A 60,948-nucleotide genomic window follows, 5' to 3' on the forward strand; every position below is an offset into this window, starting at 1 on the left:
CGTTTTAAACTTGGTTTGAACAGGAAGGCTTTGGGAAAAAAAACCAAAAAATTTATAAATTCAAAAAAGAAAAAAGCGTGCGAATTTTTAAATAAAATAATGCAAATATCGCATTAAGAGCTTCTTTGGGTAGTTCTTGAAATTTTCTACTTTTTTAAAATTTTACAAATACATAAAATATGAGAAAAATGCCCTGACTTTTAAAGAAAAAAAGGGAAACAAATTAAAAGAAAATAAAAACCCTGGTTAAAAGTTTTTAATTTTTTTTGAATTCCTACAGACTTTTTCTGTTTTTTTTATTACCGAACATTTTCTGTTTTGGGTTCCCTTATTTCATTTAAATTCCTCTAAAAAGGCCCTTTTTAAAAATCACCGCGTGGAAAAATTTCAAAAATATAAATCAAAAATTAATGAATTATCCCAAAAAATTTAAAAAATTATTACTTTAAAACCGGGAGAAGCATTCCATAAAAAGTAAATTTTTCCCTTCAACAGAAACCCAACATGAAAAGGGGGCCCTTTAACCAATCATTGTTTTTCTGGAGTCCCCTACAAAGTATTACCCTTTTCCCGCAAGTAATTCCCAAACCCTTTTCCATATGATTCAGAAGTGGGGGACGAAATTTACCCCTTACAAGTCTATTTTTAAAATTTAAAAGGGGGGGGGGGGGGGGGAAAAAAAATAAACACCCCCCCTTGGGATCAAACTTACGACCCCAAGCGATCCTTGATCTGCGCCTCCTATTGAGCTAAAAACTTTTTGAAATTCTTTACATAAAGGGTTTTTAAAACTTTTTTATTTTAAAATTTTTTTTATAAAAAATTTATATGAAAACATTTTGGGTTTAGCCCTTCCCCTCCCAAAACCAACCAAAATTTTTCCTTTCCCCATTTTTAAAAAAGGGTAAATGGTAAAAATCTTTGTTTTAGTAATTTAAAGTTTAAATTCAATTTTATTGTAAAAAAATTTTGTTTATTTTGGAAATTTTTTGGGAAAAGGGGGGAATGAAAAAAAATTTGTTTAAAAAATTATTTAAAAAAGCGATATAAACCTGTGGTAAAATTCTTTACCCAAAAGGGAAATTCACAAAGGTAACCAAAAATTTAAAAGTAAACAGAAGTTACCCTTAGGGGAAAATGAATAAAATTCGGAAAAAGGATGGGATTAGGTTTTTTATAATAAAAAAGGCTTAAACAGGGGTAAAACATTCAAACGTAAAAATTTGGGCGACAAAAGAAAAAAAAAACGGGTGTGGATTTTGGGAAAGTTTTTGATTTTATTTTTAAATAAAAGCACTTTTTTTGGCCCCTTTTAGTACCTTAGAAGTCTTTTTCAAAATTCTTTTTTGACCTTAAACTTTGTCTGTGCCCTTTAAAATTACATTAAAAAACCCTTGTTTACGACAGTACCAAAAATTTTTTTGCATTTAAAATCAACATATTAGATTAGCAAACATGTAAAGTTAACACATTTTGCCCGTATGCCATTTTTTCCAAAGAAATAATATTATTTTTTATATATAATAAAAATATTTAAATAATAATATCCCTAAATATTTTTAATTTTACCCATCAAAAAAATTTAAAAAATACTAAAGAGCGTTAAAAAAACAATTTTTAAAACCCAAATTTTAAGATTTTTTAAATAAAAATAAACAGGAACAGGGGGGGAAAGGGTTTTTTATCGAAATCCCACTCATTTAAACCTTTGCCCCCCCCCCTTTTTTTAAAAAACTGAAAATGAAAACCCCCAAAAGGGCGAAAACCCCTTTAAAATTTAAATGTTTGATCCCAAGGAACATTTTTATAATAATACCCGGGAATTAAAAAAAAATCCCAAACATAATTTCATTTTTTCCCCTCAATTTTGGCAGACAAAACGCGAAAACACGGTTTGAGTAAGTCGACCTGCTTTTTTTAAGAAAAAACGCACGGCCAAAAATTATAACAATTTTTTTTTTGTATCATTTTTTAAAAAGCTAAACCACGGGAATTGGGGGTTTAAGTATTTTCACGTTTAAAAGGGGCAGAAATCGTCAATTAAAACCCTGGGGTGGGGGGTTTTTACTAGGGGGACCCGGGTCACCCGAAACAAACATTTTGGGCCTTGTTACGTATGTTTCCAACTTTTTAAAACCCAATGAAAAAAATGGTATATCCAAACCACTTCATAAGAATGAAAAGCCCCTTTAAAAAACAAACCAAAATATATTAAAAATAGGGCAAACCGAAAATCGAATACTTTTTCAGTATTTTTTTTCCCACCCCACAAAATTGTATGTATTTTTTGGGGTTTATTAAACAACAGATATACGTTGAAATTTTTACTAAAAAGAAAATTCAGAATTTTTCCCACACCCAAAAAAAATTTTTAATACGGGTTTTTTGGGTGGGTTTACAAATTTTCCCCAATTTTAAATTTTTCCCAAACCTTTTTCCCCAATTTCCAACGGTTTTGGGTGGCTTTCCCAAAATGAGGGGAAAAAAACCCTTTTTTTCCAAATTTCAAAAGGGAGTTATTATAACACCCCTGGATATTGTCCCAAGCTCTTAAAAAATTAGTTACCTTATTCGTCGGTCACCCCTTCTTTTCCCTTTTCCCTTTCTGCTGCTCGTTTTTAAATAAAACATACTTCTCCACGGTAAAAGGGCAAGAAAAGGGTTTTGGCAGTAAATGCAAAAATAATTGGGAAGGGAAAAATAATTGATTCGGGGCAGTGTATTGCCCAAAAAGCGGCGGAACACTGCCCCCTTTTTAATTTTGTGGTGGCCCTTTTGAGTATCATTTGAATGCCTTTAAAACCCGGGGGGGGGAACTAAAAAGGAAAGAAATTGAAACTAAAAAATGCGGGTAGTTATTTTCCCCTTAAAATGACAAAAACGAATTTGGGTTTAGGATTCAATTTTCAAGGGGAATTTAATTGGGTATCTACACTTTAAATAACACCAAAACTTTGTTGGGAAAAAAAGAGTTTTTGGGCTTTTTAAACCGGAAAAAATTTTACCTTTGGGTGGTTTTCCCTAGACCATTTCAAGACATTGTCACACTGTTTTCCCTTTTATGTTTTTTTATCAATTTGTATGTTTATTTTTTTTTTTTTAATACATATCATTTTTTACATCAATACTCATTTCAGGGTTTTTTTTTAAAGGGGCTGTCAATTTTGGATCATTGTTTTGTATTTTTTCTCCATCAAAAAAAAGCCACTTTATTATTTTCTTTCTGTCGAAAAGATTTTTTGGGTTGTCACTAAAGAATTTGAGGAACATAGTTTTTCCCTGTAGGTTCTGATGGGGTGATTTTGTTTTTTTTTTCCCCACTTTGGTTTTTTCTAAAAGGATTTTGGGTTTTTCCCGGTATTCCACCCAAAAATAATTTTTACATGTACTAAGGTTTAAAAGGGGGTCCCAAACCACGAACTTCTATTTAGGGCCATAAGGGGGATACCTTTAAAATTTTTGTCTTTTCGCATCACAACGACAGATAAAAATTGACCCCAATTTTTTTTTTGCCTGTGCTTGTTTTTTTACTGCCAGGTTTGGGTGGCAAGGTTTCAAGGGGGGACTTAATTTTGCCTTGGGGTTTGAGCCGGCTTTTTTTAAATGGGTGTGGGAGAGAGTCAAACCCCAAGGTGGAAAGGGGTTTTGGGTTTTTATATCTGGGCAAGACCTGAAAAATCGAAGTTTTGTTTTGATTAACTGGTATCTGAACATAAATAAAAAATAACTAGAAATTTAAAAGGACACCTTGGAAAAATCCAAGAGAGCTTCCCGACTTTTAAATTAAGAGCAAACCCCAAAAAATTAGAGGGCAAATTCTAAAATGGAGAGGATTATGGATAGGGTAAGAAAAAGGGGCACATAACGGGCCCGCTATATGCCCCGTGTGGATTGGGTACCCTTTTATAAACAAAAATCATAGCCCTCTGCTTTAATTTTGTAATGTTTGCCATGTCTGAAGTGCATTTATTTTGAAAAACCCCTTTTCCCCACTTACATGGGACACTGGAAACAAGCCCCCTTGGGATTTTTTAAAACTAATTTTTTTAAACAAAAAGTTTTTAAATCCCGCACAAACATAATGACTTTACAACTCAAGTACGTTTTTCCCAAAACATTTTTGTTATCTATCATTGATTCTGCTCAAATCCCCCTTTTTTTACTACTACAGCTGAAACAAATAATATAACCCCTCATTCGCGGGAGCTTTCTATTATGCAATACGCACTGGTTTGTGAAAATCGGCAAAATAACACCCAAATTTAAAATGGCTAATTTTTTAAATGGTTTGGAACCCAAAAAGTCCCATATCAAGCAACGGAGATTGGTTTTTAAAGCAATCATTGCTTACTTTTTAATTTTTTTTGGAAGGGAAGTAAACCCGAAGTAATAGCAAACTGGTTTTTTTATAAATTTGGGTTAAATTTTAAAACGCATTGAAAAAAATTTACCAAAAATTGTCCCTTTGGGAGTTTGTAACAATTTAGTACCGTCATTTCCTACTATTTGATTGCTTTTTTTTGTAATAATCCGACCAGTGAAAAATTACATTCAACGCCGTCAAACTAACGGTTTTTAAAAAGGGCAAAATTTCTATGATAAAATTTTTAAAAACAATGTCAAAAATTTCAGTGTAATACTTTTTGATTTTCGTTTTAGAAAATATCAACAATCACGCAAAGTTTTTACATTTTTTTTGATTTAAAAAATTTTAAAATAAAATGTCTACCCAATGCAAAAAATAAAGCCTGAAAGGACTTTGGCACTAAACATATGCTTCTAGCCTACAATTTTTAAGGGAAAATTCCGTTTTAATTATTTAAACAATACCCAAAACCCTTTCGAGTCAATGATAAACCAATGTATTTGTTTTAAATTATTATGCAAAACTGGGTTTTTTTTCTGTTCCTTTCAAATGTTTTTTTTTATTTTTCTGGGCCGGGTATATTTTCTTTAAAAAATAAAAAGTTTAAATTTTTCCCTAAAAATAAATGTCCCTCACTTTTCGGAAGTTTTAAAAAAAGAATTCCAGTCGAATAAAGAAACAAAATCAAACTTATTTTCCCGAAAAATTTAAAAATTAAAATTAAAAAAACCCTTTAAAAAAATTAAAAGTAAACGATAACCTTTTTCCCAACCCAAACCCTTTTCTTGAATTTTTCTATAACTTTTAAAATGAAAAAATTAAATTTATGCATTACATGTGGAATAAGGGATACAAGTATAAGTGACCCGGTCCCGTTTAATTTTTGTGGCTCAGTAGTTAATTTTAAGGGACATGTACAGGGGGGTGTAGTTCTGTTTCAAGTATGGGAGATAGTTGTGTGCTGCCAAAAATTAAAAAAATAAGAAAAGGGGAGCATCTTTTCAAGGCCTTTGGGTTGGTTTTTTGTTTGGGAAAAATTTAAATTAACCCCGGCATTTTTGGGGAAAACATTTGAGCCGCGCCATGGGGAAAACCAAAGAAGGGAAATATAAAACTGCTAGCCCGAAACAAACTAAAAGATCCCGCGATTTCAGGGATTTTTATATACACGACCTTTATACATTTTTTTTACATGTTTTTGCCAAAAAGAGCCCCCTTCCAAGAAAAAACCAACTAGGCAATTGCGCCACACGGCCTGACCAGACTGCGCATGCGGGAGGGTAGTCGGGAAAAACCATCCCCGGTCGCAAAACCACTATGTTGGGAAAAAAAATGTATCCAGGTCCCCTTTAAAAAAAAATCCACCCTGAAAATTTGGCAGGGTCTTTTTTTTTCGTTTTCCCCGTCTACCGTATTTAAATTTTTCCAACTGCATGGAAAGGGGACTTGGCCCCATCACTTTTTGTGGGGACAAATGAATGTGAAAACCCTCACGATTGCCCCGGGCCCTAAAGCTACCCGTTCTTTACCTATGCACCACAGGGATATCAATCAAAATTTAAAAAAGAATAAAAATTTCAAAAAATAAAAAAAAAAAACAAGAGGACCATGATTGGCCTGAATCCTCCCCCCTCTTTTCCCCCATGACCCCGTTTTGAGTATGATGTCTTTTTTTTTATTTTTTGAAATAGTGACCTTTGGGTTTTTTAGCTCAGGGGACCCAGTTTCTGAACTTGGGCCTTTGAATTATCGAGATAAAAATTCTGACCAATTTTTATTAAAATCCAAATTTAAAAAAATGGGCTCTAGAGAGGGCCCCCCAAAGGGTTTTTTTAATTTTTTTTACCCAAATTTACCAATTTTTAAAGGGACGTGCCCTGTTTTGAATTTTACCTAATATCATCAAGGTGAACTTTTCACTAATTTTTTATAAGATCCATGAAAAATATGGCCTCTAGAGAGGGCACAAGGTTTTTTTTAATTTTAGAACTTTCTTTTGAAGGCACGGACCCCCTTTTTAAAATTACCCCAGAATCATTTAAGAAGAACATTCCCGACCAATTTTTTTTGGGGACCCATTTTACAAGTATTTGGGCCCCTAGAGAAGGGCCCCGTTTTTTTTTTTTAGACCTACTGACCTAGTTTTTTACCGCCCCATGACCCTGTTTTCGAACTTGACCTAGAAAATCAACAAGTTGAACATTCTGACTAATTTTCCATGAAGATTTTCATTTAAATTATGGCCTCTAGAGAGGTCACAAGGTTTTTCTTTTTTTAGACCCACTGAAACCAAGTTTTTGGGGGGGGCACGTGACCCATTTGAACCGACCTAATATAACATGATGAACAATCAAACCAACTTTCATACAGACCCCATGAAAAATAGGCCCTTTTTAAGAGGTCACAAGTTTTTTCTATTATTTGACCTACTGACCTATTTTTTGAGGGCACGTGACCCATTTTTTCGAATTTGACCTAGATATCACAAGGTGAACGTTCTGACCAATTTTCATGAAGATTTTGTATAATGGCCTCTAAAGAGGCCCAAAAGTTTTTTCATTTTAGACCTACGACCTAGTTTTTGAGGGCACGTACCCAGTTTCGACGACCAGATATAAAAGGTGAACATTCTGACCAATTTTCATTAAAAATTTTGTGAAATATAGGCCTCTAGAAGGCCAAGGTTTTTATTTTTAACCACTCCCATTTTTGAGGGCACTGACCCATTTTCGAAATTGACCTAGATATCATCAAAAACATTCTGACCAATTTCATAAAGACCCCGAAAAATGTGACCTCTAGAGTGGCAAAAGAAAGTTTAGGGACGGAGGACTAACCACGAAACGGACGCAGGGACAGGGACGACGGACGCTGCGTGATCACAAAACCACCTTTCACTATTGACAGGTGAGCAAAAAAAAGGGAAAACAAACTAATCCTCATCGCTAGGGCGTGTGCTCGGGAGTGAGGGTGGGGGGGGGGTGGGGGAGCAGAAGATTACCGGGTGTTTTGCAAGTATGTTAAAGCCATTTTTGTCAACTACTGAAACAAAAAAACAGATAAGCCAATAAAATTTACCCAACGAATAATAGTGAATTCACATATTTGCTTCTTTCACTATTTTACATGTAAAAATGCCTATGGTCCCCCCTTTTTCAAACATTTGAAAAAGTATTTGAGTTAAAAACAGATGTACAAATATTACTATAAATTTTTATTAAAAATAATATAAACATTTTTGGTTACTTTACTTTGGGAACACCCGTAGTTAATTTTTTTTTTAAAGTACTTTTTCCACCCCCATAAACAAAATATCACGAAAATGTGTTTAATAATATCTACAAATCGGCCCAAAATAGGTTTTTGATGCACGAGGGGGACAATGTTGTATAAAGAAAAACATTTTTTTGAATCATAAACAGGTACGTAATTCTATTTAGAACAAAAATCACTGTTCTTTTAAACAATATTGAAAATTTTGACTTTAAGAAATAACGCAAATAATTTTTTTATGGCATTTTGTTTTTAAATATTTATTTCTTAGTATTTTATTTTTCACTCTTGCGTGGGCAAATTCGTAAGAAAGTGTCCGAATCCTTATCGTTTTTTCGCCTTTTCCCATTTTATTCAGGGTCAATTTAACAGTATTTGTACTAGCTGAAATAGCTAGTGCCCTTTTTTGATCACTACTAAAAGAAAAGCAACCGCTAAAGTAAAAATATTAATTACCTATTAAATTTTACGGCCCAAAATTTACTGATTGCTCTCGTTAGTACCATCTCAAACAAAAATATTTTCTATTGCAAAAAAAAAGCTTGTGCCATTTTTGTTGAACAATAAAATATCATAAACAAAATGAAACATTCTTTCATGAAGAAAAATTTGGGACCCAAAACAATTAAACCTGAAGACATTTGCTTGTTTTATTATTGACTAGCTGAAAATTTGCTATACATTTTAAACCCACAGGTATTTAAAATTCCACTACATTTAGTTTATGCTTGTCTAAATTTGAACCCGGGTGTCAAATTTTCCCGAGCAGGCATAGGGGAAGCGCAGGGTCTGATGGCAAAGCGCAATAGATGAAAGAAGCGTGAAATCGAGGGAAAATTTCACATGGCGAATCACGACGGGAAAGCGGAAACGTTGAAGTTTCGGACGCGCCATTTCCCCCGTTACGCGCTTCGCATACGTTAGAGAAAAACGATCATGAAGCTCGAAGCGTGAATCACGATGGCGAACCATGAAATAATTAAAAAGGTAAGAACATTTGCAATTACTGTTTTTGTTTAAAAAAAAAAGATAAGGGAAATACCTAAACAAAGTTGACGTAATGAAGAGCCGCCATACCGGAAAGCTTCCCCTTTCAAGGTAAAAGTTTTAAATTTGTACATTTGTACAGATCATGAAACTTTGCACGCTTTTTTTGCTTATTCTAGTATCAGTTTTGGGGTTAGGCAAATTCCTTTAACAACATCGTATATATACTTACAGACAACTCTTTGAAAAGAAATCCAAACATAATGAATTTTTTAAAGTGTGTCACCACTAACCATCTGTTTTAATTAATACTTTCACATAATAAATAACAAGGTCACTAAACAACGATTGCATGTGCAGTATTTTGCAATACCAGTAAAATAAAACATTTTTTATAAACAAAAATAAGTTTCATGCAAGTTTTTGCTTCAAATACACGCTAAAAAGCACCATTTGCCGTTTTCACATTGAAAAAAATCAAGGGGAAAAAAATACACCGACCCCCACCCCCATTACTCTGCGACGTACTAGAAAAAAGCCCCACTCGCGCCTGGCCCTGGACAAATTTTTAAAAAAAAAAATTGGTTTTAAAGAATCATTTAATCTTTTTGTCAACAGTAATTTATAACTTTCATTTTGAGTTATTTTTATAACTTTAAAATTTGGGAAAAAAAGTGAAATAATGTAAATAAAACTAGCCTGTTTGCCTGTTGCTCCAATAAGTGTTATACATCTAACAAGACCTAGACTTCATTTTAAAGTAACACTAAGGAATGTAGTGATAGTAGGTGTTGGATTAAACCCTTAAATAGCAACATGGTAGTGTGGCCGCCTACGGATCACGAGGTCCGGGGTTCAAGCCACAGTAGGGACCTTCGTATTTCTCTCCCAAGGTTACTTTAATGTGACAAGTAATGTTTGACAGACTCATGCGGTGTCATTCTGGAGAGCTAGTGATCGAGCTTTGAAAAGTAAAGGGGGAGAAGTATAGTGATTGTAGGTTCATTTCCAACAGCCTTTCGCAACGTGGTGAGAGTTTCCGCCTATGGATCACAAAGTCCGGGGTTCAAACCCTAGTAGGAACCTTGGTTTTTTCTCTCCCAGTGTTTATTTTAGGAATCTACTGCGTCAAAACTCACAAAAAATTTATTAATGTGTTACCCAGGAAAATCGTGACTGACAGTTCAAACAATATATGCCCAAAGTGTCTTTGACACCGAGGGCATTAAAAGCCTTATATCGAACTGTGCCTTCAAGCCTGAAAGTGAAATTCATCGTGTGATGCAAGTGACCTTGAATTTTTGAGTTTGTCAAGTTTGGAATGGCAGCTTGTTATCAAGGCAATGCGTGTTTTTCTTTAACAGAAGTCATTAAAGTTGATAATACGCTTACTTTCAATAATGGTTATGCTAATGTTACCTAATTTATTACATTATCTGTATAACGTCCTATTTTGTTATTGACCATGCGAAGACAACCGGCATAGGACCAAACAATCGAGTTGTAAATGTTTCTTGCCCCAACAAAGACAAAACCCCGTACCCAAACGGAAATAACCGTCTGTTAGTGCTCCTTTTAGACTCTTCAGGGTTTTAGATACAAAAATTTTAACTGTATTCGATAAGACGTCAGTGAACAGACAGCCTCTGTTGCCTCCTGTAGCTCTATATATTGACTATGTTTCAGTAAAGCTGGGGGGGCGTCGATAAAGGGGATCACTTTTATTCGGACCCTGAAAAGATGGTAAAAATATTTTCGGAGGAAAAAATTTAACACAGTGAATATTTGTAAAAGGAAAAACGATATTCAAAAATAGATTTTAAGTGAAAAAAAAAAAAGGGAAAAGAAAAACATAAAAAATGTAGTAATCAATTATTAGGGGTTTTAAAATCAATGCTATCTGTCTTCCTCTTTTTTGTCAGCAAAAATATTTTTTTTATTTAAAATTTGTAAAAATGTTGATAGATTATTGAAAGGGGAGGTTATCGAAAGCAAGTTTTCCTTTCTGATCTTACAGACTTACTTCCCTATTCATTTTCTATAAAAGAAACACGAAAATTACCTACTGAAACCGTAATCGCCGGGAAAAATTTTGCAAAAACCCTTGCAGAAAACTTCGAAGAGAATTTAAAAAAATAAAATCGAAAACTAAAATTTTGCCTGCAAAAAAATTCCTTAAAAAAACGATTTAAAAATAAAAAAAGGAACAAAAAGCTAGATATGTTGAAATGAAGAAGGAAGTGCCTTTTAAATTATTTTTAACCTTTTGTCTTTTTTTTTTTGATGGGTACAGTGATGAAATATCAGAATTCGCACTTTTTGCAAGTTCCTATTTCTATTTGTTTGTTTTTTGTTGTTGTTGTTTTTTTTTTTTTTTTTTTTTTTTTTTTTTTTTTTTTTTTTTGCTTATGTGTCTATAAACATTTTTTACAGAATTTCACGTCAATAAGGGGTGCAATAGGGTTTAAAAAGGGTAATTTAAAGAGATTTGGCTGAATTTTTTAGGACAAGTTTTATTCTTTAAATGGGTTTGATCGAAATTCAAAAAGCCCGGGACCATAATTTTTCATTTCCCAAAAATTTTTTACACTTTTCAGTGGGTTTTTATCTTGCCCAAATTCTTTAAATTATATTTATATTCCTGTAACCTTACGGTTTTAACGAGGGCTTTTAAGTTTTTCTTTTGTCCCCAAAAAAGAATTCTATGATTTCCAAAAAGTATTAAGAAAGATTTTGCTTTTGAATAGGGCAATAAGAGATTTATCTGTTATATCTTCTTTTCTTGGGAAAAAATTTTGGTTTTTTCGGCAACGGAAACAGTAAAATCTTTTTATAATCTGCATTCGAAATCTATAAAATAGGTGCTAAGGCCCTGAAACTTTCATAAATAAAAACATCATTTCAAACTGATAATAAATAAATGGTTTTATGACCACAACTTTTAAATAATTATTTTTAACATTTCCTCATTTCCCAAAAAACTGCTTTTGTGAAAAATTATACACACGCTCCTGCATATAAAACTTTTTACGGGGCGACCTTTTGTTAGTGAAATAATTATTTTTTTTTATGAAAGGGACCACCTACCGCAATTCAAGTATTGCGGTTAGAGGATTTTTTATTTCATTTAAAACTCTATTCATGTTTTTTTTTCTTTTTAAACAGTTATAACAAATGTTAAAGGTAAAGTAAGCTCCCTTCAACTCGCGATATTTACGATTAACAAAAATCTGGTGCGAATCTTACCAGGCTTTTATCAAACCAAGGGGACGAATTTTGGAGTGGCTTTGGGAATAAGTCTTTGAAGGACTTTCCGCATACAAAATGCTACCCTATTCCCCGGGGGTCTTCTGCTATAATATCTCATTCGGGTAGGGTAACCAAGGAAACCGTATGGGACTTATTATGTTTTGCACAAATATTGTCGATACGGGCACCTGAAGCAATTGTAAGAATACATAAGAAACAGTATGGTACAAATGCTTTAAATTTATTGCTGAAGATCAGCCTTTGTAAATCAAATGTCCGTGTCAGTAACATCTACAGACGTTGTCAACGCAATGCCACTCATTGTTGCAGTTGAGAAAATTCGCACAATCACTTTTTGTGGTACATGTGTTTGCTGTGGAGTAAAATAATATTTTATATAATACAAAGGGCGTAGCCTTGAAGATTTTACAGTTTCAATGAACTGAGCACTGAACAAAACAGCAGAATCTAAATGGTAAATTTCGTCTCACAAAATACATTCAGATACGTTCTATTCTATCTATTGTTGACAAAAACACAAGTGTACGGGACTATAATTATTACATTTCTAACCGGAAGGCGATGGTACGATGGTGAAAACGCGATGGTACGATGGTGAAACCACGATGGTACGATGATGATAACGCGATGGTACGATGGTGAAACCACGATGGTAAGATGATGATAACGCGATGGCACGATGGTGAAAACGCGATGGTACGATGGTGAAAACGCGATGGTTCGATGGTGAAACCACGATGGTACGATGATGATAACGCGATGGCACGATGGTGAAAACGCGATGGCACAATGATGAAAACGCAATGGCACGATGGTGAAAACGCGATGGTACAATGATGAAAACGCGATATTACATCGACATTTCATCATCGTACCATCGCACCATCGCGATTTCATCATCGTGCAATCGCGTTTTCACCATCGTACCATCGTTGTTTCATCATCGTGCCATCGCGTTTTCGTCATCGTACCATCGCGCATCGCGGTTTAGTTTTAAATAAAAAGTCACGATTGTCCAAACGGAACACCGTAGATTAGAAATATGCCGATATATTGTTAAATGAAATTGTTATTAAATCGAGATAACTCCAAGAAGAGATATCGTTAGATGTAGTTTCATTTAATATATAATGTCAAAATTAAAACTATTTCAGCTTCATCTTTCCACCTCTTAGCCTAGTACAGATCTGGTGGCATTTTCTTTGATCTGCTTGCTAGAATTCGTTTTTTTAAATATGAAAAACTAAAGAAAAAAAACCTCCAAAACCTTAGATAATTTTAAAAGTAATAAAGAGCTACTTTTCATATATTTTGAAATAAATAATATTTCAGCAACTTTCAAATCAAAATATGATTGTACGTGGAACACTTGGAACAGTTTTCTCCCTTATGTTTTGTATTTTCCTAGAGAGTTTTTGCTGACATATATAGCGGCTGATCATGTTTTCCTGATCACCCAACCATTACGGAAAAACGATCTTTTGGGGTTTTAATTTAGTTTTGTCGTTGTCTCATACCTTTGCCATCGCCATAACGGAAGGGTTATTAATAAAACCAGGCCTGGCCCGGCCCGGCCCGGCCCGGCCGAAACCACGGAAATAGCCGATTCCGATTGTACGGAAACCACCGGAAACTTACGAACGGAAGGCTAATATAATTACGAATGAATTGTGATACCGTCATCTTAATCAAGGCAAATTTATGTGTATTTTATTTCATTATTACAAAAGTAGAAGCAAAGTATTTAATATTGATGATACGTATGTTTGATGAAGTATTGCACTTGACATAAGCAAAGACCTAAAATAACAAGATATTTGAATCACACTCAATCAAAGAAGTAATGCGTTCGGCAGTCACGGCAATGTGTCTTTTTGTGTACCGGACAGACACGATATAGCAGTTTGCAGGATACTTTCAACAGAACTTGACAGGCTAGTTAATGGAACGTCGTTATTTCACACCTAACGATGTGACACTAGGTTGTGTAGTAAGGCGAAGGGGTCTATAACGTGCACTGGAAGTATTTATAAAATTTGGTTGCCCGACCAAGATAGCGTTTTAGCATATTAAGTATTAATTTAATAAAAAATATCTTGCCTTAGGGAACATACGAATATAAACACTCTTATATTAAGGTTGTCAAAGATTTGCATTGATAAGTACACATTTTGCAAAAATTAACTAGAAATGTAAGTTTATGAAATTATTATTATACTCCTTTTGCCAATCTCGGTTGCGCAACCAAGACAGATTGAAAATAGATGAACTTTGAAGCTATGCGCTGTTTTCATACTTGCCATTTGTTTCAGGTTGTTGAAGTATTCAAATTTGAATATAAAACTATAAATTATATTTAAAGCTAAAAAAATAGTCCACTTTTTACATTTTTTCATATTAAAGGGAGGCAATTACAAAATTTCATAAAAACTATCAAAGTAAACATTTCCAGAAGAGGTATAACTCTATGTAATAGTCATTGTCTTTGTTCCTGAAATACAAGAAAACTGAAAAAATATCATAAAATGTTGCTCAAATGATAAATCATATGATTTAGCTTTAAACAAAAACGGGTGATATGTATCCTGATACCTGGAGTTACAGTAAGTTGTAGAAATGAATAAACTGGAGTATAAAATATGAAAGAGCGGTCGCAAAGTTTCGAACCCCGACCCCCACCCCTCAACCCCGAAACATGCCCGCTCAGTCTGTTTAAAACAAAACAATAAAAAAAACCCGGTAAATATCTAATATGTATAAATGTGAGGGTAGTGATAGCAATGAACTTTCGTGTTTTAACAATTTACTCAGTAAATTGTTAAAACACGAAAGTTCATTGCTATCACGGCTAACGTTATTTTTGTTTTCAGATTATTTAATTTTTTATTTCTCTTTCTTTTATGTTTGAAATAATACTAGCATATCATTTAACACAGAATTAAAAAAAAAACCGGTCTGGTCGGACTACGAACTATTTCAGCCTATGCTTATACAACTATTCACACAATGTTAACTTTTTTTGTTTTTAAAATGGATTACAAATGTGTACAATTCAGATGTTAAATTATTATACCCCACGCAATGTCCAATGCAATTTTCCCACTAGTTTAACTTGAATAATAGATCATATTTACAAGCGTTTTTATATCTCGTGCGCAAAATCGTTATTTTCAATTTCTGCGCATGTGATATTATACAATAAATGCTTTTTGGTGAGGTCGATATGAGCTGCGCCATGAGAAAACCAACATCCGCACAGTCTGGTCAGGATCCATGCTGTTTGCTAACGGTTTCTCTAATCGCAATAGACAATGTTGGTTTTCTCATTGCATGGCTCATATGTGGATTTATCGGCCTGATAAAAGCAATATCAACCTCGGGTGAATTTATCGTCTTGATATCGCTTTAACAGGTCGATAAATCCACATATCGACCACACATAAAAGGTGACAGTTGTTTTATTATCAAATCCAGCCTACTCATAAGTATAAACATTAGATACAAATGTCTGCAGCCTTAGGTCATCTTTGAAATTCGTGGTTAATTGTATACGACGTCGCATTGTTTTAACGTAATAAAGTGTGGACGTCACAGCTGGAGGTCAATATGTGTGTTTGGCTCCGCCTTCGAGAAAATACTCTCCGACTTTTTATCGTTGAACATGTGACTACATCTAGAACAATGGAAAGGACTATAAATATAGATTTAATGATAAAAACAATAATTTCATATCACATGCGCAACAACGCTAATTTGATTTTATGCGCATATGATATTACATTTTCATGTCCGATACTTTCGCACTGATTAAAAGACGATTCGCTTATTTATACATAGGATTAAATTACTTTATCTTGTGTTCATACAAGATACAAATTTGTATCTCGATTCTACTCTATATAGTTTTGAACTAATTTGAATATAACTTAAGTAAGTCAGTTTATTCAGAGATTACTTGCAAACTTGAAAAAAAAAATTGTAAAAAAATTAAAAAAATGTTAAAACATCATAGCAACCTGCCGAATATGAAATCGATTATCGAAAGATGCCACAAACTGCAATGTACCACAATATATTCAATTTGTGACTTTCATCGTACATCAATTCAGTCGACTAATTTCAAGAGATACTCAGAATACTGCGTGAACAAACCTATCTCAGTATTTGTTGCTAATACAGGAATATTTTGAAAATATGGGGTACCGTGTGTAAAACTTTTCAATATTCAACGCTGCATTCTTCGTGCGTAATCGGTATCCCGACCTATCCTAATTTTTTTACATGACCCTAAATGTTTTATGGTCTTTGAGATTTTTTAAAAACTTTTTAATAAAAAGTTTTAAAACACTGCTCATTCTATTCTTTAAAAATTGTCAGTGATATTAGAAATTATTCGTATTCATTTTTTTATAATTTCCGTAAAGTCTCATTGAACAAAAAAAGTATAAAAAACCTGCCTATTTACTATCTATTTTTAGGCATGTTACCGGACATAAAGAATTATTTAGGCTTTGGGAATGCACAGGTAAAACGAAAACTCTTTGAGGCCCGAGAGGAATTCCTTTCTTCGAAATATAACAACTTTTTGGACTAAACGTGATTATAAAATAGTATATAATGATAACGTTACAAAATTTCGGGAACTAATTAGAAGGCTCGTCAAAACAAGCTATGTATAACGACTTCCTGGGTACAAGTTTACAAATTATAGTAAGACGTTTTTGCAACCAGAAAGAACACGCAGTCTTAACCCATTCATCAAAGAAATTCCTCGCGGGCATCATAAAGTTCAGTGTTTTTTCTAAATTCTAAATATGTAAGTTGATATCGACACGATATCATTCGTAATTATATTAGCCTTCCGTCCGTATGTTTCCGGTGGTTTCCGTACAATCGGAATCGGCTATTTCCGTGGTTTGGGCCGGGCCGGGCCGGGCCGGGGTTTTATTAATAACCCTTGGCGTAAAGGTAAATAAAAACATGTTGTGACGTAATGCGGAAGTGATATCGGTTGCTTGAAAAATGGATTTTTGTCAAATTACAGGTAAATTACACCTTTTGATAGTATTTGCATAGCATTTTAAGAAGTTCTCAATATCATTAATATATAATCATCGATATTTATTCAATGCTGTTAGCGTGTCATACAAAAATTACGTTATTATTACTTGATCAGTCGGCGAAAATCTTGACTTTGGTCAAACTGAATCTTGGACGTTTCGACCCCAAGACATTTCAACCCCAAAATTTAATTTTCTTGGACAATTCGACCCCAAAGACATTTCGACCCCAAGACATTTCGACCCCTCAGAAATAGTTGTATGTTTTCATTTTATATTTCTTCCATTTTACATATTTTAGAAAATATGAATATATAGATCTATATAAATATTCTATTTTTAAATACATGTCAGTGAATAAACCGCGCTGGTCGGAAAGGATCGGCCGTATGTTTATTATTGGAACCTGGAACAACTGATACGGGGACTGGAAACAGGCATTTATCTTATCTGATGCTGTCGTCCAATCGAAGCGTATGCCGTAGGTTATTCTGCTATTACTCAAACACTTACGCCTTACAGTTTAACTCGTCCTTTCAGTGAAAATCTGGGAAAGCATTTGTTGAATTTTTTGTTGAAAACAAAAGTTCTGCCATGAAATTATTGCCTGCATCTGTTTTTAAATGGAAAATATCTACATTAATGTTACTTTTCGCCCTGTGAAAATGGCTAAATCTAGACTTGTCTTACCCAGAGAGAAAGATGTCGTTTTTTACATGATATTTGCCTTGTTGATTCGGAGTATTTAGAATAAAAAAATTAGGACATATTTTAATGAAAATAGCAAGTCAAAACTGTAAACTGTTGCCTGAAAATATTTGTTTATGATATTGCTCTGATCTTCACTATTTAAATGCGTGTTAAACCTAGATGATTTTCTTCAGTTTTATCTAAAAGTTCGGAATACTAAATGTAACTTCGTTGTCGGCCTTTTTAAAAAAAAATATTGTTATTTTAATTTAAATATATTGTATTTTTCACACATCAGTTTTAAGATTAAATTTATTAAACTAATTTTTGGAGTTTAAACAACAATTTCGTTTGAAACATTCCCTACGTTCAAGAAGAATGTTTGTTTCTGTATGTAGAAATCTGACATTATAAACAATAATTATAATTATGGCTCTACAAGATTAAGAAAAGTGTCAGCTTTCTGTTATTTTCCATTTTTTTTTATTCAAATCCAACAAAAATCGGCCCTTTGATAAAGGTTTGAAGTTACGTGGTAAAATATTTCTTCAGGGAAGTGAGCTCGAGTTAATTCATAATAATTAAGCATATCACCACATGCAGTCGCATGCTGTTTTTGCTTCAGAATCCCTTTAGATCAATCTCTGATCATCATTAATTTGAGGTAATATGCTAATTACGCGCTAACCGATAGTGGCGAAAACAAAATATCGATCGCTAACGACTGGTCGATATTTACAGGTATGGACGACAGCATAGTACAGAAAAATGTACTGATTTATACGGAGTTTCTACTCCCCGTATTAGACCTTCCTGTTGGAACTAATTGAGTTATTTCTTCATGTTATTTTGATAATCTAAGAAGAAAATATATTATGAAAAAACAGTTTTTAAAAGAATTATATCATGTTTATATATGAATATAAAAACGTTTACTGCATTTATTGCCAAAGCACGAATAATGTCCTTTGATTAGTCCTGATAGAGTTTGATTGGATTATCACACCTATTGATTATATCAATTAATCAGTATATTTGTAAGCACACACAAATGACATGCGACAAACAATGTCTAACAAGGTAAGTGCAGTTAAATATGATAAGCTTTTATTTAATTTAAAAGCTAACAAAATTATGGTGATTGTGGTTCATCCACGAGTGCGCAAATTTCCCGTGCGCTCAACAAATTTTCAACTTCGTATAAAAACGTTTTGTGCATTTTATTTTCCTTTTGTAAATTAATTATTTATTTGAGATATGATTGAATTCTATCATAAACCCTAAAAATACGATTTATTAAAGAAATACCTGTGTACATTAGAATATTTTAGGACATGGAAATTCCGAATGTACAAATTTCCAGTGCGCACGCCGATTTTCAATCATGTACAAGACGTAACGCGCAAAAGTATTTTAATTTCCTTTTGAAAAATAATAATTTATGATCTATATGTTTGAATTCAGTCATAAATCACTTCAAAAATACCATTTGTTGAAGAAATACGGGTGTATTTCAGTTATGGCAATTTCCCGCGTGGTCGCCGAATTTCAATCTCTTATAAAATCGTTTTACTTAAAGAATTTTATTTCTCCTTCTGAAACTTATTATTTATATTATACACGAATGATTTCTGCAATAAACCCTACAAAAATACCATTTATTAATAAAAAAAAGGGTGTATTTCGGTAATGGAAATTTCCCGCGCGGTCGCCGAATTTCAGTCTCGTATAAAGTCATTTTGCGTGAACGCATTTTATTTTCCATTCGTATTTTATTCATTTATGATATATATGATTGAATTATTTAAAGAAAACTTCAAAAATACCTTTAACTTACAAAATACAGGTGTATCCCGGTTATGGAAAATGTATTCCGGCGTATCCCGGTTTTTTAGGTGGATTCCGGTTTAATGTGTGACCGAAATCGCTTGAAGTTGCTTAAATCATACTTTTAAAATCATACATTAAATCACGTGTATTTGCTAAAATATTTAATATAGAAAATAGTAATACGGCTGTCACATTTTCTTTACAGATATGAAATATGATAATAATTTTTCCCCGTTTTTAACAGAACAGTACTCACATATTCTTACATTTTGCAGAAACGGGGATTTCGTGTTTGATATCTTACAACTGGAAGGAATGTCGTACATAGAAAAGAAAAGAGCAGTTTGTAAAACACGAAAATCATATTCTGTAAAGCAAATACTTTATGTGTGCGTCAAAATCGCATACGAAAATAACATTAAATGCGAAAATAAGCAATATGTTGTTTAATTTCCTATTGTTTTCTTTACATTTTCGCCCAAATTAAAGATAATGTTGACACATGTTTATAAATATCCGATGTCACCACAATCGCTTGTTAACTGCAATGCGCACTGCAGATAAATGCACACCTGCTGTATATCAACAAACAATTAATCAAGGTGTGATAATCCAATCAAAAGATTACGTGTTTCTGATTATGATTTTAAATATCAATATAATGAAGATGATGACATCTTAAACTTCTTTGAGTTACATTATAATTATTTATATTTGGTTGAATCCCATAGAAATGAGATGCATATATCTTTCGAAAAAAAAAGTCAAATAAAAATAAATAAATAAATAAAGAGGTATTAAAGATATGACTTTATTAAAGTTATTTTCATAATTAAAATCGGCGAAATCGGCCCATGATTTAAAAATCTTTTCTTTTCTTTTTTTAATATAGCCGTGTACTAAAATAGTCTTTAAGATGATTTGAACATATAAATAAACACCAAGTATGAAAATATGTTATATGAAGGTTATTTTAAGATAGATAATCAGAACGATTTGTTCATAAATTATTTACGTAATAAACGCGGTTGATACATAAATCCCGTTATTTTAATAATTTATAAATGATGATTATTTCGGTATTGTTCGGTATTGTGAGATAAAAATCACTATTTTTTTCATATGAAGGCATGTACTAATATAGACTTTAAGAAATTAAAAAAAAGAATTTTAGAAAATAAAGAAATTTAGACAAATAGATCTATGGCTCATTTTTGTAAAAAAATCTTATTTTCGCGAAAATAACCGTATTTTAACATTTTAAATTAAATTGGTAATTAAGCGTAATTACATTTTGAAATTGCTCAATTATCTATAGATTAAAGCTTAATTATAATAATGACGGCATTCTTAGATGTTTTCAGGCATATCATTGAATGGGGTCGAAATGTCCAAGGAGTTGGGGTTGAAATGTCTTGGGGTCGAATTGTCTCTTGGGGTTGAAATGTCTTGGGGTCGAAATGTCTTGCTAGCATACTCGTCAAAGATTTTTAGATTCTGTAAAATATTGTACTAAATACGCGTAATATGAACCAGATCTAAATATCACGGTACTAACTTGGTCACACAATAGAGGAACCTGTGTAAGGCAGCTATTTAATCAGAATTGGCTATTCCAGAACATTCCCCATTATGTTGTGGAAGAGGGTGTGTGTGTGGAATGACAGACATCTCACCCCGATGACATTTCACCCCAAAAAAATAGGATGACATTTCACATTATATATCAAAATCTGAAAATGGGGTGAAATGTCACTTCCAAAAAAATGAAATTTTGGGGTGAAGTGTCATCGGGGTGAAATGTCATCCAAAACAGGGGTGAATTGTCATGGGGTGAAATGTCATCGGGGTGAAGTGTCTGTTTTCCTGTGTGTGTGTGGGGGGGGGGGGGGTAATTTACAGCATTTACAGGGAGGTTTCTAGAGGGAAAGAGGGGGTGCATTTTGTTTGTGTAATGTGGAAGCAGTTCTAAAGAAGAGGGAGGGGGCATTTTACAAATAAATTAGAATTGGGGGTCTCTGGAAATTGGAATTACCCAGTAGGGGTATTGTCAGGGAAGTGGGTGGGGGTATTTTGAGTTAACCGGGTTGTAGAAGGGTAGGTTTTGAAACGAAAAACGTATACGGGTGATGATTTCGCAAGAGTTTATATGCGCAGAAATTTCAAGTGGCAGGCAAAATCTAGACATAAAATTGAAAGTGATGGATATTTTTTGAAAATCATTTAAAGGTTTTATTCAGAATAAATTTCTACGTGTGCATGTCTATTTTCAGGAAAAAAATATTTATATTTAGTATGATTAATAACATATAATGATGTTGATTTCGCCCGATTTTATATGCGCTGAAATCTCAACTGAGAGGCAAAATCAAATCTTAAAATTTTAAGGAATGAGAGTTTTTTAAAAAAAATCCTTGTGAGCTTTTATTAGGAATATATTTCTACCTGTCCATTTTAAGTTTCAAGAAATAATAATAATTAGTGTGGCTTTGAAAAGAAAGCCTATGAATTTGCCTGATTCTAAATGCGCAAAACTCTCAAGTGTCAGACAAAATCGAGACATGTATTCTTAGGTAATGAATATTTTAAACCTCCTTTTGAGCTTTTATTCGGAATGTATTTCTACCTGTCCAAGTCAAATTTAAAGAAAAAATACTAATATTTAGCATGGTTTTGAAAAGAAAATCCTATAAGAGTGTTCCTTTCATCCTATTCTGCGCGGAAGCAAAATCAAATCGTTAATTATAAGTTTGTATTATTTATTATATAATTCCACATTTATATGTCGAAAAATAGTATTGTTTTGTATAACGTATACGGGTGTATCTTGATGCATTATTCCAATATTAAATCTAAATTGGGTTTTAAAGTTGCTACTTATTTTCATAATAATCTGGTAATTTAATCAAATAAGGAAGGTGTGATAATAACTGGACCGTGTTGCAGTGGGACAGTGTTACATGCAATGCCGCGGTGGCAACATACAACACAATACACAAAGCTTTTATCAGGAATATAAATATACGTTAGCATGTCAATTTTCAAGAAAAAATATTTATATTTCTGGTGGTTTTGAAGCGAAAAACACAATTATACGGGCCTAGATTTCGCCCGATTCTATATGCGCGGAAATCTCAAGTGACAGGTCATAAAATTTAAAGTGACGGATATTTTTTGAAAATCCTTCTAAGCTTTTATCAAGAATATATTTCTATGTGCGCATGTCAATTGTCAGGAAAAAGTATTTATATTTAGTATGATTAATAAACGAAAAATTTATACGGATGTTGATTTCGCCAGAATTTATATGCGCTAAAATCTCAACTGAGAGGCAAAATCAACTCTTTTAAGTTTTAAGGAATGAAATTTCAGTCGTGTAATTTAAATATTATTAAAAATATCGCAGGTATAGTCGTGACCGATTTTAAAAGTCTATGAGTGTATAATCAGTACACTAATATTTAAACATCACTTGGATTTGAAATTAAGATTTCAACATGACGAAAATAATCCCAGATGTATCTAAATAATGCGATTGTGTTTTACGCTCGTTCCAACAATTTTCACGGAACTGCAATCCGTTGATATACAGAGACTATAATTTTCTACAAAAATTTGATTTCTGTAAGTTAAATATTTCTAATCTTACCTCACAGAAGATACAACGGTCGTCACCCTGGTCGGCACATACAGTTGATTAGTTAATCAAATTAAATTTAATCCAATTAGTTAAGCGGGGGTAAACGATAATTTAATTAAAGGTGGTTCTCTCACACGTTTAAAGAGGCGCGAAATGCAGCAGGTAATCATTCGGTCAAAATTGAGCCGATTTATATCATCCGACAATTATTAGTTTATTATGTGACAAACAGTAATTATTTAGATTTGCAATTTATTTTTCATTAACACATTTTCCATATGAAAACGTCTTTCTAAGAATTAAATTGAAGTTAAATGTTTAGGATATGGCCCATTTTCTTAATGTCATTCATATATGCATTCTTTCTCCAATCATTGTTGAATACAATCTCTTTCAGGTATTAAAAAATTTAGATGATGATTGATAAATATGACACGTGCAAACATAATTATTTTCTCAATAACGGCTCAACACGATTTTAATAAATAATACAAACTTTTAATTTTTCGAGTTGATTTTTTTTTTCGCGCAGAATAGGACGAAATCAACACTCGCATAGGATATTCTTTTCAGAACCTTGCTAAATATAAATATTTTATCTTGAAAACTGACATGCACACGTAGAAATGTATTCTTAATAAAAGCTTAAAAGGATTTTAAAAAGTATTCATCACTTTAGATTTTATGTCTTGATTTTGCCTGTCACTTGAGATTTCTTCGCATATAAAATCTGGCGAAATCAACACCCGTATACGTTTTTCGCTTCAACACCACCCTAAATATAAATATTTTTTCTTGAAAATTGACATGCAAATGTATATTTTTATTCCTGATAAAAGCTTAATAGGATTTTAATAATTATTCACTACTTTTTATTTTATGACTTGATTTTGCATGTCACTGACCATCTGGCAAAATCAACATCCGTATATATTTTTCGTTTCTAATTAATACTTAGTATAAAAAAAATTTCTTGAAAATTGACATGCACACGTAGAAATATATTCTTAATAAAAGCTTAAAAGGATTTTAAAAAGTATTCATCACTTTAGATTTTATGTCTTGATTTTGCCTGTCACTTGAGATTTCTTCGCATATAAAATCTGGCGAAATCAACATCCGTATACGTTTTCGTTTTAAAACCAAACTTTAAATAAATATTTTTTCTTGAAAATTGACATGCACACGTAGAAATATATTCTGAATAAAACCTTTAAAGGATTTTTTTTTAAAAATCATCACTTTAAATTTTATGTCTTGATTTTACTTGTCACTTGAAATTGCTGCCCATATAAACTCTGGCGAAATCATCACCCGTATACGTTTTTCGTTTCAAAACCACCTTATATATAAATATTTTTTCTTGAAAATTGACATGCAAACTTATAAATATATTCTTAATAAAAACCTAAAAAGATTTAGAAAGAAATTTCATCACTTTAGATTTTACATCTTGATTTTGCCTGACACTTGAGATTTCCGCGCATGTAGAATCGGACGAAATCTAGACCCGTATACGTTTTTCGCTTCAAAAACACCTTAAATATAAAAATTTTTTCTTGAAAATTGGCATACACACGTAAATTTATATCTTTAATAAAAGCTTTAAACGATTTTTAAAAATATTCATTAGTTTAAATTTTATGTCTAGATTTCGCTAATTTGATTAGATTTCGCGAAATCTACTAGATTTCGCTATTCAGTCATACCGGGGTAGGAAAATATGTTTTCGAGAGGATGGTTTCTTTTTTCTAAAGAACTACTTCCGGGGGTGGGGTAGGGGTATTTGAATTTCTGAAATGGTCCGTTTATTCAAGGTTTATCTTCGAGTCCCAGCCAATATTGGTTGCACATTCTTCTCGGACCTTGTTTTAATGTTGGAAGTGTCTAGCCGTCCAGTAACTGGATACCTAGCCTGCATTCTAGCTGTCTGGTCAGCTATAAAATACTCGGGGGATTTTCTAGCCGTCCGGTAATAGATTTCCTAATGAATAAGTATATATAATGATACCTGTCATTTACTAAAGATATCAATACTTATCTTCAAAAAAAATCATGTGTGCATACATACTAAAGATTTAGTTTTAATTGTCTCGAATAAATCAATGCATTATTCATGTAATGCCGAAATCAATGATGGCAGTGTCGTCACTCATTATTAAAATCTGTTCATCTGGTGGCGGGAAAAATAATGCTTTATGGGATCGGAATTTTTAAATTTTAACAACTTTTTCACTGGATTTTCAAAAATAGAACAGTTTTAAAATACTTAAGGTTTCATATTTTAGTATATCAAAACTTTTAGAAAAACAGTAGTTAAGCATTCATAATTAACCCATTTTATTTCGAAATAAAAGTCAAAATTAATGAACTGCTTTCCATTCATCAATTTATTTTATAAATTTGTGTTTTAAGAATTAAAGTTTAGGCCGTTAGAATAACATCACTTTTTACAAAATAACATGGCCGTTTGGCAATCAATGATGTGTATAACCAGGCTATTAGATCAGCCAAATTCTCTCATAAAATTTTATAAAAGAATTTGGCAGATTTATCATTTACAAAATTAGAATATCAACGGATTTGTATACAAACACGCTCTCATTTGTTAATATCGATTTCTAGTCGATGAAAATATTTTGGTTTATTTAAGAAATAATATATCTCATCCAGTGATTTGTTGTTGAATAAATCATTGTTTGGAGTAAAGTTGTGAAGGAATTATAGCACGAGGGTACAGCCCGAGTGATATAATAATACGCATCTAACGACAAACAATGATTTATTCAAGAGCAAATCACTAAATGAGATACATGTATATATTATTTCGATTTTAACACGTTACTAAGGATTTTTACGTACATCCTTGACGACATTCATTAAGTATTTGTCCATTTTCAATCGGTTTCTTTTCCAGCACGCTGCTATGCCTTTTGATGCCATGACGTAATAATTGTGACGTCAGAACAGTGATTTGTTGTATAATAATTCACTGTTTTCTGCCTTCTGTGTTTAAAAGGAAAATAAATCGGATCGTGTTAGAGTTTCACACAATATTTTGTTTACACTGATAAGTATTGATATCTTAAGAAAATAACAGTTGAAACTATATATATAAAATCATTACTTATTCAGGCTAGAAAATACCCTGAGGTCAGGATTTGCTAGTCGTCCGGTACCCGGCTAGCAGGCTAGAAGTCCGATTACCAGACGGCTAGACACTTACTTTAATGTTTGTAACAGTATACATTTTATAGCACAAAAACATGACTGTGTCATAATCGCTTGTACAGTTTTTCGACAGGACATTATTAAGTAAACCATGTCATGTTAGAATATGGAAATGTCTAGCTGTCTTGTAACCAATGCCTAGCCAGAGTTCTAGCTGTGAGGTAACCAGATGTATCTAGCACATCCCTTACAGAAGAAAAAGGCCTGCTGCGTACTCTTGCTGTGTACATACAGCGTATATGATGCGTACATGATGTGTACTGAAATCAAGGGCTTTAAATAGTACGCAGGATATACACCGCACATACACCGATAGTACGTTTGTAGTACACTTTTGACATGCAAATGAGCTCTGCCGCGTACTACTTGCTGCGTACATGCTGTGGACTACATAGTACACAGGATGTACGCTGGAGGAATTTAGTATGCGGGAAATAGTACGCAGCATGTACGCGGCACATACACTTTTCACATGCAAATGAGCCTGCGGTGTACTACCCCTGCGGCGTACATGCTGTGTACTCCTGCGGCGTACATGCTGTGTACTCCTGGCCCGAGTCCTGCGGCGTACATGCTGTGTACTCCTGCTGCATACATGCTGTGTACTCTTGTGGCGAAACTGCTGTGATAATGTAAATTCCTTACCCCACCAACTTTCGTATGCAAATGCTGATCATTTGGACAGAAAAAAAAACAGAAAAAAGATAAGTGACATGCATCAATAAGTATTTACCCTTACCAAAATAATGTAGATTGATGTTATCAAATAAATTAGTATGCTTTTCTTCATCCACTTTTCAAAGAAATAAATCAATTTTTGTAGCATGTAATTTGGTAAACATTTGAAGAAAATGGCGTAACTGCATCAAGGGGAAACAACTTTAATGCAACTAAATATAAGTGTTATGATTTATTATAGACGATGTGTGCATAGTATGTATTTATTTTGATTAAAATCCATCTGATAACAATCTAGGACTGGAATTATATAAGCATTTATTAGCTAGCATTTATACACTTTTACGTCCGTAAAAAGTAGCGCACCAAAAAATTTTGGATTGATTTTTTCCAATGGGGCGAGAGCAATTAGCCTAAAACGTTCTGAAAATATACGAGCGGCAAATCCGATGAACAACTTTTTAATTTGGTGAGGCCTTAATGAGTTAACATAATGAGCATTAAAGCCTTTATAAAACATGATAGAATGGTGTTTTGCTTAAGAGTATTCAAATAACAGTGAGAGCTATTAATTCTTCTCATTCGGGTGCTGTTGAGGCATTATCTTGGTAATTATATCATGTATTACAAAATGTAATGCAACGAAGTTCAAATAAGGCTTTTTAATTATCCAAGTTAGAAAGCTCCAGGATTAATTCAAAATGAAAAAGAATATATTTTTACACTGCATGCAAGGTGCAGCTCAGAAATCACTAAGATGTAAGCTTCACAAATGAACATTGCAAATAGTTTGGCAAATTTTCATTGTTCAGAATACCGGTAATCTGAACTATTATATGCTATTAAGTTAAAAGTTACTCGGAAATCAAGTTCTTGCTTCCAAAAAAAAAAAATGTACAAATCCTTCCTGCATGAAGTGTACTTTAGACTTTTACCTAAAAAAATTTAAAGTATAAACACCAAAAGGAAATGAACAAGTCCCTTCCGCGTATATGAAGTTTACTTCAGACTTAAACTTATAAAAAAAAACTAAGTATAAATGCCAAAAGAAATTGTACAAGTCTTTCCCGCGTATATGAAGTGTACTGCACAAATTTCAAAGTATCTGCGGTGTACATGCAGTGTACTATTTTCTTGTACAAGTCCCTCCTGCGTACATGCAGTGTACTCCTTAAATTTTCAGAGTCTGTGCTGCGTACTTGAAGTGTACTAGTGACCTCCTGCGTACATGCTGTGTACTCGTCGAAATAGTACGCGGCATGTACGCGGCATGCAGTGTATGTAAAATGTACTCCTCTGGCGTACTACTGTGTTCGCGGCATATACACAGCAAATACGCAGCATGTACGCCACAGAGGCTTGCTTCTGTAAGGGATCCTTAAGTGTTTTTTTTCATCATCTGGTTACATAATTATTGTGATTGATATTTTATGTTAAGAAAAGAGCTTCTTATGAAATTGTAATTGTAATTGTTTAAAAGGGTTCCAGTTATGTTTTTGTTGTTGTTTTACTAATTTTGTCCAATATAAGATTGAATGATACATTTTGTAATGTAACGATTAAGAGTTAATTGTGTTTGAAGATTTGATTCACAGAAAAATATTAGAATTTTGATAAGATCCGCTTTAAGCATGCTTATGACGTGAGCACAAAAGTACAAATTTGTTTTTGTTTTTTTTATATAAAATGTCATTAGATATGATCCGTGGCAAAATATGAGCCATGCCATGAGAAAACCAACATAGTGGCTTTGCGACCAGCTTATGTGCAGTCTGGTCAGGATCCATGCTGTTCGCTAAAGGTTTCTCTAATTGCAATAGGCTTTGAAAGCGAACAGTATGGATCCTGACCAGACTGCACAGATGCGCAGGCTGGTCTGGATCCATGCTGGTTGCAAATGCACTATGTTGGTTTTCTCGTAGCGTGGCTCATGTTATTATTTCGTTACACTTTCACAATACTTTAATAGATAAGTATAAATTTCTTTTTCAGTGAACAAGTTATTGTGAGATAGTCTGATTACTTTGGAGCTGCCAGATTGTGTATGAAATCCTGAAAAAAGTATTTCAACAACTTTTTCATGAACCACAGAAACTTCACCTTACCAAATTGTGTGAGTGTATACATTTGCTAGAAATATTTTTATGAATTTGTTGTCTGGATAATCCATAAAACCCAGTTTCAGAATACTATACAGGTTAAAGATCACGACTTAAAACCTTTCATTGTTTCATGACATATAATCTATAAACATTTAAGACATTTTATATGTATCTTTAGGTAACGTCTCTTCTTCCTGGTACACATGCTTTTCAAGAAAGTTCCACAGTCATTAATTGACAACAATAAATAAAAAATGTAGAAAGAAAACAGGGAGTTGAATAGTTCCTATTTGAAATGCTGGTCAGTAGTGGTCTGCTTCCTTAAAATTTAATGCGTACTCTCAGTTTCGATATGAAAAATTGTCGAAGACATGAAAACCATCACATTTCTTGTAGAATACATTCCAGCAGTTTGGGACGTAGCTTCCCACAAATCGGTGTGTAGGTACATATTTCCTAGGGAGAGTTCAGTGTAATATATCTTCTCGGATGTTACAGAAAGAATGCATTGTATTATGTTTCCAAATTTATTCATGATATAAATGTTTCTTTTTCAGAGGACCAGACATTGTGAGAAAGTTTGATTGCATTCAAGAGCTGCCAGAGCTAAAGCTAGAAAAGAAACTAAACAACTTCTTCTCATGATCTGCTTAATTGATCTTCACATTGAATTGTGTGAGTTATGAATTTTGTTTCAAAGGGTATCATAAATTCTCTTTCTGATTAATCCGCAAGAACCGGTTGAAAACTTAAATATTGAACATTCCTTTAATTAACGTTATAGGTCATTTGATCATATAGCTCTTTTCATTTACAAGTTAATGAAGCTTACATTAAAAATGATCGTGTCACACGGCGGAGATATACTGTTTCTGCCTTTGCCGTCTGTCTTTCCGTCCGTCTATCCTGATTAAGCTTGGCCGGCTTTCTTAGGTCAAACTGCTGGCTGGATTTCGAAGAATTTTCACAGGAGTGAATCAGTGATCAAAACCAAGCCTAGTTTTGCATATGGCGAACACGTTCCGCCTCCCTGCATAAAACGGCTGACAGAGCTTAAGGTATACATAGGGGGGAGATATATGTTTTTGTGACAAAAGCACCTTATAGTTATTCTAACATATTTCAGCTGAAGGGAGCAAATTTATTTAATAACCTGTTACATAAAAAAGGTGAAAAATTGAAAAGTTACTTAAATACCTTGAAATTTAAAAGCAGTTTACTGAGTTGGATATTCATTTCTCAGTAAAAAACATGCATATTAACTTTTTGTTTTCAGCAACCTGTATGCTGACGTTGAGCAAATAAAGATACTGCAGTCAGCGTTACAACCTTTATTAAACAGTAAGATTTTTATGACAATATTTTAAATTACTTTACATATATTTTTGTCAAGCACAAATGGCTGTGCTGTGTATGTCTGTCTAGATTTGAATCTCTCGGCCATAACTTTGACATGCATGAAGTAATCATGTTTATATTTGGCATGAATGTTAATCTCGATAAGACAGAGCGCATTTGCAAACCCAAGGTTCCTATCTCAAAGGTCAAGGTCACAGAGGTCAAAGGGTGGGCCCGACATGTTTCCTGTGGGCCTCTAGTTAAGGGGGCTTATTGCACTTCAAATCTAAGTTATCCATGTAGAGTTCTGGTTTCCATTGCAGCCAAAAAGGAAAAAATACTTTAAAAATTTTCATCACAGAAACTGCCAGTCTGATTTTGAATTCTTTATCTTTACAGCTTTGATATAAGGGTTTGACTGTCTACCATAATTCTCCAGATTATTGCCTTAAGGCCAAAAAGGCCATACCTATGTTAAGGCATGAACAGAATATAATGAAAGCCGGGACAGGTCAAATAAATTGTACAATATAGGCTAACATAGAAGAAGCCCAAATCTGTACTGGTACCATTACACAAACACACTTGAAGCTTTGAACACATGTGAGCACTTTACGGTCAATGACACTCTTGTTTTCTGGATATTATTTTTGCTACTACTGAATGATATATATATACACTTCAATGGAACCAGTGTAAGGTGGTGCAGAGTAAAAAAATTATACTTACAACTTTTTCTTGTATATTTTTTTCTTCTGCAATTAACTGTTTTAATTAAACAACTATTTAAATGATAATGTGCACTTCAGTTTATGTTTTCACTCTTTATTTCAGGAATGAATTGGTGTTACAGAAATGGATAACATATGGAGACAAACACTTTCAGGCTACAGAAACTACACATTGTTTGAGACTATGAGAATGGCTTATTTTCATGATGGAACTCATACCACAAAAAAGAACTTGCTTTATCTTATTTCTTATAACTAGTCTTCAAAGACATACCCAAGTAAACTACAACAGGAATGAAAGCAAACAAAGTTGATTCAGGATTTAGAATTGAATGTTTTTGTGTCAACAGCGTGTGAAAACTGCGGAAAATAGGATTTTAATTTCAAGGATTTGATTTAGTATGTCAAGGAGTGATTTGTTTTTAATTCATCACACAAGTTATTGACAATGCTCTAAAATATAAATAGGATGTGTAAATACAGACTTTCATACCTAACTAAAATAATGTTGAACTCAGCAGAATAAACAAACTACCATCTGTTGTATAATATATTAGTTGATTTATCAAGCTTTGTCAGTTTTGTTACATTACTTATCATTGATAGAATCTATTATCTAATAACTCTTTACAGTGTGTCAAGTACTTATCATTATAAGCTATTTTGAAATAATTACAGGACTGATATTTTACTGGTATTAGTTAAATGTGTTGTTATTAGACCCCTTACATTTGAAAGTGAGTTTTCTTTATACATACAGGATTCTGCTATTCCGTCTGTCGGCTAGTCCAGTCTGTCAGATCTTTGTCCAGAAATTACATTTGAAATAAAATATAGCATCATTTTCAGTTATTCTTGCAAAGAAAACTTTTAACAAGGTGATGGACTGCTTGCACGATTTCAACTACTCTTTTTCCAAAAACAGTGACATTTGAAGGTCCAAAGAGCGCAATTCATTGAGGACTGTACATAATTCTTTTCTTTCTGGATTGATACTCTGTTATCAGTATTATTCAGCCAACTTGTTGCATGCTAGATTTGATGCAGTGATTCAAAGGTCAATGTTACACCGAAAAATTTAAGTTTTGTTAGCTCAGATATACGAAGTATGGAGAGCTGTCCTTCTTGGCCTCGGCGTCTTTCTTTGTCACCTTGGTTAAAGTTTTGATGAACTTTCTCTTTATCTCAGTAATTACTCGAAGACTTTGTTTCAAACTTAAAATAGTTATTCGTCATCTTTACTCACATCATATGACACAAGGATCATAACTCCATCACCAATATTTCATGAATTATCTCCCCTTTTACTTAGAATTTCAGTTTGAAGATTTGATGCACTTTCATTCTGTCTCACTTATTAATCCCCCGCCACAAGTGGTGGGGGGGGAGTGTTATAGGAATGGTCTCCGTCTGTCCTTTCGTAACACTTTTGTGTCCGCTCTATATCTCCTAAACCCCTTGAAGGATTTTCATGAAACTTGGGTCAAATGATCACCTCATCAAGACGATGTGCAGAACTCATGAGTCTGCCTTGTCAATTCAAGGTCAAAGGTTTGAGCCTGTCATTTTGTGTCCGCTCTATATCTCCTAAAACCCTTGAAGGAATTCTATAAAACTTGGGTCAAATGATCACCTCATCAAGACAATGTACCGAACTCACGAGTCTGCCTTATCAGCTCAAGGTCAAGGTCACAATTCAAGGTCAAATGTTTGAGCCTTCCATTTTGTGTCCGCTCTATATCTCCTAAAGCCCTTGGGTCAAATGATCACCTCATCAAGACGATGTGCAGAACTTATGAGTCAGCCATGCCGACTCAAGGTCAAGGTCACAACTGAGGGTCAAAGGTTTGAGCCTGTCCACTCTGTATCTCCTAAACCCCTTGAAGGATTTTCATCAAACTTGGGTCAAATGATCACCTCATCAAGACGTTGTGCAGAATTCATGAGTCAGCCATGTCAGTTCAAGGTCAACGTCACTGCTTAAGGTCAAAGGTTTACCCTTTCACTATCCATAGCAGTGGCGGGGGATTTAGCTGTCTTTCAGACTGTCTTGTTTCTAAATGGATTTGATTCAAACTTAAAAAAGTTGTTCCACATCATCACCCACATGATATGACTCAAGGTTCATAATTCTAGCATCAATATTTCATGAATTATGTTTCCCTTTTACTTAGAATTTAAGGTTCATTTCGATGCATTTTCACTATATCTCTGTTATTACAAAGAGGTTTTGATTCAAACTTAAAATAGTTCTTCCATAACATCACTCACTTCATATGATACTAGGACCATAACTCTTGCACCAGGATTTCATGAATTATCTGCCTATTTTACTTAGACACTCGGGTTAATGTTTGGTGCATTTCACTCTATTGCACTTATTATTAAATAGATTTGATTCAAACTTAAAGTAGTTGTTTCACATCATCACCCACATCATATGACACAAGGTACATCACTTTTGCACCAGTATTTCATGAATTTTGGCTCTTTCTTAGCTCATCTTAGCCAAAGGCTCTTGGTGAACTTTTGTGATCGCTCATTGTCTGTCATCCGTTTTCAGTGGTCCGTCCGTCAACAGTTTCAAGTATCAAGTCAAAAGCTTTAATAGTAATAGAGATATTTGACTTTATCAAAAACTTGAACCAAAACTTGTAAGTAAAAAAGGGGCATAATTCTGTCAAAATTCAAATCAGATCAGAGTAATGGGGATTGTTTCTCCTGGTTTAGACTTTAATTGTAAATAAGTATTTAAAGTTTCAACTCAAAAGCTTTGATAGTAACAGAGATATTTGTCTTAATCAAAAAAATTAACCAACGGTGACGCCGACGCCGGGAAGAGTGCAATAGCTCTACTTTTTCTTCAAAAAAGTCGAGCTAAAAACCACCCCGTCAAGTTTTTAAAAAAAAATTATATTGTCTCTATCATATGTTATCCTCTACACCATACCTGTCCATATTTATTTAGTGGAAACTTTTATAACCATCTTTTCAGAACAGACATGCCCTATTTCAAAACAATTTGACAAATATTTTCCTTGCATGGCCATCTACCAAAATTGTTCAAGCAAGCAGTGTAATTCAGGTGAGCAATATGGGACCTTTATATTCCTCTTGTTTTTATTTTAACACCACAGATCTAGACTCCATATGACACCAACACATTTGTTTTACTATAGTTAATCTATAAACTTTCTCTTTTTTTTAATATCTCAAACCAAACTCGAGTAATTGAGGAGAAATAATGGATGCCTTGTTAAAAATGCACATGAAATCAATCTGTAACCATGGTAACAAGTCATTAGATTTGTAACCATGACCATTTCTAAACTTACAAACTTACCAAAAATAATGACTTTATTTAGATATTTGGCAACTAAATAAAGAAAATAGACATATTTTATAGTCTAATGATGCATTTAAAAACAAAATTGAATTGGGGGCCCAAAACACCCCTTATCATACATGGTCCTTTGCTTCTATGCCCCCAAAAAGATTTACTATTTTTTATATAGGCACTTCTTTCGACTACACCACGGATGCTTACAACCGAATTACTGCAATATAACCTTAGAACAGTTGGTGGTAAAAAGACGCTTGGAGATGACAAATTAGAAAATGGCGGAGCATTCAGTTTGCATCTCCGTAACTATAAAAAATGGAAACACAAATCGTTCGCTGGTTAACAATAAAATTTGCAAGTTGTCGACGAAGTTGACAATGTGTGACATTGTTGACAAAGCTGTTGGTGATAGAGAAATTGAAACCACAGTAAATGCAGCAATTGATAATAGCCAGTTTAGCGTAAAACTGTCCACCATCGAAAATAGTGAACCCTTATCTATTGATAATGAAGAAACATTGCAACCAAATACCTTAATTATTGTTAACAGGCAAGGAGTGAAAGAAAAATAAAGTATGTGCTTCACAAGAATCACTTGGTCATTTTGCAGAAAGGCATTCAGATTGAATACATGTAAACTTGGTACCTATTTAAATTTTAGAGTGTTGGTATTCTCCTTGCAGTTATTCCTACAAATTACAAAAAAAAAATATTTTACCTACCTACCTACCCATACTTCACCTGCTTGGGTCGGGATGGGGAAACAAAGAATATTTTAAGTTTGGCCCAGAGTACGAAGTAAGCAATGATTGTATATGAAGCAATCTCCGTTGCATGATTAGACTTCTTATTGAAACGAAATAGATTAGCAATTTGAATTGTGTATGCTTGCCAGATTTTCACTACGCAGCTGCGAATCTGCGTAAAGGCAGCTACGCGCCTGGAGGATATTACACGAGTGTTTTTTTTTCATATTGAATTTATCAAACGAATTGAATAAAATAATAAAATGCAAGGCTCTGTCGATCATTTTATCAATTTTATAAAAAGGATTTAAAGATATTAAAGTGAAAAGTCACATACATAATATTCTTTTTATCACATGTGTCGAAACATATTTTTTTACTTTCTTTTACTATATAAACAAATCAATTTGACCAACGCCTCGTATACTATATACGACGTCGACGTCAAAGCTTATTACACTATAGTGCATTATCATTTTTATTTCATATGCTTTTTTCTGTTAAAACACTCTTACGCTAGAATGACGTCACGTTCGTGAGTGATCAATGCCACTTTTTCGTCTTTATTACAAGACTTTGGGTTCTCTGTGCTTTCAAAAACATCAGCGTTAAGGGGGCGAAGTGCCACAGTCAGCCATTTCAAACATTCGCGGCTTGTTTACATTTTACATTTGGAATATACATGATACATGAAAGGTTATAAACGGTTTAACGAAGTAGGTCTGCGGTCGGCTTTTTGTGGGGGACATCTTCTCATTTTGAGATATTAAAAGAACTCAAGAATTCAGCTGTCACTGATCGATAGGAATTTAATGCCTAACCCCCTTAAGCATCAATTTTTAATGCAGTTTTCGAAATTTTAGACTTTTTATTTTTTGAAAATGCAATTTGAAAATGACGCACGTGCGTATTTGCGTATGCCTAGTTACGCGCCTGGCCCCCTGCCAATTATGCATTACTATTTTCTTGTTAATTGGACATGTTTTGATACGCGATAAACAAACACGACATATTGTTTTATTCTGTAGAAATAGCATGCTCATATTGCCCAAAATCAATGATACTTATTTTGAAAAAAAAATTATACAATAATTTACGAATATTCTAATTTGATTTTCATATTCGAATATTCGACTGATTTTCGAATATTCGAATATTCGTTCCCATCTCTACAAGTTAGCAAAACTATCTTAAAACAGCAAAAACCCTAAAAGGTAACAATCATTTGGGAATTTTAAATTCAAAATTGGAAAAAATCATATATTTAACTCCTTTTACTGGAGGTAGATTTATATGGGAAAAAAGCCCTGAAATGATTGTTAAGTTTGTCACTAAAATTTGAATGTAATAATATTTTTTTGGAAAACATTATAAATCATAATTTCACCTTTAGCCTGCTAAATTTCTAAAATGGACTGGTTCATCTTTCAATTTGGGCAATACCATTAATTATTTGAAGGGATGTTCACTAAAAATAGTGAACAGTGTAGACCATGATCAACTTGCATGGATGTGCAGGCTGATCTTAGTCTGCACTGGTTGTATTGCCAGCGGAGCAGGGTAAAGAGATTGTAGGACATTTGCCCCCCAGGACATTTGCCCCCCAATGAAAAAACCAAAGCCTTGAAATGTCTGATGGTTGCGGGTTTTTTGGTAGATTTATTTTCTGTTTAAATGCCAGTCTATGAATATACATGAATGAGAAACAAATACAAATTTAATGTGCCTCATATCTAAGATGAACTCTGCCTGACCTAGCTTGTGATGTAATCATGGACTGGAATACCTTATTATTGATAGATCTTAAATAATCTAAATGGTCAGTGTGAGTGGATACAGGCTGAATAAGAACTGCTTGTTCATTGATAATTCATGAATGGGACTATTTCCATGTAACACCACCACTGGTTGCATAGATTGAGAAAGTCAGCAGTTTTTTTTCACACTTGGTTTTATTTACAAGGTTATACAGACGTCAACTATAGTAACAGTCAATTCAGGTATAAATACATCAGCTTTTTAAATAGTATTTTCCCGCGTCAAACTTTTAATTAATTTTTATTCCTAAGTCCAAAAGTTCTATAACATAATAGTCAGTTCTAAAACTTCCACAGTTATTTTTAACCCGCTCTTAAACCCGAGCCCAAAAAATCGAACTTAACCGAGCTGATCTGAACCGATCCGAACTCCAATTATCCGATCCCATTTTTGTAAAACATTTCTAACTTCCTGATTCTGTCTCTCTCTCCTTAACTCCGTCCTCTCTTTTCTTGACTCAGTCCTCCTCTCCCCATTCTCCTATCTTCTCTTAATTCTCTGAGTATTTATACCTTTTTTACGAACTACAACGCAATAACATGTTTACAAGTATTTCAAAATGTTCGAAGCAATTTCAAAACATGTCAATCAAAACGTCCATTATGTACTCATATAATAGTAAACAACAGATGTAGAATCAATCACCATTGTGTATTTTGGTAAATAAATGACTGTTACCGAAACAAACAAAATAATTAGGGTCAAATCTAATAGATAAAACATTCAACGGTGATTCATTTTGTATAAATTGTAAACAACAACAATATGCTGAACAGGTAAACAAGGTAATTAACATTTCTGGCCAATTAATGAAAATTCCATCGAAAACAAAAATAAAGTAATTAAGGCTGACCAAATCAATTTCTTTTGAGAATTTCGCAATATCTGATCAGTAATAATAGAAAACAAAGTCATTTAGGCCAAAACGTAATGGATAAAACACTCCGATGTTACGAAATTTGCTTGAGTAGTAAATACCAACAATGACCTACGCATGTAAACAGAATGCGTATCATTTGTAAGAATTATCAGGATTATCTACAAAAATCAATAACAGATAAAATAAACACAATGATTAATTAACTGAAAACTTACCTGCGAGCTATCACTGTGTTACATTGTGTAGCACATGAGCATCCTTTGGATGTGATTCGGAATAAAATAGATGCTATATGATTGTCAGAAATACACTTGTAACTTTGGCAGCGGGATAAACCCGCAACCAGTGAACCGCTGGACATTTGTCCCCCAGTTGAAATGGCAGATAGGACAATTGCCCCCCATGGCTTATTTTTGGAATGAACATTTGGGTATATACACTTTTCAGTAACTGTATTTTTTGTTGTTTTATTATCAAAATTACTCTAAAAGGCAATTTTCAGTAAAAAAAAACTGTTTTATTAATTATAATTTGATAAATATGTTAATTACTTTTAGGTGTTAAGGTAAATAATAGCATATCATTGAGTAATAAAAGTGCTCATAACAGCTTTATAATTTCTTAATTAGTGCAATGTATTTAACACTCAAACCTGTTAATTTGGCTATAATCTACAAAATTGTATAAAACAAAGATATTGTACCCTAAAATATGATTAATGTCTTGTACGAAGTTCCTAAAAAGTCACTGGGGGACAAAAATATTGGGGGGCAAATGTCCGTTTCAGAAATAAGCACTGGGGGGGGGGGCAAATGTCCTATCTATCATTTCAACTGGGGGGCAAATGTCCAGCAGTCCACTTTTTCATTGGGGGGCAAATGTCCGGATCCCAGGTAAAGGTTAAAGGCAGGTCTTGAAGCATTCAATTTTTTTTAGGTCACAGTGAGCTTTTGTGACCACTCAATGTCCGTCGTCCGCCGTGTGTCCTACAACATTTTCTAAAAAAAATTCTTGAAAACCATTGGGCAGAATTACACCAAACTTCACAGGAATGATCATTGGGTGGCCCCCTTTCAAAATTATTCAAAGAATTGAATTTCATGAAGAACTGTGGTTGCCATGGCAACCGAAAGGAAAAACTTTAAGAATCTTCTTATCCAAAACCGCAAGGCATAGAGCCTTGATATTTGGCATGTGAAATCACCTAATGGTCCTCTATGAAGATTATTCAAATTGTGCTCTTGGGATGAAAAGAGGCCTCACCCCAGGGGTCCCAAGTTTTACATAGACTTAAAGGGAATTCCGATAGTTTTTTATGCGCATCTTTCTGCGCAGCCGACACTTTCTATAGAAAACTGAACTGAAGTCAACATTTGTTGAAACATGTTACAGACAGTCTTAAATATGAGGAATCTTGAATGAAATAACATTTTTGATAAGTTTTATCAGTAATCAAATGTTGATACTGGTTTATGTTGTATTGACAAGTATCATACCTGACAGGTATCTTGCTATTTTTGTGGTTGTGTTTTCAAATCGCATTTTGGTACAAAGACAGTGTTGTTCATATAATGTAAGATAATTGACTTAGTACTGAAAAGACAATATCACCTTTCAGATTAATTAGTATTCAATTATAGAAAGAATTAAGAATTTTTAAAACTTTTTTTTAACTTCTAGCAGACATACATGTAATCAATTTGGCCAGGTTCGCGCCATTTTCCGTCCGAACAGGTGTTGTATTCTAGCGGTCTTAACATAAAATTTAGCCTGGTGACCCATACATTTTTAGCCATTTTTATGCTCACAATACAATTTATCTATACACAAGAAAAATAGGAAAAAATTCTATGAAAGAATTTTTTCAAAATTTACAAAAAATATTCTTCACTATGGGTATTTTTCACTGAAAAAAGTTCACAAAAGTAAATATGAAACAATATTTTTTTTTCATTTGTACCCATTATTGTAAGGATAGAGTATTACAAATATGACTATGATATCAAATAAGTATATGATAAAATCTGTAAAAAGAAAAAACGTTATTGTGCTGTCTTGATGTATATTTTGGTTGGTATTTATAAAAAAGCAGAAAATTATGAAAATGTTGAAAAATCGCTAGCAGTTTCAGTAACAGCGGGTGTGTTCAAAACAATTTTTCACAAAAACAAGCCTGGTGACCTATTGTTTTTATTTGTTCATTGTTTTCAGCACAAATTTTCCTATCATATGTGTGAATTTAAAAAAATTCTATGAAAGAAAAAAAAACTATAGGAATTCTCTTTAAATAGGAAAATCTTCTTGTCCAAAACTGCAAGGCATAGAGCCTTAGTACTTAGCATGTGGCATCATCTAATGGTCCTCTACGAAGATTATTCAAATTATGCCCCTGGGGTGAAAAGAGGCCCCGCCCTGGGGTTCACAAATTTTACATAGACTTGTATCGGAAAAAACTTTAAAAATCTTCTTGTCTGAAAGTTCAAGGCCTAGGTCTTTCATATTTGGTATGTACAAGCATTACATAATAGATCTCTAACAAGATTGTTCAAATTATACCCCTGGATTGAAAAGAGGCCCAGTCCTGGGGGGTCACTTGTTATATGAGTTATATAGGAATAAATACTTCAAAAGTTATCAGGTCATATTTCTTGGACTGTTTAATTATAATTACCCGATGACCCCAAGCGATAAGAGGTCACTTGACTATGACCTTGACCTACTTTCTTGTTTTTTAAGATACAGTCTTGAAATTTGGATGACATGTACAGTTTTGCACACCGATCTTAAAACTGACTTAGTGACCATGAATGTGACCTGCTGACCTACTTTCAGTTGCCATTTTATTCATGTGGCTCATAATACTCAGGTGAGCGATTCAGGGTCATCATGTCCCTCTTGTTACAAGAAAGGAGGACATTTTTTAACAGATATACATGATTAGATTTCTACTTTTTCGGCTTCCTTTATAGAATTGATAATTACTGTCAAAAGTTGATTCTGTTTAAATCTGATCTTTTGCATGAATTTAGATTTCATTGATTACTGTTGCAGTTCATATAATCAGATCAAATAGCATTTAACTCAGATCTTATATCTTGAATCCAGGGACATGCCTCCTGATAATACAATGTCATTGTGTATTAAATTAAAAAAAACATAACCTATATTATTCATTGAGTTTTGTATGAAAAAAATGTCTAAATGCTTCTGTTTTACTTTGCATTTAAGTTTCCCATCAGTTAAGTATCTTATGTATTTGTCTTTTATCTTAACTGAGTATGAAGTTTTAAATACATTTGTAATTGGCGTATGCTGTAAAAAATATGCCTTGCTGTTACTCTACGTTAAAGGATTTAAATTTACTTGGCACAAATGTTCTCCCCAATGAGGTGATGTCTCACATGCATGACCATGGCCCCTAGCTCATAGGTCAAGGTCACACTTAAATTAGTCAAAGATTTTGGTCATTTTTCTTGTCTAGTCGGTATCATTTTATGAATGCATGGATACTCAAATGACTTGGCATATTAAACATTCAATATCACAAGCTGATGTGCCAAATGTACCCAAATAAAAAGGAGTGTTGGTGCATTTTCTTCAGAATTACTTCCCTTTTGTAAGATATAGTATTTCCTTACGTTTTTTTCTCTTCATTTTTCTCATTTTTCTGACTGATGTTATTAGAAATAGCTTTTATATTAATTATTCTAATATGACTAACAATGCTTTAATCATCACAACGATATTATGTTGACGTCGCGTCTACGTGATATTTAGTGCCATATACGCACCAAGAAAGAGCGCTTTCAAATTTCATGAAATATTTTACTTAATAACATGTTTTAAATGAAATGTCACATTGCACAAATGTGTTGATTAATTTGCACACATACTGAGTTAGTTATTTGCTTTGTTGAATAATTCGCAATTATTTTCGCCCGAACTGAACTCTGCCGCAAGACGTATTACCATTTCCGGTCCTGGCGTGTATAAACAAAGACCTACATGTACTGTTGGTGCCATGCTTGCGTGAAGAAACAGTTCCATCATATTTGATATAAATTTTACAATAAAGAACATATTAGAATCGAAATAATTTATAGCAAAACAGTGTTTTATCACTATTTATACACTCAGGCAGTTATACGTCATCCGAAATAATTTCACTCGGGCTGCGCCCTCGTGAAAGTATTACACTCGACATAAAACCGCCCATTGTGTATAAATAGTGATAAAGCACTGTTTTGCTATAAATTATTTCTTAAACAGATGTTTAAAAGCAATAAACAATTGCAGATTTTCAGACTTGTAAAGTCAAAGTCAAACATTATTATATGTAAATTGTTATATTATTTACACCATAGGCAGATTTCAGATCTTTATTATGCTACAATTTCCGTAATTAATCACCTTCCAGTAGGGGAGTAATACTTCATTCACTTGGCTTTCTTTGAAAATATATGGTATAAAAGTTACGCTTAAAATTATAAGAACTATGTTTTCTGGCATTGAAAATGCTTTTAAGGAATGGATCACATCAAAAATATTACAATTTGTCTAACACCTTTATATTTTCAGTGTCTGATCAACCCAGCCAGATTTATGACTGTGTCCTATAATGGCATCTGTAAAATTAGAGAAAGAGTCTCCGGCAAGTGTTCAAAGGTCAAAGCTACTCACTTTCAAGGAAGCTATCAGAAATTTGTTACAGTTAACAAGATCATGCCGCACACCTCTAGGTAAAACGAAAATTTTACAGAACACAAGTGGAGGTAGTATGACCTTGACCTCATCTTCGAAGAGATTGCTCCAGAGTTTGTCAGTGAGGAAGCCAATCATTCAACTGCTTGTTTTTGCCACTCAGGGTCACCTGAGTGCTTACAGTGATGGTGGTCTATTTCTTGCTTCTTTAGCATCAGATCTTGTTCTCAGATCTGTAGATTCAAATCAGAATGCAAAAATATTGGCCGAGGTTTATGAAACATTTTTGACCTTATCTCTAGAATATTTAAACAGTGATGTCTGTGCATTTAAATATAAAGCCATGATGTCGGATATTAAATTTATGAAATCATTTGTGAAAAGTGTATTGGGAACAAAGTCATTGTGCCAATGGGACAAATCAAAACTTGGGCACATATCAAATATTGTTTTGGAAACTTTCCTTCAGTGTCTCTCTGATGACAGTCAGAGTATGCATGCATCTGATAATGTCTTTGTGATGGCAACTTTAGGTCTAGATATGTTAGAAAGCAAAAGTATTTGTGGACTTTTATTGCCAGCACCAGAACTGTCAAAGTTCAAGGTGAAACCTTTAAAGCCAAAACTGTTTGTTCAGGCCAAAGGCAGGACTATAAAAGTGGCCTTAATAACAACTTCTTTATCAGGTGATTTAGATGAACTATCTGGTGTAAAATACGAAGTTAGTCAAGATATTTCAGTGGATACGGAAATTCTGGAAGGGTTATCGGGTTTTTGTGATTCCATAGTCCAGTCTAATGTTGGACTGGTTCTCTGTCAGAAAGTGATACATCCAAAATTGAAGCTCATTCTGAGAAAATCTGGAGTAATTGTGATAGATAGGATTGGGCTACAGCTGGTGAAATATATAGTTAAATTAACAGGTAGGTCATGTTTTGCTGCTGTTTATTATAAAGTATCATTTCTTTAAAAATAATTTTGAAACTTTCCTGATACAGCCAGACAAGTTAGCACAAGACTATGATAGATTACAACCCCAGGGCAAGGAGTTTGTTTTCTGTGATGGTTTGATTTTACAGTATCACTGAAAGTAGTCCAGGCTAAGACAGGATAATTTTTATACAGTCTTACGAATTTGCCCGAAATATCGCTCTTTTTGAGCCAGGTAACCTCAAGGGCATGCATCATTAATAGATAATTATAATTACATGCATCTCCTCTGTGGCAGAGAAAAATCAGCATGATAGTAAGCATGATCAGATAATGATATTTAGATGGCTTTTGATAAGGAGAAACACAATTCTCTTATATGAGTTTGCAATAGAAAATTATTTGTTTTATATACATAAGTAAAAAAAAGAGATAAACATTTTTATGCCCCCGAAGGGAGGCATATAGTTTTTGAACCGTCTGTCCGTCTGTCGGTCTGTCAGTCTGTCAGTCTGTCCGCAATTTTCGTGTCTGGTCCATATCTTTGTCATCGATGGATGGATTTTCAAATAACTTGGCATGAATGTGTACCACAGTAAGACGACGTGTCGCGCTCAAGACCCAGGTCCGTAGCTCAAAGGTCAAGGTCACACTCAGACGTTAAAGGATAGTGCATTGATGGGCGTGTCCGGTCCATATCTTTGTCATCCATGGATGGATTTTCAAATAACTTGGCATGAATGTGTACAACAGTAAGACGACGTGTCGCGCGCAAGACCCAGGTCCGTAGCTCAAAGGTCAAGGTCACACTTAGACGTAAAAGGATAGTGCATTGATGGGCGTGTCCGGTCCATACCTTTGTCATCCATGGATGGATTTTCAAATAACTTGGCATGAATGTGTACCACAGTAAGACGACGTGTCGCGCGCAAGACCCAAGTCCGTAGCTCAAAGGTCAAGGTCACACTTAGACGTTAAAGGATAGTGCATTGATGGGCGTGTCCGGTCCATATCTTTGTCATCCATGGATGGATTTTCAAATAACTTGGCATGAATGTGTACCACAGTAAGACGACGTGTCGCGCGCAAGACCCAGGTCCGTAGGTCAAAGGTCCTAAACTCTAACATCGGCCATAACTATTCATTCAAAGTGCCATCGGGGGCATGTGTCATCCTATGGAGACAGCTCTTGTTCTTTTTAAAAACAGTTTTATTTTCCATTTTAGTATGATAATAAAATATTATTAACAACAGCAATAAATTGAAACAAAGTTTTATCTATAGAAATGATTTATAAAGATATTTTTACTATAAAACAATAGGTTAATGTATATATAAAAAAAGACTTATTCTTAAGCATGAAATACATGAATAGTTAATATATGGTAACACATTTCTTTTAAAAATGAAAATGATAAGAATTTCTGATTAGTACTTATTTCAATTGCTAAAAGGAAGAGATGTGAACTGTGTATGACATCGATGTATACATATAAAATATTACAAATTCTAAACACCCGGACCTATATGTTGCCTTTCATAAATGTTGAACATTATTTCACGGATAATCACACTAACAGAATACAAAACTGAACAAGGGCATTTCAAATTTAAAGTGCGTAAATAGTTGTTAAGTCATTCATATATATTTGATGAAATAATGTAATGATATCCGTTAAAGAAAGCAGGGTATAACTATAAATGCTGTTGTTTGTATGTCTTTATGTATGATTTATACATAAAATATTCAATAGATCTTCTAACATGTTATTTTGCTATATCCTGAAAACAGCTAAATAAGTTTCGCGAAGCTTATTACAATATTCCCCAGTTAAAGGATTTAAAATGATGTACTCTAATTAGGATGAATATTTACAAACTCAATACAGTGTGTGCATTTTAAATAATGTACAAATTGAAAAATTAAGATGACAATGATAAAAATATATCTTGTCACTTTGCAATAATTTTAAAATAATCTTTCAATCACAAAATTATTTATATATAAAAAAGTTTTGACGGTGATTTTTTATATATAAAATCTAATCTTTTTCATTTCGCTGATTGTGGTTTATTGATACATACACAGAATGAAAGGCAGCCTGTACAAATAATGTGATAACATAAGACAAGAATAATTAGTATAGTTGCAGTGGTGCTGACTTTTTAATCAAGCTAATTGCTAGCAATCATATGCTCTCAGTAAGAACCTAATTAACACCTTGGTGTGAGAAGGAAAGAGATTTTGTAGTATTTTTGCTTTTCCTTGGCTTGTTCCATAGACTGTATATATGGAATTGAATTTCCAGCTGGTGCAATACAGAATTTAATATTTGATGGTTTATATTTATTTTTGACAAACAAGCCATATTTTTGCCGTGTATTGGTATGTGATATTGTAATTCTTTTTAGATTGTGTACCGATCCAGAGTCTGGCTAATTCTACATCAGAGAACTCCTTTGGACATATAGATGATGTCCAACATAAAATTGTAAATAAAATGAGCTATCTACACTTGACAAGGGCAGACAACCCTGTATCAACACTTATATTGTATCACTGCCAGGATCAACCCCTGCAAGAGCTTAAGGTTAGAAGACAAATTACAAGTCCAACTGCCAAAAATAATAGCAAGCATTTTATGTAATTACATTTGGCATATTGTTAATGTCTTATTATGCCCCCCTTCGAAGAAGAGGGGTATATTGTTTTGCAGATGTCGGTCGGTAGGTCGGTCGGTCGGTCGGAATGTAGACCAATCCGTTTCCGGATGATAACTCAAGAACGCTTGGGCCTAGGATCATGAAAGTTGATAGGGAGGTTGATCATCACCAGCAGATGACCCCTATTGATTTTGAGGTCTGTATGTTAAAGGTCAAGGTCACAGTGACCCTGAACAGTAAAATGGTTTCCGGATGATAACTCAAGAACGCTGAGGCCTAGGGTCACAAAAGTTGATATGAAGGTTGGTCATGACCAGCAGATGACCCCTATTGTTTTTGAGGTCAGTATGTTAAAGGTCAAGGTCACAGTGACCCTGAACAGTAAAATGGTTTCCGGATGATAACTCAAGAACGCTTAGGCCTAGGGTCACGAAAGTTGATATGGAGGTTGTTCATGACCAGCAGATGACCCCTATTGATTTTGAGGTCAGTATATCAAAGATCAAGGTCACAGTGACCAGGAACAGTAAAATGGTTTCCAGGCAATAACTGAAGAATGCTTGGGCCCAGTGTCAGGAAAATTGATAGTTAGGTTGGCCATGACCAGCAGATGACCCCTGTTCGGGAACTTGGATACCACAGTAAAAAACGAGTATGCGCTGATTCACTTTACAATTTTATTCTCTAGCGTAGCGATTCTCTGAAATTACAAACAATTATACATATAATAAAAAGTATATTTAAATCACAGGTAAAAACATATATTCAACAATATATTCAAAGCGACAGTTACATTTCTTACGCAAATATCTCTAATTAAATTTCTTAAATACGCTAAATAGTATTCAAGTGCAAATATTTAATAAGCAATCTTTTAAAACAAAACACTCAATTTCAATTCGATAAATCTAACCGATTTTTGATCTTTACCAAGTTTTACATCAAGTTCCTGAATTGAAATATATGTTTGCGCTAACGGAAGCGACGTTCAAAACAATAACAACAGAAAATGATGACGTGGACGTCAATGTTTGGACGTCGCGTAAAAGCACGTTAGAAAAGGCGGTAAAGACGTAAATTCAAATTAGAAATGTAATACGTTTCTAACAGTCCTCGCCATGAAATTTCCAGATTTCATAACAGAATTCAAATTTATCATAACCATGTATGTTATAAATTAATGTAGTATCATTAATAGTCTTGATAATTATGCTTTTCGAATAAATACCCTAGCACAGTCCTTGAAAGCACACTACTTCCATTTAAATGCTGTAATTTATCCTCTTTGGAATATTAAGAAGTATATTTCTTTCACGATATCAGCGTCACTTGACTCACTTCTGAGAAAGTGTCTATGTAACTTCATGTAAAAACGGCAGCTGATAAATTCGACTTACAAATTACCCGGATTGTTCATACACAGATCATTCGTACTCTTAAGCTTAAGCTGAACTTTCAAGTAGGCACAACTTCGTAATTGGTTTCACTGTTTGTGTATTTTTATACTTTACAATACAGCTTCGTACATGTCCATCACGGCTTTTGTTTGTTTTTACAATTCTTCCCAATGGCCATTTTCCTCTTGTGGTACTTTCGTCAAACACTAGAACAATATCACCTACACGTAAATCTGTGGTTTTTCTTTGCCATTTTTGTCTCTGTTGTATAGCTGGTAAGTATTCTCGTATCCATCTTCTCCAGAAAACGTTAGAGAGATATTGCACCTGCTTCCACCATCGTTTTACATATGTGTCATTCTTATTATATATTCCCCTTGGAATACTACTGTTAGTCTTCATTAGTAGTAGCATATTTGGTGTGAGGGCAGACATGTCTTCAGGATCATCGCTAACCTTGGTTATTGGTCTATCGTTCAGGATTCTTTCAGTTTCTGTCATCAGCGTAACTAATTGTTCATCTGTGAGCAATTGTTGCCTGACCAACGCTTTTAAAATTGTTCGTGTGGAACGAATCATCCTTTCCCAGGCTCCTCCTCTATGACTCGCCTGAGGCGGGTTAAAGTGCCATTCTATTTCCTTTTCTGTCATATATTTCCCTATTGCTGAAGAATTCCATTCTTGTATCGACTGTCGCAGCTGACGATCGCCACCTACAAAATTCGTGCCATTGTCACTATACACCTTCTTTGGATATCCTCTGCGACAGGTAAAGCGTTGAAATGCTGCGACGAAGGAGTTAGTTGTCAAACTATGACAGACCTCCAGGTGTACCGCTCTAGTTGAAAGACAGGTAAAAAGACAGCCATATCTTTTCACATGTGTGCGACCTTCTTTAACAATCAGTAGACCAAAGTAATCTATTCCAACGTAAGTGAAAGGGGGTTCATCTGGTGTCGTCTGCTCTTCAAGAAGAGGCGCAATCTGTTGTTGTAGCAGGGGGGAGTGTTGTCGTCTGCACACCATGCAACTTCTCACTACACCTTTTACAGCACTCAGTCCTTGAACTATCCAGTACTTCTCACGCGAGATTGCAAGTACCTGTTGTTTTCCGGCATGACCGTTATTCTCATGAATATGTCGAATTATTAATTTTGTTATAGTGTGCTTGCTTGGTAGTATAATGGGACATTTACTCAGGTTTCTAGATTGTATACGTCCTCGTACTCGGATTAGTTTGTCACACAGTTTGGGGTTTAGAGATGCAATGCTGCTATCAGTTCTGACTGGCTTGAATTGTTTCAAGTTGTTCATCTCATTTGCGAATGTGTCCTGTTGTATATGTATCAATAATTCATGTTCTGCTTTCTGGATTACCGCTAATGTTAAGTTTCCTTTTTCCATGTCAAGTTCGTGATTTAAGTATTTCTGTCTGCAAAATACCTTGTATCTAAGTAACCACGCGACTGCTCTTCTAGGTTTAGTCCAACTTGAGTAGCGATCAATGATATCATCTAGACTTCTATTAGTCATTGTGATGTTTATCTTGACTTCTCTCTTCACTTCTGTATCATCGTCGGTTACTTCCGGTGCAAGCTGATTCTGTGGCCACTGAGTATGATCTTTTCTTAGAAAATCTGGTCCATTTAGCCAAATATGTAGATTCTTAGTGTCATTCGCATGTATGCCTCTTGAAGCTATATCTGCGGGATTCGACTTTGTGTCAATATGGCGCCACAGGTCTGGTGAGGTAGTATTATGTATAATGCTGAGTCTATTGCCAACGAATGTCTTGAACCGTTTTGATACGTTCTTTATGTATCCTAATACAATCATGGAATCAGTCCAGAAGGTAACTTGATCAATCTTTATATCTAGTTCATCGGACAACATCGCATAAATACGGCAAGCGACAACAGCTCCGGATAACTCAAGACGTGGTATAGACATCTGTTTGATCGGGGCTAAACGAGATTTTCCTATGACTAGAGAACATGTTACATTGTCATAGGTATCAACAAATCGAAGGTAAGCACAGGCTCCATAGGCGGTTTCGGATCCTTCACTAAATATATGCAGTTCCGTAGATTTAACACAGTCACTTGGTCGGAAACAGCGGTTTACAGACACATTCTCCAGACAAGGTAAGGTTGATAACCAGGTATGCCATTCATTGTTGATGCTCTGTGGTATCTGGTCATCCCAGCCGATCTTCAGTCTGCACAGGCTCTGTATTATAGCTTTAGCTTGAAGTGTTACGGGCGAGACGAGTCCCAGTGGGTCGTATATTGAACTTACAACTGACAGAATGCCGCGTCTCGTGAGTGTCTTATCAGACAGCTTGACTTTAATCTGGATTCTGTCGTCGTTAACATTCCATTGCACACCAAGTGCTCGATTACATGGTAAAGTTTCGTCTAGGCTCAGATTGACGACAGATGGTGCGAGTTCAGATTCTGGAATAGCGTTCAGTACAGCCCTACTGTTACTTAACCACTTCGTAAGTCGGAATCCGCCTAACTTCATTAGTGTTTGCAGATCTGTAGCCAGCTTGATAGCTTTATCATCCGTTTCTACAGACTTCAGACAATCATCGACATAAAAATCTCGTTCTACTGTAGAAACCACTTCCTTTCCAAATAAACGGGCATTGTCGGTTGCAGTACGCTTTAAGGCATATGCTGCACAACTGGGTGATGATGTAGCTCCAAACAAATGTACCTTCATACGATAGCACTTTGGCTGCTGTGTGATGTCACCACCTGGCCACCATAGAAATCTTAAAGCATCACAGTCTTCTTCCATAACACGCACCTGGTGAAACATTGCTTCAATATCTGCGGCTAGAGCTACCTTCTCTTTCCTAAATCGTATGAGAACTCCTACTAGACTGTTCATTAAGTCCGGTCCTTGAAGTAATTGGCTGTTCAGTGAAATGCCGTGGTACTTAGCAGCACAATCGAAAACTACACGTACTTTGCCTGGCTTGTTCACATTTGTTACTGGATGGTGTGGTAAGTACCATGTACGTCTAGAAATATTTTCAAGGCCATCTTTCACCTCTTCTGCGTATCCTTTCTCAATATAATCATTCAGGGATGTTGTATACATTTTATGTAATTCCGGGTCACGTGACAGTTTACGTTTCAGTTGTTGTAGGCGTACTTGGGCAAGAGCTATGTTGTTCGGCAAGGATGCATTCTCCTTCCTCCATGGTAATCCAATTTTGTAGTGACCATCTTCATGGGTAAGAGATGATTCCATAATCTGCAGAGCATGTTTGTCTTCAACAGACATAGAGTCCTTTTCATTCAATGATCTATCATTAAATTCTGTATTCCACATTCTTTCCAGTTGCTGTTGCAGTAACACGTCTCTGGATTGTTCAAAGTGGACATTAACGGTATTAGGTGCACAGGTGTCTTGAACTGGACCACGTACTGCCCATCCTAACCGTGATCGCACGGCGTACGGTTGATCAATGTTTCCTGAACGCACTTCGAGTGGAATATGTGCAGCTGGAGAATCTGTACCGATCAGTAGCATAACATTGTTTGTGTCAATTTGGGGTATGTCTATATCTGATAAGTAGGGTAATTTCTTTAAGTCAACATTTACTGCTGCGGATCTTGTTGAGATTTGGAAGCTCCTTCACTGACCACACCTTGGAAAGTGGCACTTCTTCATTCTGTTTCGTCCACCGCCATTACAGTAAGATCTATTTCCTGTCCGTGAATGGTACTACTTGTTGAGTTTACCGTTGAAATATTGAATGTAACAGGTTTACTTGTGACGTTCAAAGACTGTAACAACCTCTCATCACATAAGGTTTTATCTGCACCGTCATCTAACAGAGCGTATGTTTGACAGGAATTTCCATTTTTGGCATTCACAATAACTGGTATAATTCCTAAACAGTTCTTCACATTTGAGTTCTTCACAGATGCACAAGTCACAGCTTGTGACGCCGAAGATTCATGATTGGGTCTGCTCCAACTATGTAACAACATATTATGTTTCAGTTCGCAACCGGGTACCGTACATGACTTTGGTTTTCTGCAGTTGCTAGATGAATGGTTGCCTTTCGAACAGTTGTAACACAACTTGAATTTTCGCATCAGTTCTTTTCTCTCATTTAGACTCATCGATTAATTTGCTACATACAGATACATCCAGGCAGTTACCATGGCAACAACGGCACTTTCTTTCATTCTTCTTTGATCAGTATTACTGTGTGTGGTCAATGTAGTTACAATCTTTTACAGGCTTTGTACCGTGCGTTTACCGGAAGTTGACTTCGCTGTTCGATTTTCTTTAATGAGATCGATTCCATACATTGAACTGGCAACACGTGATTTCTCATCAACAAATTTCACTAAGTCGGTAAAATGTACTTCTCTTCCAGATTCGTTAATTACGTGTGCTGTATCAACCCATTTCACTCTCAGATGCATAGGCAACCGTTTCACAATTCGCCTCAAGTTTTCAGAATTATCTACATCCGAATTATATCCTAGTTGCGATAAAGTTATTTCACACCTTTGCATTTCTAATGCTAATTTTGATAGTCCGTCTGTATCAGATGCTGCTATCTGTGGACCGTATACCAACTTTTCAATATATGTTCTAGCGATCACGTGCGGCCTTCCATAACGTGAGAACAAGATGTCACGTGCGCGCCTGTATCCTTCACTGGGTTCCAACAAAACACAATCTTCAATACAACACTTTTCTTCACCGTAACAGTACTGTATTAAATAGCTCAGCCTAAGTCTATCATCGCTTACTTTACTTTCGATATTAGTTTCAAAGTTTTTGATGAACTTACAGTATTCAGTTGGCTTGCCGCTAAATGTCAGTAATTCCGGTTTCGGAAGATTGAACCCTTCCTGAAGTGTAGATGCAAGTTTCTGGAACGCTATGTCTATTGTAGAAACACTAACCTCGGAGTTCATTTTGTTTATAGAATGCGCACTCTTAGCCTCATCTTGATTATGCCCGTGATCACGTGCACTGCTACACATATCATTATAGTTTATATTCCTTCCGGTAGAAGGCGTACTTGCTGTCGTATGGGTTTTAGGCAGAAGAATACAATCACTGTCTGTACCTGTCACATTTCCAGTAACGGAAGTTGTTTCACCGGAAGTAGAATGTTGTACTGTTGTCTGAGACTGGACTTCTAAGTTCACTCCATTCTCTATCTGTACAGCTTGTTGCCATACTGATTCTTCTAATTGCGCTTCTTCAAGTTCAGACTGTTGATCTAGTAATTGTTGTTTCATTTGTAGTTCTACGCGTGCGCGCTCTAATTCTTGCTTTTTATTTAACATTTTAATTTTATGTTCCGCAATTAAACGTTTAGCTTTCGCGCTTCTTAATCTGGAGCGCGAGGACACTGTTGAAGATGAACTAACATGGCTGACTGAAGAACAGGCGTCATTATTATCATCAGGCGTTTTCTCAGAAGAAATCCACTGTGAAAATCTTTTCCGGAATTCAACAAAGTTCTTATAACATCTTTCATAGTTCATTTCTTATTTAGATATAACTTCAGAGTCTGAGCACACATCCAAACACCGTAAATGAGCAGCTTTAAATTGTTCAAATCGCTCACATATTTGACTGTATAAAGTTTTGACAGTTTCTTCATTGTCGTGCGAGATCATGTGTCGTTCTATTTCATTGTATAATTTCGTCATCTGTGACAACTGGGCTGTGCGCGCACGTTTTGCGCTGTCAACTCCCTCGTGCGTCGGCATGGATTCATTTCCGGTAGCCATCTTCTTCGTTTACACAACATACACCGTAAAATCGAGAATTGTTCGGGAACTTGGATACCACAGTAAAAAACGAGTATGCGCTGATTCACTTTACAATTTTATTCTCTAGCGTAGCGTAGCGTAGCGATTCTCTGAAATTACAAACAATTATACATATAATAAAAAGTATATTTAAATCACAGGTAAAAACATATATTCAACAATATATTCAAAGCGACAGTTACATTTCTTACGCAAATATCTCTAATTAAATTTCTTAAATACGCTAAATAGTATTCAAGTGCAAATATTTAATAAGCAATCTTTTAAAACAAAACACTCAATTTCAATTCGATAAATCTAACCGATTTTTGATCTTTACCAAGTTTTACATCAAGTTCCTGAATTGAAATATATGTTTGCGCTAACGGAAGCGACGTTCAAAACAATAACAACAGAAAATGATGACGTGGACGTCAATGTTTGGACGTCGCGTAAAAGCACGTTAGAAAAGGCGGTAAAGACGTAAATTCAAATTAGAAATGTAATACGTTTCTAACAACCCCTATTCATTCTGAGGTCATTGGGTCAAAGGTCAAGGTCGCATTGGCCAGGAACAGTGAAACGGTTTCTGATCTTCTTGTCCAAAACCATACGGCCTAGGGCTTTGATATTTGGTATGTAGCAAAATCTAGCGATCCTCTACCAAGATTGTTCAGATTATTTCCCTGGGGTCAAATATGGCCCCACCCTGGGGGTCACATGGTTTATATAGACTTATATAGGAAAAAAACTTTGAAAAACCTCTTGTCCAAAACCACAGGGCCTAGGGCGTTGGTATTTTGTATATGACATCATCTAGTGGTCCTCTACTAAGATTGTTCAAATTATTCCCCTAGGGTCAAATATGGCTCCGCCCTAGGGGTCACATGGTTTACATAGACTTATATAGGGAAAAACTTCGAAAATCTTCTTGTCCATACCACAAAGACTATGGCTTTGATATTTTGTAATGTAGCATCATTTAGTGGTTCTCTACCAAGTTTGTTCCAATTATCCCTCTAGGGTCAAATATGGCCCCGCCCCAGGGGTCATAAGGTTCATATAGACTTATATAGGGAAAAACTTAGAATCTTCATGTCCATAACTTACATCATTCAAATTTGGACTACATGTATAGTTTTGAGTGGCAAGATGAACCTTGACATGAGTTGACCTTGATCTTGACCTAGTGACCTACTTTCACATTTCTGTAGCTACAGCCTTCAAATTTGGACCACATGCACAGGTTTGTGTAACAAAAAAAACTTTGACCTTGTTATTGACCTAGTGGCCTACTTTCACATTTTTGAAGGTACAGGCTTCAAATTTGGACCACATGCATAGTTTTTTGTTTCAAAATAAAATTTGACCTTGATTTTGACCTAGTGACTTACTTTCACATTTTTCAAGCTACAGCCTTCAAATTTGAACCACAAGCATAGTTTTGTGTACTGAAATTAACTTTGATCTTGATATTGACCTACTTACACATTTCTGAAGGTACAGACTTCAAATTTGGACCACTTGCATAGTTTTGTGTTCCGAAATAAAATTTGACCTTGATTTTGACCTAGTGACCTACTTTCACATTTCTCAAGCTACAGCCTTCAAATTTGGACCACATGCATAGTTTTGTGTACCAAAATGAAAATTGATCTTGAGATTGACCGAGTGACCTACTTTCACATTTCTGAAGCTACAGGCTTCAAATTTGGACCGCATGCATATTTTTGTGTTCCGAATTGAAATTTGACATTGATTTTTACCTATTACCTACTTTCACATTTCTCAAGCTACAGCCTCAAAATTTGAAGCACATGCATAGTTCTGTCTACCGAAAAGAACTTTGACCTTGAAATTGATCTAGTGACCTGCTTTCACATTTCTCAAGCCACAGCTTTCAAATTTGGACCACATACACATTGTTTTGTACTGAAATGAAATTTGACCTTGATTTTAACCTTGAGCTAGTCTTGAAATTTGGAACATTCGAAAATGGCTCAGTGGATGGCGCCAAGATCACTCTGTAATCTCTTGTTAGGTTAATAGGTTAAAGGTCAAGGTCAGATTAAACCAGAATGGTAGAACTTTTGTTTTCAGTGAGCATATAATTTCTGTTCCTTGTGCAATTACTGAATGCATCAAGGGGGGCATTTCGTGTTCGACGAGCTCTTGTTTCTAATGTCTTATATTTGATCAGGGGCCTCGATGGCCGAGTGGTTAAGGTTGCTGACTTCAAATCACTTGCCCCTCATCAATGTGGGTTCGAGCCTCACTGGGGCTGTTGAATTCTTAATGTGAGGAAGCCATCCAGCTGGAAGGTTGATGGTTCTACCCAGGCGCCCGCTCATGATGAAATAATGCACGAAGGGGCACCTGGGGTCTTCCTCCACCATCAATGTTGGAAATTCGCCATATGACCTATAATTGTGTCAGTGTAATGTTAAACCCAACAAAAATTGATATTTTTGATCAAGTATTGTTGTCAATGGATCACCAGCCTTAGCAGTGGTCAAGATTTTTGATTAGGCCCACTTTTCTCAAAAACTGTTAAGAGGTTTTGCTTTGAAACTTTCTATGTATATTTACCATCATATGGTGAGTAAGCAGGTCAAGAACAATAACTTTCACTTGCATTTTGTTAGAATTATTTCCCTTTTTGCGGTAAGAGTATAGGAATTTCTCACTTAAGATTTTCCTCAGGTCCACTTCATTTGAATGTTAAAAGAATTATAGCTTTGAAACATTGTACACTTGTTTAGCATCATTATGCAAGTGTATAGGCTAAGAACCATACTTACTGACTGACATTTTGTCAATATATTAGCTGTTATTGGAATTTCTTGTTTCGGCCCACTTTCCTTTAATACTGCAACAGCTGAAGCTGTGAAATTTTTTACACTTGGTTATTATTGTTAGATTGATAAGTTGATCAAGAATCATATCATATAGTTTTATCTCACCTTGAGCACTTTGTTCACATATTCCAGTTTGTTGAAAACATGGCCACCATATCATATTTAAAGTACTTATGCACATTTGGATAAAAAAAAATTGTAGTTCTGTGTGTTTGTTTTTATACGCCCAAAGGGACGTATTATATTATGATGCCGGTGTCTGTCTTTCTGTCCGTTAGCAATTTCGTGTCTGCTCTGTAACTTTTGAACCCCTTGAATGATTTCAAAGACACTTGACACCAATGTTCACCACATCGAGATGATGTGCAGAGCGTCTGTCTTTTCGTGTCCGCTCTATAACTCTTGAACACCTTGAAGGATTTCGAAGACACTTGCCACAATTGTTTAATACATCAAGATGATGAGCACAGCGAATGTTTTGGATGGCTTGCTTTAAGGTCAAGGTCACACTTAGGTCACACTTAGAAAGGTCATATGACTTTCTTAGCTTCAAGTAAATATATCAAGGAAAGAAACAGATTCAGAATCAGGTGACTACGATTTTTTCACGGGCGTATATTGCTCTGCAATGCGGTGCTCTTGTTGAGATAAGTTTCGTGATGAAAGAGATTCGCACATTACATGCTGATTTTTAGAATTTAGGAATTAAGTAATCAAAGGTTTTAAGATTTTAATATCATACTTTATCTTTATTATCTTTTATTACCATTATAATAAATTTACTCAAGGGTTGCCATTAATTCATAAAACGATTTTCATATACCAAGTCCAAGCTTTGTTCTACGTTATCGGAATAAATAACATGACACTATTACTTCAAGTTTACCAAACAAGCAGAACTACCTTAAGCCAGAGCCTAAATGAAATGTTTCAGGAGTAAAACGGGTCCGATGTATTTAAAACCAATTTTATGCTTTACGATGTTTGCATAACCAAATTTGTATTCCATGATATATGTTTTATAACCAATCTAATATTTCAGGATATATTTTATAACCAGTCTGTGTTTCAGGACGTGTGTATTACCAGTCTTATCTTCCAGGATATATTTTATAACCAGTCTGTGTTTCAGGACATGTGTATTACCAGTCTTATCTTCCAGGATATATTTTATAACCAGTCTGTGTTTCAGGACGTGTGTATTACCAGTCTTATCTTCCAGGATATATTTTATAACCAGTCTGTGTTTCAGGACGTGTGTATTACCAGTCTTATCGTCCAGAATATATTTTATAACCAGTCTGTGTTTCAGGATGTATGTATTACCAGTCTAGACAGTTTCCAGCATCTTCTGTATACCCCTGCAGTACTGGCTGGTGGTGGATGCTGGCAAGTGGGTTTGTCAAACTATTTAAGAAATAAGGTGTGTTTTTCGGCGACGCCGTCTAAATTCGTTTTCGTTACCTATGCCACGTGACTTCAGTTTGCAAATCAAACTACTTGATAACGCATTATAGATAATTTATCAAATTGTAAGATTTATGCAACACTCTGTCTGATTGGACGAGAGTGTCAATTTCTTTCACTCTGTTGATTGTGCTACGCTGAGTGAAATGTAGACAAAGCGTTTATCCTCAACGACGCTGTTCGCAGTTTTAAAGCTAACTTTGGCTCAGTATATTTAGCAAGAATATTGATATATCTCAAAATGATAAGTACGTTTAATAAATATGATAAAAACCTGTTCAAATACCAACATATATCAAATTAAAGAAAGAGCTGAATACGGTCTGCGTTTCACATGAATAAGGGTGTAATAAGAGTCTTTTATGTAGAGAAGTGCTTTTTAAAAGATTTTCCTTGTTACAATTGTCGTCTGTATATGAAAAGGTTTCTTGCTTTTGTGACTTATTCAGATTGCGTATTAAAATGAGTACTTGTTTGCTTTGATATATTTGTTATAAATTATTTAACTGATTTATTATATATGAATATTTTTCTTTAGTATGGTATGCAAATATTGAACTCAGTTGAAATCTGTTTTATTATATATATATGCTATATAATGAATGAATCTCATTACACTGAAATGAAGGTACGCTGCATACAGTTTATCTATGTGATATGACTACGGTCAAACTTTGCTTATGAAACAGAAATATTGAAATAATTACAATTGTATGTTTTGCTTGACCTTCACTTTTTTATAGGTGTGACGTCATTGTCCAAAGATTCATGAATAGCGAATATGCATTTGTTAAAGCGGGATCAGTTGGCCTATTTTAGAAATAAATAAAAATAATAAATAAAAAAATCCTTTAATTGATTTTTTCTCATGTATTCTAATCAAACTTGATTTGTAGCATCTTTATTAGGCCCGCAGCCAACTTTGTTCAGCTGGGACATTTAACCCCTTTTAGGGGCTGCTAGAGCTAAAACTAGAAATGCCTTTATACAGCGTCTCATGAACAGCTTGGTGGATCTTTGTCATACTTGGTTTGGAGCATCATTATAAGGCCCTCTTCCAAATTTATTTATATAGGAACTTGGGCCCTATTAGGGACCACTATAGCTAAAAGTAGATATGCCTTGCTTCGCATTAACCACTAAAATGTAATGGATTTTTATCAAACCCGATGTGTAACAATATCGTAAGGTCTCCTGCTACAAATGGGGATAGGGACCAATTTAGCTAAAAATATAAACACGTTTAATGACCTCTCTCATGAACCGCTTCATGAATCTTCATCAAACTACTGCTGTAATTATTCGTCTAAGGATAAACGAAACAAAATTGCAACTCTACGAAACCTTTTCGAAAAATTAAAAGAGAACAATTTAAATAGTTAAAGTGCGGTGTTTAGTTTTGCAATTTGAAAAATGTTTGATGAAAGATGAATGTTAAATGAAAAATTCATAAACTTCTGTCCTTATTACAATTCGCCGACCATCATTTTTAAAGATATTTCTTGTTTGTTTTAGATTGTTAAATCATGAAAGTTTGTAGATTCACCTTTTGAACTAGTAGTACAGGTCAGATGTTGTGGACTCTGTTCTTTATTAGCCCATGTTAAGCATATGTCATATATGCAATCCCTTAAAAGAACAGTTATTATGGAGCTCAATATTTTTGTTTTATTAAACACCCATTCACCATTAACTGTATAAAAAGAGTGCTTCAAACAAAAATATTGGCCAGGAATTATAATGTTTGAATTGTTTGCAGCAAGGTTTGAAGAATTTGTGGGTACTTTGTGAAAATATATTTGAGCCGCGCCATGGGAAAACCAACATAGTGGCTTTGCGACCAGAATGGATCCAGACTAGCCTGCACATCCGCGCAGTCTGGTCAGGATCCATGCTGTTAACTAATGGTTTCTCTGATTGCAATAGGCTTTGAAAGCGAACAGCATGGATCCTGACCAGACTGCGCAGGCTGGTCTTGATCCATGCTGGTCGCAAAGCCACAGTGTTGGTTTTCCCATGTTGGGCTCATTTGCAGAATCTGAAATTTAGCATTTTGATCTTTTAGTTATTGAATATATATTAAAACTTACAGATTGAGAATGAGAAAAGAAAGTTATCGGAGGATCTAGAATGTCCAGCCAGCACTATACAGCAAGCATGCACATTGTTCAGACAGGCTTTAATAACAGCAGCTCTGGGAGAAGTTCATAGCTATAGTGTAAGCAGACATAGTGGTCATGTGTTCAGCAATGATGATGTCATAGGTGATGATGATAGTGATGATAATGATGGTGGTGGTGACAGATACTGCTTGTGTGGTATCTACAAAGCTAGAAAAGATGAAGAACTGATCAGATTAAGAGAAGATGAAGACATGTGTGTGAAAACAGAAGCTGGAAAATTGCCTGTAGGAGATGCTATAGAGAAATATGATAGTGTTGTCATGGATAGTTTTAGCATGTGTGTGAACGCATTACAGACGTCTGTGTTGACTGCATGTTCTGTGCTGAAGATTGGCCAAGTTGTTGAAAATTTGTGATGAGAATAATTTGTTGTTTTTATTAGCAAATTTATTTGTCTTTCATCTGCATATTATTTTATTGAATATTGGCTGGGCTGCTGGGAATATTTAATGGTAATTTATTTTTAAAGACCTAAGTAGTAACTGAATTAAATTGTCTAATGGTTTTGTCATTTGAAAGCTTGCAAAACTTGAGATATGAATCGCACTTGAAATATATTTATTTACAAAAAATGAAACCTTTAACATGTTGACAGTTATAAACAAACCTTGAAATTTTCATGCAGATAATTAAGTTTACCTCAGGACATGTAGAATGCTTGTATAATTAGTGTAGTAGAATTTCAATTAACCTTTACATATGCCTTAAAGGAAAAGTTGTAATTGTTTATTTTGTTGATGAATATGCATAACATGGACCAGGTGTTTTCAATTTGTGATGAAATTATTTGAAATTGATAAATTTGAAATAGTAATTTAAATTCAATTAAAGGTTTATTAGATCCCAATTTTGTATTTGAACATATAAATTTCTTATACTTTATGTAAACATAAAATCAGCATGTGTATCAACTTTACTATGCAGAAGGTTTAATATAGTACAAATGTGTACATGTATAGCT

General features: G+C 34.4%; 1 protein-coding gene and 1 long non-coding RNA gene across 2 annotated transcripts; both read left to right on the forward strand.

The window, feature by feature from the left end:
• The first annotated feature begins 16,852 nt into the window (after nt 1-16,852).
• Nucleotides 16,853-32,044, forward strand: LOC128557208 (uncharacterized). The gene is made up of 5 exons (XR_008371123.1): nt 16,853-16,940; nt 29,018-29,138; nt 29,685-29,802; nt 30,404-30,468; nt 31,300-32,044. It is a non-coding gene; the product is annotated as an uncharacterized LOC128557208 (long non-coding RNA).
• Nucleotides 32,045-42,546: 10,502 nt separating this feature from the next.
• On the forward strand, nt 42,547-60,487 carry LOC128557188 (molecular chaperone MKKS-like). Its single transcript, XM_053544161.1, has 4 exons — nt 42,547-43,607; nt 46,027-46,205; nt 57,650-57,760; nt 59,897-60,487. Exons 1-4 carry the CDS (start codon nt 42,602-42,604, stop codon nt 60,341-60,343), a joined length of 1,743 nt encoding a protein of 580 aa, XP_053400136.1. The 5' UTR covers nt 42,547-42,601; the 3' UTR covers nt 60,344-60,487.
• Nucleotides 60,488-60,948: the final 461 nt, after the last annotated feature.

The sequence above is a fragment of the Mercenaria mercenaria genome, chromosome 1 (genome assembly GCF_021730395.1).
Source record: "Mercenaria mercenaria strain notata chromosome 1, MADL_Memer_1, whole genome shotgun sequence".
Classification (NCBI taxonomy): Eukaryota; Metazoa; Mollusca; class Bivalvia; order Venerida; family Veneridae; genus Mercenaria; species Mercenaria mercenaria.

Excerpts from the sequence above, each read along its gene's own strand:
- LOC128557188 (XM_053544161.1), top strand. The coding sequence starts at position 42,602 with ATGGCATCTGTAAAATTAGAGAAAGAGTCTCCGGCAAGTGTTCAAAGG. Across the intron at positions 43,608-46,026 it reads ATATATAGTTAAATTAACAG|ATTGTGTACCGATCCAGAGT; the intron begins GTAGGTCATGTT and ends AATTCTTTTTAG. Across the intron at positions 57,761-59,896 it reads CAAACTATTTAAGAAATAAG|ATTGAGAATGAGAAAAGAAA; the intron begins GTGTGTTTTTCG and ends TAAAACTTACAG.